At 47.3% G+C, this 56,035-nt stretch overlaps 6 protein-coding genes across 18 annotated transcripts; 1 reads left to right on the top strand and 5 right to left on the bottom strand.

Moving 5' to 3' along the window:
• Positions 1 to 5,590: 5,590 nt before the first annotated feature.
• Positions 5,591 to 24,820, bottom strand: LOC121300062 (homeodomain-interacting protein kinase 1-like). 8 transcript variants are annotated; one of them, XM_041228434.1, is made up of 18 exons: positions 24,185 to 24,820; positions 18,778 to 19,481; positions 18,058 to 18,431; positions 17,463 to 17,586; positions 16,773 to 16,892; positions 16,023 to 16,109; positions 15,618 to 15,802; positions 15,094 to 15,250; positions 14,620 to 14,842; positions 14,124 to 14,242; positions 12,583 to 12,717; positions 10,856 to 10,954; positions 9,326 to 9,483; positions 8,387 to 8,560; positions 8,102 to 8,287; positions 7,397 to 7,614; positions 7,095 to 7,234; positions 5,591 to 6,744 (listed from the first exon to the last, which is right to left on the bottom strand). In XM_041228434.1, exons 2-18 carry the CDS (start codon positions 19,477 to 19,479, stop codon positions 6,280 to 6,282), a joined length of 3,666 nt encoding a protein of 1,221 aa, XP_041084368.1. In that variant the 5' UTR covers positions 19,480 to 19,481; positions 24,185 to 24,820; the 3' UTR covers positions 5,591 to 6,279. The 8 variants fall into 8 exon arrangements, with proteins under 8 accessions (XP_041084368.1, XP_041084372.1, XP_041084371.1 ...); XM_041228438.1 differs by having other exon boundaries at positions 10,856 to 10,951; XM_041228437.1 differs by lacking the exon at positions 24,185 to 24,820 and adding an exon at positions 24,003 to 24,159.
• Positions 24,821 to 25,822: 1,002 nt separating this feature from the next.
• On the bottom strand, positions 25,823 to 32,384 carry LOC121299439 (AP-4 complex subunit beta-1-like). Of its 2 annotated transcripts, none has more exons than XM_041227126.1 (11): positions 32,263 to 32,384; positions 31,417 to 31,556; positions 30,587 to 30,811; positions 30,036 to 30,166; positions 29,625 to 29,772; positions 28,917 to 29,413; positions 28,465 to 28,548; positions 27,952 to 28,055; positions 27,258 to 27,465; positions 26,676 to 26,954; positions 25,823 to 26,387 (listed from the first exon to the last, which is right to left on the bottom strand). In XM_041227126.1, exons 2-11 carry the CDS (start codon positions 31,527 to 31,529, stop codon positions 25,921 to 25,923), a joined length of 2,256 nt encoding a protein of 751 aa, XP_041083060.1. In that variant the 5' UTR covers positions 31,530 to 31,556; positions 32,263 to 32,384; the 3' UTR covers positions 25,823 to 25,920. The 2 variants fall into 2 exon arrangements, with proteins under 2 accessions (XP_041083060.1, XP_041083061.1); XM_041227127.1 differs by lacking the exon at positions 32,263 to 32,384 and adding an exon at positions 31,867 to 32,091.
• Positions 32,385 to 33,001: 617 nt separating this feature from the next.
• On the bottom strand, positions 33,002 to 39,123 carry LOC121300328 (ABC transporter G family member 14-like). Of its 2 annotated transcripts, XM_041228861.1 has the most exons (14): positions 38,847 to 39,097; positions 38,482 to 38,642; positions 38,236 to 38,405; positions 37,880 to 37,985; positions 37,557 to 37,657; positions 37,282 to 37,443; positions 36,953 to 37,046; positions 36,605 to 36,668; positions 36,252 to 36,364; positions 35,676 to 35,890; positions 35,197 to 35,254; positions 34,512 to 34,726; positions 34,200 to 34,408; positions 33,002 to 33,520 (listed from the first exon to the last, which is right to left on the bottom strand). In XM_041228861.1, exons 1-14 carry the CDS (start codon positions 38,978 to 38,980, stop codon positions 33,310 to 33,312), a joined length of 2,013 nt encoding a protein of 670 aa, XP_041084795.1. In that variant the 5' UTR covers positions 38,981 to 39,097; the 3' UTR covers positions 33,002 to 33,309. The 2 variants fall into 2 exon arrangements, with proteins under 2 accessions (XP_041084795.1, XP_041084796.1); XM_041228862.1 differs by lacking the exon at positions 34,200 to 34,408 and having other exon boundaries at positions 38,847 to 39,123.
• Positions 39,124 to 40,034: 911 nt separating this feature from the next.
• On the bottom strand, positions 40,035 to 45,920 carry LOC121299912 (5' exonuclease Apollo-like). Of its 2 annotated transcripts, none has more exons than XM_041228141.1 (5): positions 45,842 to 45,920; positions 45,073 to 45,280; positions 44,574 to 44,739; positions 43,504 to 43,686; positions 40,035 to 43,187 (listed from the first exon to the last, which is right to left on the bottom strand). In XM_041228141.1, exons 2-5 carry the CDS (start codon positions 45,262 to 45,264, stop codon positions 41,809 to 41,811), a joined length of 1,920 nt encoding a protein of 639 aa, XP_041084075.1. In that variant the 5' UTR covers positions 45,265 to 45,280; positions 45,842 to 45,920; the 3' UTR covers positions 40,035 to 41,808. The 2 variants fall into 2 exon arrangements, with proteins under 2 accessions (XP_041084075.1, XP_041084074.1); XM_041228140.1 differs by lacking the exon at positions 45,842 to 45,920 and adding an exon at positions 45,657 to 45,835.
• An 826-nt stretch (positions 45,921 to 46,746) lies between these two features.
• LOC121299914 (bcl-2-like protein 15) lies at positions 46,747 to 50,154 on the top strand. Of its 3 annotated transcripts, none has more exons than XM_041228144.1 (4): positions 46,747 to 46,990; positions 48,034 to 48,179; positions 48,557 to 48,772; positions 49,934 to 50,154. In XM_041228144.1, the coding sequence occupies exons 1-4, from the start codon at positions 46,870 to 46,872 to the stop codon at positions 49,952 to 49,954; spliced, it is 504 nt and encodes a 167-aa protein (XP_041084078.1). In that variant the 5' UTR covers positions 46,747 to 46,869; the 3' UTR covers positions 49,955 to 50,154. The 3 variants fall into 3 exon arrangements, with proteins under 3 accessions (XP_041084078.1, XP_041084077.1, XP_041084079.1); XM_041228143.1 differs by having other exon boundaries at positions 48,031 to 48,179; XM_041228145.1 differs by having other exon boundaries at positions 46,750 to 46,990; positions 48,049 to 48,179.
• Positions 50,155 to 51,909: 1,755 nt separating this feature from the next.
• LOC121299913 (adenosine receptor A1-like) lies at positions 51,910 to 55,559 on the bottom strand. Its single transcript, XM_041228142.1, has 2 exons — positions 54,234 to 55,559; positions 51,910 to 52,978 (listed from the first exon to the last, which is right to left on the bottom strand). Exons 1-2 carry the CDS (start codon positions 54,575 to 54,577, stop codon positions 52,342 to 52,344), a joined length of 981 nt encoding a protein of 326 aa, XP_041084076.1. The 5' UTR covers positions 54,578 to 55,559; the 3' UTR covers positions 51,910 to 52,341.
• Between the last annotated feature and the right edge of the window lie 476 nt (positions 55,560 to 56,035).

Raw genomic sequence — 56,035 nt, 5'->3', positions numbered from 1 at the left:
AACAGCAATCTCAAGTTGTTATTACTGTAGAGCTGTGTTATTATCCCACAGACTGCATTTCCGCTCTACTGATTTTCCCTGTACCTCCAGAAACAAGAATGTTGGGGTACCAGATACAACTGTTTGCCATTTCAAGCTTCAGTAGACCAGAAACCTGGCAGGCCTAGCTTTAGGATATAGCTATTTAAAACAAAAAGACTCTGAATGCAGACAGGTGTGTCAGGGGGCTCCATATAAAATGCCTGCAAGCTGGTGAAGTGAATATTCAAGCAGTTCTGTTTCAGGATCAGGGTTCTGGGTAAACACCAGCGCAAGCACGTTTTCCAAGGCACAGTTTCACAGAGACTGCCAAAAGCACCAGCCAGCAGCGTCAACATTTCCATCATGCCATTCCAAACTAAAGGAGTCCTGCTTTAAAAGCCTCCTGCCAAGCAGCTTCTGGCGTAGGAATAGAGGACTTCAGAGAAGAAGTTAGAAAAACCATTTGAACCTGTTCCAGTTCAAGAATACAGTGGTGACTTGTGTGTGCACTGGGAAACTATCTATGGGAATTTATTTATAAATCGGACTCTCCGCGCCGTGGGACCTGAAACTGAAACCATTACCCAACCTTCATGGGGAAGAAAAAAATCCAAAACCCACCTTGCGCAAGCGAAAGCAGTCTTTTTCTTTTTGTTGTTTTTTTTTGGGAAGGGAAGCCCCACACGCAAAGACAACTGCGCACGACATCCGAAAGTCTGGGTTTTCACCCTAATATCTTTTTTTTTTAAAACAAGCAAGCAAACAAAAACAAGCAAGCAAGCAAGCAAGCAAGCATGGGGACATTCTGTTATTCTGGCTCTTGTGTGAATAATAATTGATAACTATCAGAAATGCTTAAGAGAGACCCGATACATTTACTAAGGTCTCTCTCAGTATTTCAAAAATAACGTGAAGGAAATGTTAACCCAAACAAAGACGTCTCCAGGGATACCATAAACTGCAGTAAACGCCTCCAGCATTGTTGTTTATGGGTTTCATTTTCAAGCACTCATTGTCAGCTTGTAAAAACAGATGCACAAACTTGCATACAAAACTAGTCTCACACACACACACATGCTGTTTAATACCCAAGCCTGTGCCGAGGGGAGGCGTGCGTGGAGACTGCATAAAGAATGAGATCACACCAAGTTACAGAACAGTAGCCCATTTATTTGTGACTCGCTGTTACAGTCGTTAAGAGCCAAGTACCAAACACAGAAGAACACACACTACTTTGTAAAACCAAAGACTTAAAACAACGAGATGAAAAGACGAATATTTCCAACCAGACCCCACTCTAATTAAAACATACAGTTAGTATTTTGTTAAATAACTAGTTTTTTTTTTTTTTTAATTATGTAAAATTTAACAATCACCCCAAGTACATTTGCAATACTAAAAATGAACAGGATAATTAAAAGCCGCCTACATGTCTACAGGGGGAAAGAAAGAAATCACACCATATCAAAAAGGTTAATTCCTTACATTAGTGTAGCAAAAATATTTCAGAAATTTTACATTAATAGGAACACTCACACACACACAGCAGTGGAGGCAGATAAACAGTTTTCTTGTGCAATTCAACACTTAACAAATTTAAAATCTTTTTATTTAAAACTGGAATGCAACAGCCTAAATATCCCCAATGTTCAAAACAAAGCGACAGCACATTACAAGGCACTGAGCCGTTACACATGCACACAAAGCAGGGCTGCTCACACTTCTACAAGAAAGGGAACGGAGACCAAACATGACATTTATTAAACAACTTCATCAGGGAGTGTACACCGAGACTGTACAGAGTGGGAAAGCCCTTAGTAACACCGGGGCGAAGGCGTTAGCCGAGCTCGACGTTCCTGATATTAACCAGTGCTGGGACAACAAACACTAGACTATGCAAACAAGCACTGCAGGAAATGAACAACAGGAAGCACATATCAATGTATTCCTTCATATTACAGCGACTGTCTGCAAAGCACACCAACACAGAAACGACGAAATAAGAAATCACACATTCTACTGTACAGAAGAGTGCACCTCTGCTTACTTGAACTGCAGGGAGATGAGGATTACTGCTATTACTATTATACTGTAATACGGTACGAATTCTACTTGTTTACCTGCTAATTCAAAGTGAAAGAATATCTGAACACAGAACATCATCCCAGCACTAACACTACCTTGCAGAATAAGAGAACCAAGTTCACATCCTCGATGTGGCTGAACCAGATTTTCAGAGGGCTCATGTACTCAGTAACAGAGCAGCCTGTCGAAATTATACAGCATCATCCCGCGTTCCAAAATAGGGATTATTTACTTTATTGTTTTTCCAGCAAGTTCACGAATATTCATCACACTGAAACCTGCACTTGTTTCTGATGCATCTGAAAATACAAATGTAAAAATACACGTTTTCAAGAATATATTTGGTGCACCAAACTGCAGAAGGCTCCCAAACGCAGTATAATATTCTCACAAAGACGGCTATGAAGAGGGAAGATCTGCAATGAAACATGCTGATAACAACAGTACATGAGGCGTGACATGCTGCGTGACTCACCATATACAAATCTATGTGTACTGTGCATTTAAACAGGAGCATTCAAATAAAAACTGCTTATATCAGTTCAACACAAGTACAGTGAACGTTTAACGAAGACTCGATACACAGACCTAACCAAAGTTTAAAATGTACACGTGAACGTTTAACGAAGACTTCGATACTCGGACGCGGATAACTAAGAATACAGAATATGCACTCTGCCCACGTCTGACACATTCAGTTGAAATAGTGCTAAAAGCAGCCTTCCCGACATCACAGACCTACATGTGCAGAAGTACAATCTAACGGCTATACGTGCCACAACAGCTTTGAATATAAAACTAATAAAATGAACAATAATCATCATAACGAAGCCTCGACGCCCACAAAAAAAAGTATGTTTTAAATTAGTTATCGATCTAAATATCACTTACAATACTATGTTCTAAAAAAACCAAAACAAATGCCAATTAAAGAAAAGGCAGGCTGGCTATACCACACCCTTCCTAAAACAGTCTAAAAGCAGAACATGTGCAAGTGAAGCAGAAACAGCAACAACAGGAGCTGGCTGTACAAACCCTACTTTTACTGACCGATTGATTTTTAAATCCAACACGCAAGAGAGAAAGATTCTGCTTCTCTATTTCTCTCCTCTTCTCCGTGAACACCTTTGAAAAAGGACGAGAGACTTACAGGACCTTTTCAATTTACCACACAGTTAGCTCAGCATGTCGGACAATGCTAAGTAAGGCACTATGAGGAAAACTCTCCAAACTGGGCCAGTGCTCATTTTAAAAAGGTCTATCACTATTGAGCCAGCCCTTTCCTCTAAGCTGGTCCTCTTGTATTAGTGCCCCAGTGCTCTCCTCGCTCAGGGTTCATTGTCCAGTAAAGAAAGCACAGGGGGACTAACAGATGAAGATTACCGTGACAGAGGTGTACCGTCAGGGAATTAAACTGAGGTACAGTCACTGAAGCGCTCACAAACCTGAGCATCTCAGAGAACTGTAGAGCAGAAACAGAAAAAGCAGGCATCCTCTCCACCCCCACCCCCTCTGCAAATCAAAAACACTCGACCGTGGTCTCCAACCAACCCAGAATGGCTCAACACAGAGGTGTGCCCTCGTCTTAAAAGACGTTTGGAACCCCTTTCAACCAAACTGTTCAAAACAGCAAAGTGATTCACCACACACTAACCCCAGATCAATTCTCCAGCCTCCTACCCAGCCAGTAACGTACCCATGCAATCTCACTCCCTCTGGTTACCTGCTGTACACAATCCTGGTGGCTGAGCGGACCGGCGCCTTGCAAGACACGAGGACAGTAACCGCACTTCACTGCAGCCCAAAGCAGTAGCCATCTCACAGAGGGCCTGGGGGATGAGGTTGGAGAGGTCGAAGGGAACTGGAGCGGCTCGGTGGGGTCCCAGTCCTGTTCTTGATACCTACCCTGTTGAGATGTGCCTAAATCATATATTCCAGAAGATAGTCGATCAGAGATGGAGAGGCTCGTGAGGAGCTTATTACTGGACTGCAAGATTGAGAACCGGTCCAACCGCTCAAACCTTTAGCAACAGATCTCAACAAGGCAGCCAACAAGTGGACTCCCCAGGCCAGCGATGCCTTGCTTTCTCCGTGCAGAAACGCATCCCGAAACGACAAGCTCTCCCGGCATTCAAGAGACACTGCAGGGCCATCTGCACGCGGTTTGAAACAGAACTAGGCTGCTCCGATTTCTTTTTGGCTTCCATTAAAAGTAACATGAAAGGGAACTAAATAAAATCTGTTGACCCCGTTTGTAGGCTTGCTTTTTCTTTCTTTTGAAATAACTTTGTGCTAAACCCAGGCCAGCTCCAAAGCAAAAGCTGTACATTTCAAAACCAGCCACCTCTGCTCTATAAAACAACTTGACTTTCCCCAAGACCAGGAAACCAGACCAACTTAAAAAACGGAACCCTTTCGCTTCTGACACGGGAAAGGAAGTGTTCTTGGGAACGTGCACCAAGCGGTAGGTCTTGGCATCACCTCAGCCCATGCCACACTAATGCATGCTTTATCAGATTACAGGGAATGTGTTATTGAGTGACAAAGCCACCTTTATAAACACATTCTTAGCTAACATTTATAGTGGAATTTCAGATATTGTGCCAAAAAAAATAATAACTACAAATCTTGCATAAATACAATGCAGCTTTAACACTACATTAGCAAAAGAGTGCTCAAGGCTTAGCAAACACCACATAATAAAATTGAAATGAACTAATGAAGCAAAAAACTGAACAAAAACACCATTTACAGCCGGAGTGGCTCCCCGTTTCAGCTGGAACACTGATGGGAACGGCTAAACACCTCAGAATCAGTGGAGGTCATCTAAACAAAAAAGAGATCAAAATAAAACACGGTGCCCTTGAAGCACAAGCATGGGTCTGTACGGAACGACGTGGCTCTTTTAAAAGAAAACGCCAGCGCAGATCGTCACGGCACAGTATGTTCACAGTCCTTCTGCGAGTCAGGTGTGGCACTGGCAGTACTGAAGCTAACTACTCCAGTCGTGAAGAGGCCGATAGCGTCCTGTCGGGTAATTCAGCCTGTCACATACACACACACCCCTGCAGCAGCAACAATAACTCTTCACAGAGGATCGAAGAGCAAACTAAAAACACTGAAACAATCACATGCATTGCTGTACCTGGAGCAGCTGGGCAGCCTGAATTACACTCTGTGTAATGAACGGTGAAGCACATCGACAAACGCATTGCACTAACAATAATAATATCTATCCTGTCAGTTTAGAAAACTCAATTCCAGATTCCTGTTGGCAAAAACTGCAAAGGGGGTTCTTTTTCTCCCCAGCAGTGGGGACTATTGCTTAATTAAAATAGATTAACAGCACAACCTCACTGTCAAACCACAGAGTCTAATACCACTCAAGCAGCACTAGGAACAGGAAGGAGTGAAACAGCCTCCTTACGCCTCTTTTCAAAAGCTTCATTTTTATAGCCTGCAATTGCTTAAAAAAAAAAAAAAATTTGGATTAAAAAGGTACACATTTATAAAAGATTCATTCTAAAATAAAGAGAGAACAGGCTAAATATTCGAGTTAGAATTTAAAAACAAAAATAAAAATTTCTATCCCTGTACTCCCTCACCATCACAGGATTCCACAGCGGGGTGCAGAGGGAGTTTAACAGCCCTGTTACTAAGGAGAGTGTGCACAGTCCCTCTGCTGTGTGAGTAGAGGGGGGAGAATCCATCGCTGTCAGCAGAGGTGACCGATCAAGCCTCGTCTTAGCAGGGCAACCCCCCACATCCTATTCCAAATTGGTGTGTTCCATCTCTCCGTAACAGACAGACTTACATAGAGAGCAGCTGGTCCACCTCACTCTTGCCACCTTATTCTTTAATCCGAAGCAAACAGTCACCAGGATTAGGGGTCTCCTTTTCACAGTCCCCAGTTTTTTCATACAATGGAATTGTCTAGGTGTGTCTCTGGTCTTTATTTAATGACTACTGATTACCCCCTCCCTCCCACCCTGCATTAGAGGCGAGATAAAAATCAAGGACTGCCTTCCTTCCATGCCCATCCAATCCTCCTTCCAGCCAAGGGAACTGGCTCAATTCGGTAGCCTAAGTGTTTGATCTCCATGGTTACGGGTACATGAGGGTCGCCAACTGTCTCACCCAAGACCAGGGGCTCCCTCCACCACCACTCCCCTTTCACAGGTAAGAGAACTTGGTGGGGCTGAGCGGGTAGCCGCTGTAAACAGCAGTGGCTCGGGAGGTGCTGATGTACGGCTGAGCTGCAAACTGGTGCTGGTACTGCGCCGCTGGCATGCTGGCGGCAGCCAGGAGGCCGTGGCCCATGCTGACTGGCACCTGGTGGACCAGGCCGGCAGGGTGGTGAGCGAAGGTGGCAGCGTGGCGTGAGGAGCCCTGCGAGGTGGCCAGCAGGTGTGCCATGGAGGGACCGGGAGCCAGCGTGGCCGAGGGGGCGTAGGTGTAGAGGTGAGGCTGGCTGCTCAGGTGGGAGGCTGCAGCGCTGAAGTGGGGCAGGCTGGAGCTGTGAGGTGGGGTCTGCTGGAGGCAGTACTGCCCCTGGGAGGACAGCGGAGCTGCAATGTACGCCTGCTGCCTGCGGGAGGAGCCGTTTCCAACACGCTCCTGGGACATCTGCGGCTGCACCTGGAATTGGAAATGTCAGAAGCTCATTAAAAAGAAGACGGGAGAGGCATTTGAGTGAGTGATGAGCAAAAGTTTCTCAAAACCAGATCCGAGACGTGCACTGTGAAGCCGGTTGTCAACACTTGGGCGAGACCGCCTTGCTATGGTGGAGTGGATCACAATAAAGCACCTGCAGCCACAGGACTGTCCGAGTCCCGTCCACAGTCACCGACTAGGGGAGCAGCAATCTGTCTAATCACTTTACTACTGTAAATGCACTTGACGGATCTTCACACACCAACAACACATATTTTCCACACTTATTTTCCCTGTGTTCTGTACTGGATAGCCCCACCCCTGCGCTGTGGTACCTGGCTGAGGTTGAGGGGCTGTGTCCCGCTGTGTGCTGCTCGCTGGTGCCGATAGCTGCTGGAGGTCCCTGTTGTGCTGGTCTGCAACATGTTAGTGGATGAGGGATTCTTCCCCTTGCTGTACACGCTGGAAAGATAGCCTGAAAAAGGAAATCAACAATAGCTGGAACGTTTTATAAACCTCTCACCAGTTACAGACAAGTGGTTATTAGCCCTGTTGTAAACTGAACTAACCCTGTTGTAAACTACAACCCGTCAATTTCTCCTCATCAGAAGCTTGACTAACAGGAGATGGCACTGACCTGACACTAGGGCGGCGCTGGTGGCCAGGCCCTCCCCGATCTGGGTCTTGATGGAGGGGACGATGATGGTGCGGGACTGAGCTGGGTTTGCAGAGGCATCTCTGAAGTTGGGCAGGCGCTCCGAGGGGAAGGGGCTGCTGGTGGAGGAGGAGTCCGAGTCGGGGGAGTCGTGCACGGTCACACAGCTGATGACGTTGGGGCGCTGCTTCATAGCAGAGCTGCGAGGAGGAAAGAGCGCGATAGGAACACGCAGGGAAGCTAAATTCATAACCACTTTAAACCTCAAGAAACTGCACTAAGGAAATGCATGCATTACTAAAGCATTTTATCCTGATATCCCCCCTGAACATGATCCCTTTTTCCTGCTCTCCTCACCCACCCCCTTCTCACTCCCAGCTGCCCACATTTCACACATCCATCATGGGAGACATTTACAACCAATTCACAACCGGGAGAGGCTAACGCTTCCTAACCCTCGTAAAATCGATGAACAGTGTTGAGGTCATTCCACAACTACAAAGCCTTGAAAATGCAACAAAACTAATCACTGCCTCTTGCAATTGAAATGTACTGATTGTTCCAACTTTCAGAAACTAACCCCACTGCTCCACTGCAGACAACAGTGTGCCCTGCTCAGGAGGCAACACAGAATGAAGTCAAAGGAAAAGGTCTGAAGAGCAGCCTGTGTGAAAGCCCCAGTCTTACCCGGCCAGGCTGTGCTTGCTGTCATCCTCGTCCTCTGTGTCGCTGCGGATGGTGATAACGCTTACGGCGGGGCTGGGCGTGTCTGGGATGATGATTGGCTGGGAGAGCATGGCGTTGTAGGGCGGTGTGGCCAGCAGGGGGCTGTGCTGCACCAAGGAGGGGACGGGGTCCAGCAAGGTCATGGTCCTTTAAATACAAAGACAAAGCCAACGTTAGAGCTGGATGCACAAGGCCAGCCGAGTGTTTCAAGCCCCTTGATCCCTCTGTGGCGTGGGGACTATTTACCTGCCACGTTCTTCTGCTTGACGAGCTTTGGCCCTCTTCCCCGAAGATCCGCCCTGCTGCGGCCGGACCATGTGAGCCACGCCCACGTTGACAGGCTGCGCTGCCAGGGTCACATGACCAGCTAGCAGAGACGGCTGCTGCATCACGCCACTGTACTGCCCACCATGCGAGCTTCTGAAAGGAAAGGGGAAAGGCATGTCAGCTCCCCCACACTGCTGCTACAGTCCAGCTGCTGAACCTGCTTACTCTCTTCAGAATCAGCTTAACAAGGAACCCTTTCAACGTCTCTGAAGGATAAGCTGTACCAGAGATCAAAGCACTGGGGGAAGGCACGGCTTCTTTAGAAGGGCTGCGGAATATGGATCTGAGCAATAAAAGATTGACTCAATTACACATTACTGATGACTAAAATAAAATAAATACTGCTCTGCATTAACTTGCTCGCTGCAGGAATATATATTTCCCTCCAATACAATTTTGACTCCGGCTCATTAGGTTTCATTATATATATATATATTTTCTTTTCTTTGCAGTTCCGTTCAAGTGAACCAGCTGCCTGTGTTCATCAATGAACCATGACAAATACTTTCATGAGATGAGATTGCGTACAAAGTCAAACAAAATCACTGCCCAGCTACATTACATCCACTAATGTCTTAAATGATGAATAAATGTAATTTGCAGCTGATATGAAGGTTTTTAATAAACTAGTCCATCATTGATGATCTTTGTATTGTATTGCAAATCATACAAAGTGTTCCATCAGGGATCTCTCATCTTCTGCATCCGTGAATCAAAACTGGTTTGGCTTGTGTTGGTTTTAGTCTATTCACTCTACCTGTATAAAGCGTGATTCCTGGAGCAGATGTGTGTGTGTGTGTGTGTGTATAATATATATATATATATATTATATGACCAGCTCGAGTCGAAGCTGCTCACCTCCAGTCGGAGCCCATGCTCTCTGGGAGGACGGAGCCCAGAGAGGACTCTGGGATGACCGCTGCGGCTGGCTGAACGGAGCCGTGGAGGGCCACGCCGGGCAGCTGCTGCCACGTGGAGGGCAGGAGGATCTGCTGGGTCCCCGCGGGCCAGGCCTGCTGCAAAGAGCAAACACACACACACACACACAGGTCAGCACGGCCAGACACGCTGCCACACAGCAGGAGACCAGGCCTCACAATGACAGGGGGAGGAGGGGTGCTGCAGGCTGAGGTGCTGGCATGGACAGCCTCGGGGAGTGGCTCAAATATGGGGAACTGGCTCACTGCACCAATCTAGAGCAAGGTGAATTTGAAGTAGAATGGCAAATCCGAATCATCACTGTGCAGCATTTGTCGTCTTACTTAGCGTTATTAATTTCAAATAGGTGGTTCAGCTCTAATTTTTAAACACTCAGAGCATATACAGAAGTACCAGCAAAGCAGCTTTGTAATATATTCGTAAGCGAGAACGTTTCCTGTATTAGACAGAGGGCGGTCAGCGAGTGCTGCTGTGCTTGGCGAGTTGCACAGGCATTTTCAATTGCCCTGTCTCTGCAAACAGCTAGTGTGCCGGATCTGTTGTTCTTTCTTTATGAACGTACAGTGATGAGAATCAGTGCAGAGGCAAACAGAAATCTTAGCGCTGATCTGAGTGCTGGCTATGGTGCAACTGAAAATCAGGAGACGGGACACAGATATCATTACTCTGTACTCCAATGAGAATGTGAGTTGAGTTGAGTGAGTGTTGAGTGTTTATGTAAAAAAAAACAAAAACAAAGGGAGGGTGAAAACAATGAGGGGATTGAGACAGCGATGGATCCAAGCAGAAACAGTAATGGGAATGGTTTTCTGTCTACGATGGGAAAGCACTGAGTCTTACAATGAAGGTGGAGTGTGTTCTAGCTGCAGGTACGGAACTACTACAAAAGCCTTGGAATGAGGGAGGATTGTAGAACGGGGGGGGGATTCCCCCCCATTGCATAAAAACTACAGTGGAGGTCACAGACATGCCAACACCTTACACTTTCCAGCCATTTTAAAACACGTCAAAACATGCTTGAATTGTAACAGTTTGCTTCTTTTGAGTTTCTCCAAATGCAATAGAACTGACCAAAAAAATGAACAGGTTGCAGAAATGTGAAAAAAGAGAAATGACTTTTTCAATGGACAGCAAACTTTATACCAAATGAGCTTGAATGAGCCTTGATCAGCGTCTTGGATCATTCTCTGGTATCCAGACATTAAGGGCTGGGGTATTCTTTGTGCTCGCCCGGCTGGTTTCACAGACCCCATTAGCACCACTCACTGTTCAGTAAAGTAGTCCATGATTAGAGCTTGTGAAACCAGTCGCAGGAGTAACAGTTCAAGCACACTTGGGTTATGAATACAGATAAAACCGACACAAAATGTGTTAACTACTGGAAAAAGTGAGGCGGTGCAATGTGTGTGAGCCGCACTGTACACAGGCTGTAATCTTTGAATTCCTTACAGCCCCAAAACCCCTCTGGAGGCGGTCCATATCAGCTCTGCAGTGGCCCTCTGGGATCCTGTTACCATAACAACGAGCAGCAAACCCCCGCACGCCCTGCTGCAGAGGGGTACAGGATTGGGGTCAAAGTAAAAACAAACAAACACATGAAACAAAAAAAACAAGAGAGAAACACATTGCAGCATGCCTGTTTCCATAGCCAACACCTGCATTGAGACGAAGGCAAAGGAGAGTAAATAGAGAGTGAGCCGAGAGAGTGTGTGCTCCACACACACACACACACACACACAGGACAAAGACAGAGAGAGAGAGAGAGAGAGAGAGAGAGAGAGAGAGAGAGAGAGAGAGAGACAAGCCGTGCTCGCTTTTCTAAGCCAGGCGCATGCCCTACCCCGTGCCCTAAAAGAAACCTAAAAGACAGGCAACAAGGCTTGTGTTAATGCACAGACGAAGAGCCCAACCGCACCCTCGCCCCAGCCCCAACCTGGAAAAACTGGCAGAGAAACGGTACTACAGCTTGGAGATCCACTCGCTGAAACAAGAGTTCCTCAACTGCACAGGAGAAAAAGAGGGGTTGCAAAATGAAGCCCTGGATGCACCCCCCAACAGCTACGAGAACGTCCTGAAAGATCCGTCTAGCTGGTTTTCTGAGGGCAAGTGAAGACGTGATTCACCGCCTTTAATATCAAAAAAACAAACTCCAAGTGAATAAATTCACAGAACTAAAATTTTTTTTTTTTTTTTTTAATTCCTGTGCTGCATTTACATTGCTTCTTTTCATCAGTTCATTTAAGAGCCCCTAAAATTCACAAACATCCTTCTACTTCAGCTGCCCCTTCACCCTCTAAACAAACCGGGATTACGATGCTTCACACCGAGCTTGCATTAGCACTGTAACTGGGTGCAGGCTGGTTGGGATTGTCCGCGGGGTACAGTTCATGAACGTGCATTCTGAGCAGTCCAGCTCTCCGGCTACCAAACTGCATTCAGAGCTGCCGCTACTCTGCAAGTCTGCGGAAAAACGGGTGTGGAGGAGTGGGGGGGGCGGAATTACAGTAGTGAAGTCCAGTCCCCAGGGGGCCGCTATCACCAAGTTTTAGTTTCAAACCTATATTGATATTTTTTACTGCCTAGAAAAGTTTTTTTTTTTAATTTTTATATTAGGATCAGGGTTTAAACAAGCGACTGAACTGACAGCAGTCTTGAGGACTGAAGACGGGCACGTGTCGGCTCGAGAGAATCGGGGAGAGATTCAGTTAACACAGCGCTGCTGGGGACTGGGCTTTTTCGTTCTTGTTTTATGGTGCTATTCAAAAAGTTTCAAATTGTAGGAGGATGCCAACCAAAACACAGTAGAGTCACACACTCCGGCGATGCTCGAAACGCACGCGCCAGCTAGGAGGTTTGACTGAACTCCACCAAAAGAGCAGATAAGGAGCAGGCAGCTGCAGTGGTTAAGTGAATCTCATCCTTGGTCACCAACACCAGTGTTAGGGGTAGCAGGGAGTGGCGTATGAAGGCAGCAGGCGAAGCACATAGAAAAAGGCTCAACAATTAGCACATGCTTCCATGCCTTCTGCAAATCTAAAAGGACAAAAAAAACCCTAATGAAACAGAAAATGAGTAAGTAAATATAACAGAATAAATGGCGCTACGTCAGGAGTAAGAGCAGTTAGTGCGATCACAGCGAGACGGAGGAGGAGGAAGAAAGGGGGGGTTGATTTTACCAGGACGGTGGCGGTCTGCTCTAGCAGGGCCGGCCTGCCCGCTGTGCAGTTCAGCGTCACGGGGACTGCGTACTGCGGCGCTATCGTGGCAACGTGAGGGTGCAGGGTGGCCACCATCAGAGGAGTACAGGTGCCCTGGAAAGGAGGGTGGTGGGGGTGGGGGGGTTAGTTCTCTTCCATTGTGAAGTGCTGCTCTTCAGTCAGGACTGTCCCCGTAGGGCTGCACAACTCCTTTTAGCACATGTGTTATTACAAACCAGAGCAGCTGGTGTGGAGAAACACTGGGGTGACGACTCACCCCAAGGGGCTACCTGGTGTGGGAGGAACTATAAAAATGGGATGAGGGTGGGCTACAGTGCCCACCTGCAATTTCCAGGTTTAAATATTAACAACATCTTCAACGCAACTGACTTGACCCTAATTTAAGCTTTTACAGTCCAAGTTTGATACTTCTATTAAACATCCTCCTAAAACACACTTCTTAGAATCGGAAGTGCAGAAACAGACGGTACTGCGAGAAACAAAGCCCCCTTAAAAACAAACATTTCATATACCTACTGTACTTCGTGCTAAACTATTCACTCGCTCCACACAGAAAAAGGTGACCTTGGCAATGAGTCACTCCTCCCTCACCCACCCAACACAGAGGACTGAGGAGCTGACAAACACGTCCAGATAGAAAGAGCCTTCTTTGCTGGCTTGCACAGACATCCTCGAGACGCTTTAACTAAGGGGATTGTGTCCTTGACTCTGACAAGCTGAGGCAACAGACTGCAACACTGCCAGACTCCAACACCCTGCCGACAGGATTTTAAAAAGGTGAAAGGAGCTGCTGGAAAGAAACTGAGGGGAAAAAAAAAAAAAAACTCACTCTACTGTACAGACATTACAAAAAGAGCAAGACACTGAACTGGGAGGCTGCGGCAGCAGCTTCGTTACATAGAAACGTGAGGATTTAATCAGCAACATGACAAACTTTACAGCAGATCCCACAGTCAGCCAACAGTGTGTTTCACAGGGGTGCTTAATAAGCCTTCCTTACGCACAGGGGCTGTTCTCCACGCCCATGCTGCACACACGGCTCACTGTCCGGGTTATTCTGAATATAAAGCGAGAACACACACTGTGATTTAGCGTGTGACTCTCTGTATAACGAGGACCAGCTGACTCGGAGGCAAGTCCCTGCAATCACCTCTGAGAACAACTGAGGTCAGTTAAACAAACAAGAGTGAATAAATTCCTGGAAGAAGGAGAAAGCAGATATTTTAAACGTGTCGGTTTCACCATGGAGATAAAGGGCTATTTCCCCTCTCTTCACAGCAGGGAGGCTACAAAGCAGACAGCTGAGTATTTAACCTGGACTTAAAGGGGTGTTCACTGGAGTGCTGGTTTCACAGGGATACAGGTGAATCCTCGATTTAAAAGGGCTGGCAGGGAGAGGGCTGGTCTGCTTTTAAGCAGCAGGGGTTTCTCCAGGCTGGCTGTGGAGGGAATCTGCTTGGACTGAAGTGGTGAGAACGAGCTCTAACAGTGCATCTTACCTGTGTGAGCACCCCGGGCTGGAGCTGCAGAGACTGGCCAGACTGGGTCTGAGGAACCAGGGGCACAGCGTTGTCCATCCTCACTGGGAAACCAGAATGCTTAGCTGAAGCCTGGAGTCCTGCCGAGAACAATATACACATGCTGTGATTTATATTGAAGGCAGGACCGTGTTAGCTGTGTGCATGATGGGCTTTACAGTTACAGCATGTGCTTTGCATTCACTGGCTCATTGTCAATCCTTAGCCTAGGCTGCCCTCTAGTAGTTTCACTGGGGATTGTTCTGAATAATCTACTGCATGACAGACTGAAGCAGACATTCCCATTCCATTTCCACAATGACTGGAATGCTTATTCCCGAATAAAAACGGGGGTTCTCATACCAGACGATTAATAGAGCCCTTTGTGTAGCAAGGTAATGAAAACATGCAACAGTGCAGGACTCTTCAATGCCTTTTAACCCGGTAATAGTGAGGCAGCCCGAGAGGCAGCCCTTACCCTGGAAGGCTGGGGGGCAGACAATGAGTGTCTGCTGGAAGGGCTCTGGCTGGGCGCAGAGCTGGGGGGGGCCAGCCTGCAGAGGCATGCCCTGCTGGGCGATGCCCGGGATGTTTACTGTAGCTGGTGGGTACAGAGTGGGCTGGTAGTTCAGCAGCGACATGTCAGCATTGGCCAGTGAGAGAGAGGGGGCTCCCGACGAGCCAGACACCAGGGACCCCACCTGAAGAAAGACATAACAGAGCTGTACTATACATACTGCAATACAATGCACCGCGTAGCACTGCGGGCGCCGTGCTTCAATCACCCTGCCTCAGACCCCACCTTAACATTCACTGTGCCATGCACACAACTGCTCAGACAAGCACAAAACCCATTTGTGGCAGAATTTGAAAGCCTCGGGGAGGCTGGTGCGTTATTAACCCCTCGTCCGGGGGAAGGCGACGCAGGGGCGGGCTGCTCAGGCTGCAGTACCTGGCTGTGCTGCACCGTGTTCAGCAGGTTGCTGAATGTTACTGTGAGGTTGGTTCCTGAGCTGGGCGTGGTGTGAGTGGTGAACGGGCTCTTCCCGCTGTCGTACACGCTGCCCCGCCACTTGCAGATCTCCATGTTCTGAAAGCACGACTTGACACTGAAACAACAGAGGGAGCAGAAACACTTTGCATCGAGGGGGAAGAAAACAGGGCAGCTACTGTAGCAGTGCAGGCTCCAAAAAGCTTTGCTGTAAATAGGTCCCAGTTTGAAAAAGCATTTACCAACAGGCAATCTGCACTTGCAATTCATAAATTTAAAAGCTGTAAGGAAGTGATGGAGGACTTCTAAGGGGCTTACTTTAAAATGAACATTCTAGTACTGTAATATATTCTAAACAGATCACGTTTCATTTTTGAAAAGCATAACCACGTTTTATAAAAGTGAATAAAACAACTGGCAATGTAACATCAATAGGGCTATCCTGTTAGGAATATCTGGCCTACAGAAGGCAATGCTCTTCTTACTGGGAGCTGTGGGGGAAGTCGAGCAGGTGAGTCATGATGACGAAGGGGTGGTTCAGGGTCTTCAGGGGCGTGATCCTTTTATCAGCGTCTATCGTCAGCATCTTCTTCAGCAAATCAATGAACTCCCTCCGGTCTGCCTTCTCGGCCAACATATCAGTGCCTTCTAAATCAGTGGGCATGTTCACCTGCACACAACAAGCAAGGAGGTGAACAGATTCAACACGTTTAAAAAGGTGCTAATGGTATCCATGCAGGTTCCTTTGGGTAATACAAATACTAGAGGCAGGTTACATCATCTCTCAGCTTCCCGAACTCCTAAACTGACCACTGGAGGAAAATCAGGACCTCTCTGAAAGAGACTGAAGAACAGCTTGTGTCTTATTGCAATTCAGAATGTGTCATTACCTGCACCATATCATCCAGACAATTGAAAATGTACTTCCGCGCTTCCTTCGACTTGATACCCATCTCCCCTTCGTGCTCAGCTGGAGTCTGAAGACAGGAGAAAGGGGAGTGCATGTTACTGTATAACCCTACCGCTGCTGCAACTCGGAGCAGCTGCTGGGTCATTCCATATAACCCTACCGCTGCCGAGCAGCTGCTGGGTGCTGCTGCAACTCGGAGCAGCTGCTGGGTCGTTCCATAACCCTACCACTGCTGCAATGAGCAGCTGCTGGGTCGTTCCATATAACCCTACCACTGCTGCAACTCTGAGCAGCTGCTGGGTCGTTCCATATAACCCTACCACTGCTGCAACTCTGCTGCTGGGTCTCCATATAACCCTAACTGCTGCAACTCTGAGCAGCTGCTGGGTCGTTCCATATAACCCTACCACTGCTGCAACTCTGAGCAGCTGCTGGGTCGTTCCATATAACCCTACCGCTGCTGCAACTCGGAGCAGCTGCTGGGTCGTTCCATATAACCCTACCACTGCTGCAACTCTGAGCAGCTGCTGGGTCGTTCCAGCTCAAGCAGGGTTACTCAACCTCATGTCAATTAATACAAAATACTTTAAAATATTAATGTTACTCATCTAGGCTACAATCCCTCCTCACACGGAAGAAATGAGGTCATGGCAATACAAGACAGGATCACAAGAGCACCTCAGTCTGCCCCTGTCCTCTCTACAGGGGACTCTCAGTATCTCAAGCTCACCTTCAGTCTCCAGAGCGGGTAGCTCGAGCCGGTGTCTCTGTTGAAGAAGCGGCTGGTTTTGGTCCCTGCGCTGAGCAGATACTCTGCCGGCAGCCCCTGAGTTTGTGAGATATAGCGAATCTGAAAGGATAGGAAAGATTACAGGGTGCCAATACTGGGACAATACATTGCTGTATTCTGGGGGAAAGAATTCAGACCATTTAGCCCGTTGGTATATTTCAGTATCAGCCACTTGGCACAAGAAAAGCCTCAATTAAGACACATTGATTCCTCCCTTGCTCAAAACCGGGTGGTTTGCAAAAGCAGTAATCTAGTGGCTCCATTTCCTACATGAATGGCCCCAGAGCTGGCTCCGCCCAGTATCTCGTGACACAGTGGAGGCTGCTGATAAGCTAGTGCTGCCCTTAAACTGACCTCGGATTCTCTGAATATTTTCACAGACACACACACACACGCCCACCCACAGAGAACACAGCATTTCTGTGACCTGCCACTTTGCTTCACTAAGAGGACACAGAGGCACTGAACTCAACACCACCTCTCCCCAGACCCTATTATCAAAGGTGGAACAGCATTGCTGACTCACTCACGGCTTCATTCCTTGCAAATATAAAGCTTCCTTCACCAGCGGAATATTCCTGCTAATGATGAACAGAAGCAGGCAGGTATGGACAGGTATCTGGTACTGACCTGGTCGTACTCTGAAGCACCAGGGTACAGGGGCCACCCCAAGAACAGCTCTGCGATGACACAGCCCAGCGACCACATGTCAATTGCCTCACAGAAAGGGAGCCCCAGAATAATCTCCGGCGCTCTAGAGAGACAAGCAAAACACATTACATTACTGAATAACTTAGACACAACAAAGCTGAACTAATATCTGATACTACTACACGAGAAAAAGAAGACCGAAAATAAACAGAGTTAATGCAAAAGGAAGTTACCCTGGAATGGGTCCGTTCTTTTTTCCTTTTGCCGTTACAATTATGCAAGGCCGTTAGTTAGGACAGTTATATAACCAGTGAACCCTGTCCAGGCCAGCACAGACCAGTCAGCCTCTCGCTGCCAGACGTGTGACTCTCTATCTGTGTCAGCTGTCGTTAATCGCCGTCATTTACAATGCGAAACAACAAGACACAACAAGACCTTCGGAAAGACAATCTGCGATGCTTAAACGCGTTACTTCACGTGTACTCGCAACCTCTTCCAGAGCTCTCTGGTTGTTGGCATGACTCTTTTAGCCAACCAGGCCGGGCAGCTCTGGTACGGGCAACAGGAGTCTCACCGGTAGTAGCGGGACTGCAGGTAGGTGGAGCAGACTGCCTTGGAGACGTGGCTGGCCGAGCCGAAGTCAATGACCTTGACCCGGTAGGGCTGTCTCTGAGGGTCCACCAGCATGATGTTCTCCGGCTTGAGGTCGGCGTGGATCAGCCCCAGGCTCTTGAGCTTCATCAGGGCCGTGCCCACCTGCTGCAGGATGGGCCGGATGGACTGCAGCGGCAGCGGGCTGAACTTGCTCTGCTTCAGGAAGTCGTACAGGTTCTGCTCCAGCATCTCGAACACCAGGCACGTGTGGTTCTTGTGCTGGAAGCACTCGTAGGAGCGCACGAAGTTGAACTCATCAGCGTTCTCAGAGCTCAGACGGCTCAGGATGCTCACCTACAAGAGAGGAGTACAGGGTTACAGGAGTCTGAGCAAAACCACTTGTTTAGCTGAGCTCCACGTATTTATGCATAGTGAAGATATCGCTGTTATTAGAAGAATCTTCGTATCAAGGTTTTCTTTGTGTTCCATTCACAAAAAAGAAAGCAAGCTCTAAAAGAATAAAGAACAATGCTGATAAGGCAAGTCCCCTCACTGAAGGGGAGGTTTACACATGAACTAGAACACTGCTATGCATTGCTTGCTGGTTGATCAAAGACAAATGCAGTGGTTCAAACTCCAAACCTCAACCCCCCTGCCCCGTGTCACTTGAACTGGCTGCTGTGTAGTGTGAAGGGCTCACCTCTATCTGGCCCTGCCGTGCATAGGAAGGGTGGTTCTTCAGGATCTTAATGGCCACAATCTCATTGGTTCCTCTCTTCCAGCACTTGGCCACCTGCCCAAACGTTCCCCTGCCCAGGAACTCGAGCACCTCGTAGCTGTTGGTCACGGAGCACAGGATCTCGTGCTGCACCAGCTGGTAGTCTCCCTCGCTATTGGAGCTGCTGCTCTTGGTGGTGGAGGTGGAATGGGTGATTGTCTGGGTGGTGGTCACCGCGCCCATCCCTGTCCTATTGGGCTGCATGGGGGCCGGCCGCTCCTCCAGGATCTGCACGCTGCCGCTGCTGTCCACCTCCTCGCTCTTGCGCTTCAGCCCATACTTCTGGTAGGGGTCCAGGAGGGCCAGGTCGGAGGCGCGGCGGCTCATCGGACCTGGCAGGCTGCCGGTGCTGTCCGCCGCTCGCACCACGATGTGGGTCCGGGAGCCGCCGGCAGGGGGCAGGAGCAGGCCGGCCGTGCCGTAGGCAGCTGGGTTGAAGCTGGCGGCTTGGCTGGCAGTAGAGGAGGAGTGGCTGGCCTGGCTGCTGCTGGGCTGGTAGTACTTGCTCTCCCCTGCCTGTCCCGTCACATCCCAGGCACAGCTCTCCACTTTCAGCTTCTTCACGCGGCAGAAGGCACTCGATGACACGGATGGAGGGGAGAACACCTGCAACTGGGAGGCCATACCTACGGGACAAGCAAAACAAGAGCTGAAGCAGTGTAATGAACACTGTACTTTACCTACTAGGGATGCGCTCTGCATATGGTAGAGCACACACATTGAAGGGAGATACTGTTTTAATGAATAGTGATTACAGATCAGTGCATCGGTTACTGTAAGATGTACTTTTCATCACTTTAGTATTTTAATTATCATTTTAACTCTTTCTTGCTGAAAACCAAACTTTTTGAACGCACGTATTGTGCTTAGAACGTTCCCGTTTTACAGACAGGCTGGAGGCTATTGATGTTGTGCTATGGTTCATAACCTAGCTCCATGTTTTATGCATAGTTAAGATATCGCTGTATTGGAAGGATCTTTGTAAAGGCTTTCTTTGTATTTCTTTACACTGGGTTCAAACAACATGCTTATTGCTGGTTGCACGCCTCACTGCAAAACACCACCACCTGCATTTCAATGGGCTGTAGAAATCTCTGGAAGTCCTCTGAACGGTTTTTACAATCACTGACGAGTGTGGCGCTCACCATCACACGCCCCTGCAAGAACCGAACATCAACATTCTCTAAAACGCTGCAAAACTGAAACCCTTGCAGTCAGTAACCATCATCTACAAATATTCTTCCAAGGATCTAGGATTTATACAGAGCTTTTACCACCTTCAACTTGCTTTGAACACAAACTCATCTTCCTGCCTCGACCTGCTTCCAGATCGTCCGGGCAGTAACGCATTATTATCAAGCCCCGTGATGCACCAATGATTTGTCTTCAGGGCAGCTGGATGACGCACACTGCGCTCTGGCACCTCCCATTGGTTCCAAGCTGATGAGGAGCTGCTACAGTTAATTTGGAGGGGATCAGCTATGCTGAAGCTCAGCAGAAATTAAAACAGGGTCTTTTAAAGGGAGTGGAGTTTGTCCTCAAGCCTGCCAGAGGGGAACGTGACCTGCCAGTCATGGAAACAATACTCGAAGCAAAAAACAGGTTTGACTCAGCGAAGACACGCTTACTTATTACAGCCCTCACAGGACGGATTGATTTATCATGCAAATAGATACCCTTGTATGTATCCTGCGAGCGTACTCCCTGTGACAAACGCAAGACAACAGATCAGACAGGCTGTGATAGAGGGCTAATAGCAGGCACTCCATTGACAGGTTCCAACACTGCACACCTTCACAAGGAGCAGATGACCCCTGTACCGCTGATAAAAACAACAACAAACCAAACGTTTGTTTCCAGCCTGGTGCGCAAATGCTTTTATTAATCAGATCACCCTGTATATAGCACTGATGCTTTCCCCTTCATGCACACCTTGTTATATAGAGATATAAAAAAAACAGGTGTTACAATGCAGCCAGGATCGCTCTTCCGTTTGCAAGTAAAAGCAAGCCCTATTAATAACCTGTTCCACACCGCAGTGAAGACAATGAAAGAACTTTGTAGAAACGCATTTCCTTTGGGATGGGTGGGGCAGTGATCCAGCCACAGGGGTCTCAAACTCCCAATCTCTTTCTCTAAATTTTATCCTGCACCTCTTTTTTTTTTCTTGGACAAACTAAGCGCTAAAGCTTTTCAAACTAAAATGAATTAACACCCAATAACATTTACTGTGCAAGAAGTCGTTGCACACACTACAATGAATGTCATGTGGGTTCGGCTGTCATGCAAGACAGACCAAGCTACTCAAGACAGATGAGATCAAGTAATGCATGACTTGGGCTGTAGGGTATGGTACAAACACCACTTATGTGTTATTTATTTCCCTAGCAACCGCTACTTACCAGACAGGACTGAGTGAGCACACCAATTTCAAATCCTCTTTAACCCCTGCTCTCAAAATACACACAAAACATACAGACTGTGCAAACAATGAACTGCCGGAGCAGCAGGGAGAGGGCGTGTAGAGCTCAAAGGGACGGCTGGCAAGCAAGCAAGCCAATTCACTTGAACACAGGGGCTGTACACCACACTCAGAAACAGCAGGAAGGAGAGCTGATCGAACTAGAGGCAGCCCCATTTCACAAACTACTAAAAGCAAGCACCTTACCAAGCGCACCGGTGAACTGTGCGGGACATTTATTACAACACTAACACAGAGCTGTGGAGTCTCGCTCACAATCAAGCACAGACCCCTGGTATCTCCACCAGCCTGCACCTCTCTTAAGAGCCCCTTCCATCACTGCATGTGAAACTGCTCCCTGGTAAGTTTCCGATCTTTTCCCCAAAAGTCATAGCAAGACTTCTCACACCCCATGCAGTTCTTCTAAACAATGTCTTTTTTTTTTTTTTTCTTGTGACTTGCTTAATCTTCTCTGCTCACTACTTCTTGACAGTGTTGCGCAGAATCAGTTCAAGTCCAAACCTGCTTAACTGACGTGTCTAAATAAACGATGCGCTCCAGTCTGGAACTGCAGCTGCGTGGGAAGAGAAAAGCTGGGATGACTTTTATTTGCACTTAAGTGCAAGGAATGTGACCTTTAATCGCTGCGACCGATTTCAGCAAAGAAAGCAGCAGAGCGTCATCTTCTAACAGCTCTAGGAAGCACAGCCCTGCTAGTAAACTGGAAACAGCACCAGATGAAGATAACTCCACTCTAGGCCCAGCTACAGTAATTAAAACGCCTCTCCTTCAAAAAAGAGTTCTCCAGCCTGTTTTCACTTCACTGCAGGTTTCTATGGCTATTATCATAGTTCATGCATGAACAGCGTCTGACTTGCAACAAAACCAAAACTGACTTTTAACCCAACCTTGTAATTGTTTTTTTTTCCACTTCAATGAGATTGAATGCTTACTGCAGTGTGGGAACAAACAGACCTGGAAACAAGGGTCATATTTCAGAGATTTACGGAGCTCCTGCACCGCTGCGAAGTTTAATAGGAATGTTACAAACGCACCGACAGGAAGCCTATACCGGCTCTGTGGATCCCACTGGTATCAGCGCAATGCTAATTCCAAAAACTGGCACACCAAACATGTACGCGTTGAGTTCCAAGCAGTCTACAAGAACATCCTGCATGCAAAGGGGTTCCCATATTAGAAACTTCACCATCATGCCACTACAGGCCCCATAACAATGGGCTGCAATCGTGACAATACAGCCAGTAACACACGTGTGCACAAATATCAACCCTTAACACTGAAGACTAATGCAATCGATTAGACTCCACTAGCCATAGTCAGCGTTTACCCTGTAAAGAAAGTTGTCACAGCATCTACCGAGTGCCGTTAATCTTAACCAGAAAGATACATTCTCATCCTTGCAAAAGACAGGCAAGGGCATGCATGGAGGAAACAGTCTTGTTTGAAATTCCCTGGTTTGTGTGTGTGTGTGTGTGTGTGTGTGTGTGTTCAGTTTTAAAGCGATATTTGAGGTATGGAGCCGAGTAAATCGTGCATTACGCGCAATTCTTACCAAGATCCGTTTGCTACGAAGCGGTGCAGATTTAACTTCACTTTAAGTAAATATATAAATACTGATTTACCGATATGGACTGCATCTTACTTCCAGAGAGTTTCTCGCGTCTTTCTACTCACTCGGGTATTAATTCCATTGCAAAGTGGGGCTCCTGTCCTGTGCACGTCTGGAGAAAGGCACTCCTCCTAACCACTGAGGAAGCAGTGTGCAAACACCCCAGCGTCACGTGCTTCCGATTAAACTCGCTCTCGAGTATTGAGGGGAGGGGGACGGGGGGGGTGCTAGTTTTCAGTTGGTTTTACGGTGTGATAATCTCCTGGTACCACCTCGGTGTGTCAGCCTCCTGCTGACTAATGCAAATTCGGAATTAAAAGCGCTGCGTGCATATGCAGATGTCTTGCACGATGCCAGTCATTTGTGTGCACAGACCTAGAGGAAAAACAATTGAACCTGCAATTATCCTTCAGGAAACTGCGACGAGCAGCGAACTGAAAGACGTCACGCTTTCTGAACTCGGGAAACCCCATGGTTTGGGAGGGTATTTTTCACAGAACCCCGTGTTCTTGCAGAGTTAAATACATCCTCTCTCTCTTCACCACGCACAGAAGTGCAATACTTGGTTGTGACCGCAGGGCTAGATGAGCCTGTATTTGCACTAGCACGTACTGTGCACAAAACGACGTTAACTCAATGATGCTCGGGAATAAAATTGCTCCCCGTGCCATAAAGGGTTACAAAATCTGCCGGACAGTGCAGGGACTGCTGGCAACGGGGCGATTGTGCAACCCAGTGAGGGAAAAACAAAGTCACAACGCATCAAATCCAAGTGATCACACTTCTGATCTGAAACGGAACAACCACCTAACTTCAGCCTTCGTACCTACAGCACACAGCTGTATCTATGTGCGCACACACACACACACACACAGAGCAATCCCCTAATCCGATTCTAGATATATTCAATTGAACAGACAGGTAAGACTGGTGTATGTAGATTTTCAAATATATTCCCCAAGTGCGTAATCACGTTTTTATTCACAAATGTTGCTAAACACTGTGTACGGTACATTACTGTATACATATTATTACACCCTACCAAAACAAGCTCACCTCAGATAAACTCGTTTCTCGTCCAGGCGGCTGTATTGTAATTTTAAGGCCGTGTTGTTTCGTGCCACATTTCTGATCATCGATCCGTCTTTTTAATTGCTGATCCAGACGCTGTTTATAATGCCAGGGTCGCATTCAGCAGCTCATACAAAAACACAACCGGATCTGTTCTTATAACTCACCGATTTCACTGCTCAGCTCCGGGTCGTGTCTGCAGCTCCGGCTTCAGCACGGAGCATCCTCCCCAGCGCCTCCCGATGAGAGCAGGACCCCAGCCTGCCTTCGCAAAAACGGGAAAGCACTGTCCGACCCTCGGCGGATTACACGGGCCAATTCTCAATCAAAACAGACAATCAAACCGCCCCAGAACAGTACCCCCAGTGATTGTACAAACAGCGCTACCGCACCCCTGCAAAATGACCCGTGTAGATGCCTGGTTTGGGATTTAAAATATATATCTATATACAGCTTGCAAGTGGCAAACGGGCTCAGCAGGTCTGGGACCGAGCCTCGGCTCTGGAGGTTAACTCGAGTCCGGGGACTGAGCAGCTGCGGCTTCACAGCTCCAGGCCGCCGGTTTATTTTTGGCTTTTCCCCAGACAGCTCAACCCGAGCGGAAACCCGCGGAGGTGTCCGCCGCGAAGGGCCCGGCCGGGCTGGTTCTGTGAAGTGGGTTTGGACCTCGCTGTTCCGGACACAGGTTCGGGCTCCTCCGCTCGCCGACACGCAGGGACGCGAGTCGCTGCCAGAGCCATCGAGCGCGCACGGCGTGCCTGCTCCACAGCGGTGACCTCATAGCAATCATCACGCAATATGACAAAAACACACACCTGCGAGTTTACAGCCTGGACTGCGCCCCTTCGAGGAGAACTGTGCACAGGGCTTACCTAATTACCTAATTAACATGAATGACATTCAGATATGACGTGTACACCACCCGTGATGATGTCATACACCCGCCTGGAGTGTGTTGGTAGCGATGGAAATGACATCACACACACATATATATATATTAGCTCAAAGAGCCAGCTGCCCAACGCGTTTCGATGTTGTATAGAGCTTTCTCAAAGGGAAAAAAAGGTTTAAAAGATTAAAACATCATTTATTTTCAAGATGTTTCAGGCAAGAGCTCTTCTTCAGCTGTTTAAAAAGAAACAGTCCCCCCCCCCCGATGTTTCGGAGGCTTTTAAAACCCCTCATCTGACTGCGTTTACTTTTGGTATCAAGAGGCTGTGCTGTGTCCCTGCAATGAAACCAACAATAAAATATGCAGGGGCGGTTTTATTTTGCACTGGGGGAGTTATTAAACACACACGGCAGGATTTCAATTCAGGAAGAAAAAAATAAAAATAAAAACCCCGACCTTGGCCCCCATCCAGTTCCCATTCAGATTTGTCTGGAATCGTGTCGTGCCAGCGGAACACACTGTGAACGGAAAAGATATTTCTGGATGGAAACATTGCTGTCTCTTGTGTGGATAAGGAACGGAATGTGCTTGTAATGCTCTTAAGGCAAAATAGCCGTCATATTGAACACTTACAGAAACCAACGAACCTAAAGCAAAAACGAACACCGAGACACAAACCGAAAGCAGCTTCAAATCTGAATTGCTTTTATTTTGAAATTTCCCTTACTGGCACAGTGGCTGGTCGAGAGCAAATCTGATACAATGAGAATGCCATACCTGCAGCATTACAGCTGCACATCAAGACCACACTGAATTCATAAAATCGAGCACAAATTCATTGTATTATATAAATTATATAATCTGATATATATAAATATATTTTATATTATAATATATATATATATATATATATATATATATAATATATCCTCCCTCCTGACCTCAACTCAATATACATTGTGCAGCACGTTCAATACACTGACAGTCCACTGGGGGCCGCCAAACTCCAGTTCAGTCATGACTTGCTAGGGAAGCGCTGCTGTTTCCCAGTGTTTGTATGACAGTCTTCAGCACTGTAAGAAAGCTGCTGAGTGCCTCCTCTCGCTCTGGGTCCTGCTTCACGGTCACCTGCAGCCCGTCAGCGTCTGGGTCCCGAAGCAGCTCTGCCAGCAGCACCGTGCCCAGGCAGTGTGCGTACAGGTAGGCCTTCCAGGGCCGTGCGTGGAGCCTGCTCAGAGCCAGGGCCTGGATGTTGACGAGCTGCAGCGCGGCCTGTAGCGTCTCCGGGAGACAGTCACCGCCCGGCCAGCCCAGCGAGACCCTGCGAGAGGGCTCCAGAGCCAGCCAGCGTCTTTCGAAGAGTTCTGGGGACAGAGGAGGCCCCGAGACCAGGCAGAGCTCTTCACCGGGGTCTGGGGGGGAGTGTGCTGCTGCTGCTGCTGAATCAACTGCTTCTGCATCCTCGACACTCCCAGGGTCTGGACAGGACAGATTTTAACATTAGATCAGTTAGCACTGCCCTCTTCAGGTGGGAAACAGAATAATAAATAGCACGGAAGAATGAAATATATATATATATATATTATATATATAATATATATATATATATATATATATATATATATATATATATATATATATAAATATATATAATATATAAAAAATGTAAAAAAACCCAAAAAACAGCAAAGTTACCATGTATATAGAAAGTGTAAAAGTGTTGAAAAATGAACTAAAAGAACCGATTCTTATAGCTGGAGCCCTACCTGCTTGTGCTGCTCCCCCAGTCACCTGGGGTAATAGCGAAGGGCTCCCCCCGGTGGTGGCAGTAAGTGCTGCCCAATCCCCCCGGCTGTAGACAGGTGCCAGTGTGTTGAAGTCCCCTGCCCAGCTGTTGATGGGCTCCTCGGGCCGGCCTGCGATCAGCCCCAGCGAGGGGTCTGATTTGGGGCCGCCCAGCACCCTGCGAGCCTCCTCCACTCCACACTGCAGCAGCCGGTAACAGAACAGGGCCCGGTCCCGCACAGACATATCACACTCCTCCTCTGCAAAGAGAATGAACTGACTGCTTTACAGCCACGACCCAAGCTGCCTTTCACACTTACCCACCTGGAGGGCTGAGACGCAACAGGAGCAAAACTACAGTCCTCCAGTAAGAGACTGCTCGATAATATCCAAATTGAGGGAATGTTAACAAACTGGAATGTGAAAAAGGAACTGAATTGAACAGCATGACATCATTAAACCCTAGATCACAACCACCTCTCCTGAAGCAGCTCTGTATAACATTGCAGTTTAACAGATGCAGTTTAGCTGAAGAGCAGCCAGTGCGCATGCAGCTTCATTACCAATGCAGAAGGTGAGCAGGCGTCCCAGCACGTCCTGGGTCTCAGCTGGGCGGGACAGGAAGAGACGCACAGTGGCGGTCAGCAGCTCCAGCTTCACCGCCGGGGACTGCTCTGTCTTTAGGGAGTCAATGAACTCCTCCAGCACGTAGGGGGCGCCGGGGATCTGCTCGCCATGCACCCCCAGCAGCCAGACCAGGGCCTGCTTTCCCTGCACAGAACGAGAGAGACAAACGCAGCTAGGGTTACAGACTGCACGACTTCTTCACTGTCTCTCATTTACTACCAGCACACAGGCTGCCAGAACCCGGGGCTCAGCCAACAAGCTTTCCAGACCACCACACATTTTCACTGTTGTTTAGTTGATATTTCTAACAGAATTCTGTTTAATATCAGCGTGTTGTGCCTAGGTAATATCAGAGTTATGTTTAGATTCATTTTGTATGGCTTCTGTTTCGGGCATCACAAGTTTAAAGCGCCCATACGGTCTCACTAGAGCGCTCAGAATCCCATCTAAACTCTGAGTACGTCCAGCCCAGCACAGCAGAGCCCCTAACCTGTCTCTCTGTAGCACTGGTGTGTGTAACAAGCAGCACATCTGCATCTAGAGGCCTGTGGATCGCGGTCATTGTAAACTGTACGTGCTGTGATTACCATGATGGTTTTCAGCAGGTTATGTGATATGACACGGCTCTACCTCGCTGTCCTGGATGTGCTCCTCACAGCCCACGATGGCAGCGCACACAGACTCGCTGCACTGCGGACGCAGCCAGACCTGGTCCCGGAACGTCTGGACAACAGCTGGGGAGAAGAGAGACCGAGAGCTGACAGCCCGCTCTCGCTGAGCAAATCCTCTCTCCATCCTCCCAGTGGAGAATAACAGGGCGGAGCAGCGGCGAGTCTGTATTTCTCCACAAATCAAAGCAGCGGTTCTGAATGTTCAAACAGCATTATTGTTTACTAAAGGCACTAACATCACCACAGCCGTGACAGATGCACAGCAGCTTTCCAAGACCCTGATTAGCACTAGGCTTGGGCTATCCAATGTTAATTTAGGGAAGGCAGCCCAAGATTAGTGTTAATCTGCGTCTGCGGAACCGGCCGTGAGAGAAATCCAAACACTGTTCGACTTAATCTTCTTTATCGCCTTGTTGAAGAAGGAAAAACAAACCGCAAACGAGCAGCTATATGAACGAATGTGTGGACCTACCCGAAGTGATCTGCTCTTGTTTCAGTTCCAGAAGCCCAGTCAGGATGCTCAGGCATTTCTCACTGTATGTTTGTCCAACGCGCCCTGCCAAGCAGAAGCACTTGTGAGCTCTTTCCTTAAAGGACAACCATTACCTGCAGTTACTCATTATTTTTAAATTATCAAAGTTAGCCTGATATTTTCCCTGCTGCCTTATTATCTTACCACTAGTGCGGTAAGGAATTGCTCACATGTTTTGAATTGCATTACATTATTTGTCTCCAGCCCTTCTTTACCTAGTATAAAATATTTCAATTAAAAACACGTGCTTGCTAACATTTCCAGACTCCCCCTCTGCGTAGCTAAAATACCAAACCGGTAAGACTGATGGAATTATTTTGTAAGCCACAAGATCAGAGAAGCTGTGAAACATGCAGGTGAGAATCCTGATTGCAGAGCTGGTTTTGAGTTACCGATGGCGAAGATGGCAGCCTGTGCCAGCTCGGGGGAGACATCAGTGCAGTACCCCCTCAGCTCCTCCAGCAGCATCCCCACGTTCTCATCATTCACCAGCTCCACCAGGATCTCCATCTTGCGGAACTTGATGTAGCTGGGCTCCGAGTAGCTGCAGAAGAACTTCTTGTAGTGCGCTCCGAAGTGCCCTGGCAGGCTGCGCAAGACCTGCTGCACGTGGCAGAGCGCCACGAAGCGCAGCTCGCGGGACTGTGCGGTGCAGGCAGCCAGCAGGGGGCCCCGCGCCCGCTCCAGCACGCCGGACTGCACCGCCGGGAGGGCTGCGCCCAGGCTCAGGAAGAGGCGGGTGGTCGCCGCGACGACGCCGCTGTGCCCGCTCTCCAGGAAGCTGTCCAGCAGGTTGAGGATGTCGAAGAGCTCGGAGTGGCAGCGCGGCCGGTAGCGGAGGAGGAAGGTCAGCACCTCGCTCTGACCCCACACGTCCAGGTCCTTCATCCTGCCAGGACAGACACATCCTATTACTGAGTGCCACTGCTTTCATTAGGACTGTCAAACAAACATTCAGTCTTTGATTGATCCCCAAACTACACATCAGCAGAAGGACAAACGGGGGCGTGCTGCTCACCTGGATAACTGACCCACTCTGTGAAAGTAACAAGGATGAGGTTAATGGAAGGCTACACTGGACCTGCTGCTCATTTGGTTACCTGTTGAGCAGGTGATGGGCGATTGGCTTGTTGATGACCACGCCCCCTTCCTTTTTCAGGATTTCCTCCAGGGCCCTCAGGCAGTTCACCATGACAACGGGGTCCTGGTCTCGCAGCAGGCCATACAACTCATTCACGACAGCGCCATCTACAGGGAGCACAGGACTTCACAGCTACAGTAGTGACTTCAGCAAAGTTAGAAATCAGAAATATATGTACTGTGCCTCAATGTACAGGATCAATCAGAATGAGGGTTTTGCCACCAGATCTTTGGAAAACACAAGTCTATATCAAACAAACACGTGCCGTTTAAAGCCTAAAGCTGTGCTTTCTGCCCTGCTGAAGTTAGCGATTTCAACTCTGTGTTACGGCAGCTCCAATAACAGACACAGCTGTGGCTCTGAGCTTTACCGATTTCAGCATCAGGCTGCAGACTGTGCATCTTGGCACAGCCGAGCACCGCGGCTCGACGCACGTAGGAGGCCTTGTCCCTCAGCCCCGACAGAATGGGCTGCTGGGCGTACTCGCTGACACCGGGCACTCTGGAAAAAAGAGGGGCACACCACAAACCATTACAAACAACACCCACACACACACATCTATAGGCATGGCTTTACAAGCAAGCCACAAGCCATTACAAACAACACCCACACACACATCTATAGGCATGGCTTTACAAGCAAGCCACAAGCCATTACAAACAACACCCACACACGCATCTATAGGCATGGCTTTATAAGCCAAGCCACTGCCCTCAATTACTGATTATAGGTTCGCAGTGACCACAATAATCAGATCATCTCAACCCTTTTTTAAACTCCTTTAACACATCTCAGCAGCAGAGGCTGCTTTTAAGTTTTAGATGAGAAACACATTCATCAGCTATTCAGAGCAACACATAAAATAACACATGAGCAGCACCATGACGCTGTGCCACTGCCCTGCATGGTGTCCAGACCCACCTGAGGTTGCACATGTTGCGCAGGGCCAGGCCGCGCACCATGGGGTTGGGGTCAGCACAGTCCTTGAGCAGGGTGTTGATGGCCAGCAAGGCCAGGTCCGGCTTCAGAGGGGCGTATGAGCACATGTAGAGGTAGACCAGCTTCTTCTGCACGATGTCAACTGTGGCGCTGGCTTTCACCATCTCCATAAAGAGAGGGGCCATGTCCAGTCCTTGTGTCATGAACCTGCAGCGGCAGACAGATTCAACACCCCACTGCGCACGCACGCACACACACACACAGATTCAACACACAGCTGTGCGCACACACACACATTCAACACCCCGCTGCACGCACACACACACACACAGATTCAACACACAGCTGCGCGCACACACACACACACAGAGATTCAACACCCCGCTGCGCATGCACGCGCACACACACACACACACACAGATTCAATACCCCGCTGCATGCACACACACACACACAGATTCAACACTCAGCTTCAAATTGGTCCTTGCTTTTTAATTTCCAGAACTGTGTCGTCCTGTAACAGGAAATCAGCCTCGGGACACAGCTCTTTATTCACGGTGCCCAGCTTGCTCTTTAAAAAGTCAGAGAGACTTCCCCTTTTGCCAACAGATGTACCATTTTAATTGCAGGCAGGAGAGTGTCAATTTTGCATTTCCTTGCTAGAATTACACTGTTACAAGGGTTTTGTTCCTTTCAGATATTCTGCCTTTGCTACAAGCCTTCTTAACCATAAGCTGTGAGGGGATGTGGAGTTTAGTTGTTTTTATTTCCTGCACTTTCACTCATTCCAGGCAGGGGTGTAGCGCACTCACCTGATAACCCTGACAATGACACTCCTGTATCGCAGCCGGTCAGACTGGACGTTGGGGTTGGAGAGAGCCCTTTTCAACTCCTTCACCGTCTCCGCCGAGCCCAGGTAGGGCATCCTGACCACTTCAAGACACTTCAAGCACTGACCGCACAAGATGAAAGAAAGGGTCAAACCGGGTCTAACAGAGTGCAGCAGATACTAGACCACCTGCACCCGTCTACAAGCTCTCATGCTGTAGGGTTACGCACAGCCGCCTGGTCGAGTCTAATGGACCGAAATCACTAGAGGGCGTGGCAGAGTTACAAACTCACACCCCTCCCCGCTCCTAGTCCCGGGCTTCAGAACTCTCCTCGTTTAGGAGAGCCCAGGATTCAGGAATCTGAGTCATCAGGCTCCTGTTTCATTAACTCTGATCACACTTCTTCTCATGGTAGCATGCACACACACACACCCCTGCTGTGTCTGTAGGCGTCACAGCTGCTCCCTGTTACACAGCACTCTGCAGCTCAGACTCCCGGCTCCTGACGATGAACTTCCCGAATTGTGAGGGTAGTTTTGTAGCTCGACACGGTGTAGCTGAAGCCTGGCTAGGTGTGGCCCCCACGTCTACAGGACAGCGTGCTAATGTCTTATAAAAAGCCCAACAGCGAAGCAGTAGCACGCCTGCGCGCAGGGCAAACAGTCCGGAGCAGCCACACTCCGCTGAAACGAACCGCCGAGCCCCTGGCAGGGTGCAGACGAGACGTTTCACTCGCCAGTAATAACTTCATTTAAAACATGCAACTCCAGCACTGTTCATATTTCCATCCGCTTTACACCAGAGCAAACACACACCTCAAACACTTACCCGGCAAAAACAGGGGGATCCGGCGTTATCTATGCGTTAAGAAATTCATATTTTTCTTTATTAATTAAAAATAAATAAAAACCGCGACAGAGGATGACAAGCCGGGCTCTCTTGTTTTTGTTTTTTTCACTTCCCGTCTGTCACTGCGGGACTCGCCGATTGGCTGACCGGGTTCCGATGCTCCACTCTAATTGGCTGCAAACGGAGAGCGTATCCGGCTGCTTGGAGAGATTTGCCAACTGTCCCGCCTTAAGCGGGACAAACTCTGCGCGGATGGAGATCGTTAATTTATTCATTCATTGATTTATTCATTCTGTCCAGTGTAAACTGTATTAGGTGGTTAATTAATATCACAGTTATAAAAACAGAAAAGGTGTGTTCTTTTTGTTTTATTGCAAATTTAACACAAATACACACAATAACATGAACTATTTTTTATTTTATTTTTTGAACCAAAAACAGTCATGCTTTTCGCTGTATACTTATCCATATCAATAAAATGAAATCCATTAAAAAGTTCCAAGATACAAACAACCCACAGCTGGGTAATGCAGTAAAGTTTAATGTGGATAAATACATGATTATGGTCACTTGAAGCAGTTTCAAGTAAAAAGCCCTTTACTGAAGTTTTAACCTCATTACCTCCAATATAAAACAATATAAACACACACATTAATATATATATATATATATATATATATATATATATATATATATATATATATATATATATATATATATATATATATATAATGACACACACACACATTCCCATACTGTACATGGCATATTTACAAAGTGCACAGTAGGGCACCCCGCACCTCCCCTCTATTCAGTTCAATAGTCCACTGTTGCTGGCGCATTTCACTTCCCATTTCATTCTTCTGATGACGGCAGAGCAGCTCCTTTTCCTCCTGTGCTTGTGCAGGCGATGTGGTTTCCAGGCTGCTCCGGTTGATCTCCAGCGTCCCATGTTCTCCGAGTTTGTGTTTGCTGCTCATCCCTCTGTGCGTGTGTGTGCGCGTGTGCGTGTGTTCCAGGGGTCGTTTACTTGCCTGGCGTTCGTACAAATCTCAGCATCAGATAGGCGGCCACTTGGAAAGCCAGGATGTAGAGCACAAGGACCAGGATGTTGCCCCAGACGGGGAGAGGAATGCTGAACTGATCCAGGATCTCCTGGGCTGGGATGTAGGCCGTCTCGTTGGGGTTGTTCAGATGTGCTGCTGCACAGTGTGGGTAGAAGGACTGGCTCGCACACCTGCAATACAAACAGAGAGCCCAGCAGGGTCAAGCTGACCACAGACAGGAACCCTGCCATGTGTGGGGGGCGGCGGGGAAAGGGTCTACCCGAATTACTGCATGGCTAACAACACTATGTAACACAGTTTTTGTTCCTGGGTAGTAAGTGTTATTTCCTAATTGCTTATGCCTCAAAAGTATAGAACATGGCTATTATTCCCCACAAACTTTGCTTTTGTGACCAGGCCAGTGATATTTCAAAATATCACTATTTCCAATGGGAAAAATGGAACAAAAGATTTAGAAGTGAGTAGTTTTTCGAGATTTACAATTATACTATATTTACAGTATAATCGTAAATCTCGAAAAACTACTCTTCTAAATCTTTTGTAGTCATCTTTGTATTACTTTAGTATAAATACATGTTAATTTGGATTCATATGTTGTTTTTTTCTGACTTTATGTGAACGAAAAGACACACATTTGCCCGTTTTCCCATTGGAAATAGTGATATTTTGAAATATCACTGTCCTGGTCACAAAAGCAAAGTTTGTGGGGAATAATAGCCATGTTCTATACTTTTGAGGCATAAGCAATTAGGAAATAACACTTACTACCCAGGAACAAAAAAAAATGTATTTTTTTGTTACACAGTGCAATCAGAGCGACCCGTCCAGATGAACTCCAATCCAGCCTACCTGAAAGAGGCGTTGTCTCTAAATTCGAGCTGGACCGTGGCGTGGAAAGAGAACAGGATGATAGCCAGGTACCGCAGCCAGACCAGCCAAAAAGGGAGCTTCTGGATGTAAAATCCACCCAGTAGAATCATAAGGATCATCAGCGACATGCCAACAGCCATGGCCTGGTCTATGCGCAGGAATGTAACACTGATCAGCAACCCTAGAGCCTGGGGGAGAGACAGACTGTGTGTCGTTTCCAGATTGTTTGTTACACTAGCAGGGACAAAGCCAGCCAGTGTCAGTCAGGTTTTGCAGAGCGGCAGTCTGTACCTGTGAGGTGATGGTGGTCAGAGTGATGATGCCCATGTCAGCGAAGTAGGCTCCAGGTCCGTTGAGTCCAGTCAGCCAGAAGGAAATGGTGACGTGGACCAGGAGCTGGGGGATCACCAGGGGCAGCTCACTCAACAACTTGGCCAGGAAATAAGCTAACAGGCGGTACGACCCAGCCAGGCGCTCCTTGTTGATTATCGAACGCTCTGCTGGAACTGAGAGAGAGAGAGAGAGAGAGAGAGAGAGAGAGAGAGAGATCACAATCGGGTTTAACTTCTTGAACGTTTTGATTTGTGGCTTTAACAGTTTCATGACTCCATTGAAGGCACTGGTTTAGGTGCAGTTATGTCAACTAAAGACTCTGGAAAACTACGTTCCTCACCTTATAAAAGTTTACCAGAGTAAATCTGCACATCCCTTTTTCCATTTTCTCATGGTCATACGATGCATTTGCCAGCTTACCACAGTACTATTCTTTACCATGTCTCTGTGTGCTTTACAGTGCTTGCCATTCGCTTTCACTGCACTACGCTTTTCCTGTGCTTTCCCTATTATAAGGGACAGTTTTGCATGTCACATTTATAACTGTATACTGTTGCAACCTCTCGTCAAGCACATGTAAAGGCAACATAGAAAAAAGTGAAACAGGTTTGTTTCTAGTTGTGTTAATAATACTAATACTTACAAGATGGTAATGCGATGTAAATGGGTGCGATGAACCAATAGAGGACAAGATAAAACAGCTGCAATAGAACCAGATAAAACACTGAAAATGCATTCCTACTATCAAACGCTAACAGTACAAGAACTACCCAAAACCTTAAAGTGCGCACAGAGTAGATTCTCCACACTTTACATGACGAGGGAAGACAGCACAGTGCTGGAGAAGTGGGGCTTCCCATAGTCTGGGAGCAATCTCGCTGAGACAACGCCTCTATTATCCAGACAGCTCCTGGTAACCCCAGCCTTATTCCCTCTGCTCCTCTACCCTGACTGCAGAGATAATCTACTAGTCAGCCCTCAATCTCTGCTATGTAGAGAACAGTTCCTGGAAAGTGTTTGAAGCTATTTCAGTGTAATCCAAGCACCCCCGGGCCCAATCAGTCAGGATGGGAGAGGCTTCACTGGACCCTGCTGTGTGATGAATTCTGGGGAAATCCTCACCATTCCACAGCGAGCTTGGATCTGGTCCTCCTCTCTGGGCACTTGAAACCAGATGAGCCCGGGGATGACGGCCATGACCAAGGTCTTTATCACACTGACGAGGGACAGGATCTGCGGCAGCTGCTGTTTGAAACTGCGAGCTGTCAGCGTGCGGAGCTGCATCCAGAAAGAGGAGGCCCACTGCGGACTTTCCACCTCGAGCAGCTCGGCCCCAGCTGCATTCACAGGCAGGAAAACACGCCAAATGAACGGAGGCCCAATCGGATCCCCAGAGTAGATTTATCTAGCCCTCCAAAACCAGGGGTTACAATGGGCTTACTTCCTAAGAGGGGACGGGGTTTAGCTTTTATATTTTAACTGCATCTCCAGCCATTTCTGGATAGCAAGACTTACTAAAAAAATATTCAACTGCCCTAAGGTCACCTCAAAGTAGACTGGGTCTGATTGTCCTGGCATTTCAATAATAACCCTAAAATAGGGGAGTCCCAGGACTGGGTGTGAGCTAGTGTGAGTTTGAAGCTCCGAATTGGAGTTTTATATGTGATGCCAAACTCTTTCCAATAAACTTGTGCATACCTCCCTCCCGATCTGTGGCCACGACCTTAACCTCAGACAGCCCTCCCGCCATCGACTGCAGATGCATGTCGGCTTTGTCATGAGAAAGCAGAGGGCACTCAACAGAGCTGACACTGGAAATAAAAGCAGCACAAAGCATTGCTGGGTTACAAAGGGGCTCAAGGTAAGAGAAGGGGGTTCAGTGGGTTGAACAGAGAGGGAAGAAGATGGTCTCAAGGGGTTTGAGCCGAGGGACTGGGAGGAAGGCAGTGTGGCTCAGTGGGCAGTGTTGAGTGATGGGGAAGGCAGGAAACTGCACAAGGGAGACGGAGGGAGAGAGACAAGCTCTATTTCAGAGGCATCAGTTATCCTACCGGAATTTATTTGAATAGTCCACAATATCCTGCCTGACCTCCGGAGACTCTTTCACTTTGTCCACTGCAAACAGATGACAACAGATATAAAAGTGAGGACCTGATCAATTCCAATGCATTTATTTTATCGCTCGCTTTCTGCTTGCGATTCCACAAATCTGGTTTTCACCTTCAATTTGCTACAAAATGATAACATTTCGGTGAAAGAAAGATCTCATGTTTGCCATATGCCTTATCCTCAAGAAACTTGCGCTTCCCGGGTCATATCACCTGGGCAGTGTCTTGCAGGTCAGAGCATGCTATTGGCTAAAAGCGTGTCAGTGCACACAGTCTACAGCCTGAACTCACACATGTAATCAGCAGGATTGTAGAGCGGTGTGCACGGCATTCCTAGGTCAGCGAAGAAATCCACAATCCTGGAAGCAGGTCCGTAATACGCAACCTGCAAATCAGACACGGATATAACTGGAGGGGAATCGCCGTTCTAGACGGGGCACGTCTTTAAACAACACGTTGTGAAAAAGCAGTTACCCAGTGGCTCGAATTTACAACCCTGCTCTACCCTGTGCCACGGGATCTGCGTGCAACAAACCACGTGCCTGCACAGGTGTGGACCTGGCTGAGCCGTGTCTGGAAATCAGTCCCGTACAAAGTTAACCTAAAACCACAAGACGTACCTCTCCGTCAGACATGAGGAGCAGTTTATCAAACATGTGGAATACCGGGGAGGACGGCTGGTGAATGGAGCTGATGATGGTTTTCCGGTGCTTGACTGCGTAGTGTTTCAGAGAGGTGATGAGACTATGGGATGTACTGGAGTCCAAACCAGACGTAGGTTCCTGAAATGAAGAAGACAGCAAGACATCAGTTAAACACAATTAGAACGTCTTACAATTCTAAAAAAAAACCAGCAGTTTACAGCTTTGAGAGCAGTAAAAAGATCTTTGCTTACGTCTAGTATCATGACTGAAGGGTCGGTCAGTAATTCACACGCAATATTGACTCTCTTCTTCTCCCCGCCAGACACACCTCTCACAAAGTCATTCCCAATAACTGCAACATAAGAACACACACCACATGTTCATGAGCGCGTCAAAACGCTAGCCTAGAAAAGCATTTCCCAGCTGTAATACTATAAACCACAAACCCAGTGTACGCAACACACACACATGTGTGTGTGCGTGTTTGTGCGTGCGTGTGGTTAGCTGGACCATGTGTTGATTTATGCAATTCACACCTCCAGTCACTGTGTGGCACTGTTTTAAGACGACTTACTGGTATTAAGACATTTCTTGATGCCAAGCTCATCCACCAATACCGAAATTATTTTTTCTTTCTCTGCAAAAGTAACAGAATCTGGCAATCTTAGATGAGCCTGGCACTAAAACAAAAACAGAACACAAAATGAGTCTATCGTGCATTCATTCAAAATGAATCTATCTTGCATTAATTCAAATGGAGTCTTATCGTGCATTCATTCAAAACGCCCATGCAAATAACACTGTTCCAAACTGTACAGATGCGAAGCCTCATCTTACAGAAGTAATTCTCTGAATTCAGCGGTTTAATTTCAGAAAAAAAAACACTGCAATTCAATATAGAAAAATCATTTCAAACTAGTGAAGACTCACCATTAATGTATCTTTCACAGTCAGATAGGGGAAAAATATATCCTGCTGCATGACATAGCACAGCATTCTTCTCAGGCTTTTGGTCAGCGGTCGGTCATCTAAGGTGACCTGCCCTGACTTTGCTTGTATTCTCCCAGTGAGGACACTGAGCAGGGTGGTTTTACCAGCACCTGCAAGAGAAACCACTTACTGTAACATAAGGAATAATACTGGTAGATTTGTATTTTACTACCATTATACACTCACCGCTGGGCCCCATCAGTGCCAGCAGCTCTCCCGGCAGGACAGCGCCAGCGACGTCTCTCAAAATCTGCCTGCCCTGAATCTCCACCTCCACCCCTCTGAACCGCACAGCCAGCCCCCTTCTCTTCTGGGAATCTGTCTGCCCAGCACTCGCTCCTGTGGGACTATTAGAAATCAGAGCTTGAGATAAAAGGACACAAACCCATAGACTGAGTGATAAAGGTGGGTATCTTTTTGATAGACTGGTAGATTGCTATTTCATTGTAATTCTCTCTTAAACAATGTTAGAGCTGTAATCAGGTGTGTCGCAGTAGAACCTAACTTGATGTTGCATTACTGACTACAGCTTCCAATGCGGTCAGACTCACCTGTCCAGGCGAAATCCTTCCATCCTGGCTCTTTCACATTCCCCCTCTCCAAGCGCCAGTCCCGGGCTGGAAAACCCTGCAGACCCCACCGCGGAGTGTGGGGGGAGCGAGTTGCTGTCTTGGCAAGATGACATCCCCGTATGGCTGTGTTCTCTCTGTGCAGCTACTGCAATACCTGCTGTGTCCGGGAGTCTGTGTGCATCACCTGATCGGCATCTATATACTCTGAACCTGCAGAAGCCCCTCCCTCCAAGATGATGTCACCCGTGCATCAAGAACATGCCGTCTCTTAGGCAAGGCTTGGCACGTTACCGAGTTGCTCAACATCTTGCTACAGCAAAACCTTCAAACTAAACGTGGAACAGGGGGCATTGCGCCCCCACCCCCCAGATGTGGAACACATTCAGAGATGGACATTAGCACTGTGATCTCGCCACAACTGGACAAGCAGTTCTCTAGATAAATGCAAAGTGTGACACATGTCTGTTTCCATTATATCCCCTTCGGGATATTCCAGCGAAGCAAGCTTTGCACGGCACCAATAGCTTTGTGCAGCTAGTCCACCACTTTCTCTGTAACACCTCTTTGTGCACATCGGGAGCTCCTAAAATGATCGACTGGGAAGTTTATTTCTAGTGAGCTGCGACAAACAAAACAGAAGTCGTTCAAGCCGTTCACTGGAGTGGCACAAACAGCCCCGTTTCCAAGCAATGGCACATGTAAGAGCCTGGTTAAGCTTCACTGTATCTGGCTCTCTGTTAAAACTAAACAGCTCTGTTTACCCTTACAAGATGTTCTTTCTTCATACGGAACTAGAATGTAGTTTGATGACAATCAACGTGAAGAGAATCACACAAAGGACGCTGTGGTGTGGCTGCAGGTCATCACAGGACAAGAACACCACGCTCCATTCCTAGAAAATGAGTCACACTTTGCTCAAGAACAGCCTGAAGACGCCACCACTCTCCAGAAAAATCGGATAGTTGTATTAGTAGCTACGGCCAAAAGTTTTGCATCACCTTGTATTTTTTGAGATGCAATAACAAAATACAATAATAATAATAATTTTGATCTTTTATTTAGCATCATGTTATCAAAGAAACTACAAAATGACATTGCAAGAGTCTACTGGAAGCCATAACAGTAGTACCCTACTTCACGTTAGATTTTGAAATGTCACATTTGTGGATTTGCCAGTTTTGTGTTCAGTATATGGAAAACTACAAAGCAGTGTGTAATTCTATATGATAAGTGACATCATTCTTCATTTGACTTTATGAAGCAAAATTAGTTCATTCTACAGGAGATGCACAACTTTTGGCTATAGCTGTATGTTCCAAAAATAGCAGCTGCCAGTTCACACGGCTTAATTTTGGGCTATTGGGGCTCCTGTAAGGGAACTGGGGTTGACCTGTGTGCTGCTTTCTCTTGCTTGTCATACCTTTGAGTTCTGTACAGTCCTGTAAACATGTGCTCTTCTGAAGAACCCTTTGGAACGCAGTCACGCCCTTCCGCTAACACCTGGGATCGGTATCCCTTAATACTTAATGATCTAATAACAGCACGTGCACGAGTGCTGCCCCTTGTCACTCCAAACCTCCAGCACACCCCTCCGTGCTGTACCCGCGTCCAATCAGGAACACAGAGTAACACATGCATGATGACAGCGCATCTTCCCTCTACGCTGTCTTCACAATCAAATGATTGTTTCGCTTCACTGAGCCGTTAAGAACGAGGCAGGCAGGTGCCACCATCTGTCCTGCACTTTCTGTTCAAATTCCTTGCAAAAGAAAAATCGTACATGTCCCAATGCTCAGGAGTTACTTTAAAACACACACTTCAGGAACCCCTATTAAAAGCACTGCTCCCGTGTACAGGAGTGATCTGCTACCTGTACCAGAGATGAAGAGGCGAGTCCGATTGCAGAGCAGTTCCACCCATTCCAGGTTTTACTATGAGCTTGATTAGCCTCAGAGTGTAACAAGCAAGTAACAAGCTCAGGTGTGCCTTATTAAAGTCACAGCAAAACCAGGCTTGGATCGAACTGCTCTGCAATGGGAGTCTTATTCCCGTCCCTGCTGCAGTCAAACTGTCTGGCTGTTATATAAAGTTCATATAAAATCCAATTGAAAAATCGGACCCTAAAGCAGATTTTAAATGCTGTGTTAAGGGCAGTGCGTTGTGAATTGTAATTGAATAATGTATGAAAATCTCTATAACTTTGAAATGAATACCAATGAATATAAACAGTAAGTCAAGTCTACAGCAGAACCAGTCCCATCCCACTGAACTGCTTCCAGGAGTCCATCGAATATGTGAAAATACTGCGTCTCCGAGGGAGAGGCTATACTACAGTATAGATGCTTTATTAATGACGGGGCGTTATAAATGAACACATTCAGGTACAGCAGTGGCTCTAAACACCACAGTACAGCACTGTACCTATACTAGACAAAGACAATCAGACACAATGAAGATACAAGTGTTAAAAACAGTATTTAATGCACTAATGCAGTATTTAACAACTTACAAAACAGTGCATACTGCTCTCTCCCAGCCCAGGACAAAGTAATGGCACAGGTTAGTTTCATCTTTTTTTTTTTTTTTTTTTTGCACCAAAAGCACAAGATGCTGAGCTTCAGAACAACCCAGTTTAACAAGACTACTTAATCAAGACCAAATCTACACCGAAATAACTTGAAAATCACAGAGTGTTCAAATCGCAGCCTGCTCTTCCAGCACTGCGAACAGCACACAGTGTAACAGCAGTTACCACACTGCAGCCACACCTCACAGTGTTCAGCGACTCGGAGTCGAGATAAGATTTACAAGCACAGAGAGGACTACCCAGGCTCCGGTACACAGAGAAGAGCTTCCAACAGCTTCCTCTCTTAGGTACTGCCATTGTAGAACAGATTGAGCTGGACCTGATGCAACAAAAGGGTTTCATCTCCGTTGCGTTTCAGGAGCTCTGGGACGTCCCGGTGCATCTTTCCACAAGCTCATCGAACGTTGGTTTCCGCTGCCCCGCATGATTGAAGGGGGCGAGACGGTACTTCTCCGCAAGGTGACTGGAAATAACTGCAAGAGCCTTGCAACTGGCAGCTCGGACCGGCGCTCCTGTCATAAAATCAGCAGACTCTGGAAACGAAGGCGGACCTGCTTGCTTCGAGAGGCTGGTGGATCCAGCTCTATCTACAGGCTGTCTTTCAGGCACTGCGTTTCTTGTGTGCTCAAGACAGGTTTCAGCTTCAGTGTTCTTAGACAGCCAGGCTGACTCTGCCTCGGCTCCAGATCCCCTCACAAGCCCGCCGCTCCCACTCGGCCTCACAGACTCGTTCTCAGCTTTCCACGGCCTCAGGGAGACTCCCTGCCAAGCACGGCACACCAGACCCTCTGCGTTGCAGCCTGCATCTCTTCTTGACGGCTCTTGCAGCCCACTGTCGTCTCCGTCCTCTGCTTTCAACTCATTGAGTCTCTTAGGGGGAGTGAACAGCTTGCAGGAAGACTTCAGGGTTGGGTTGTCCTCAAGTGTGTTACCTGAAGCCTGTGTTGGAGAACGGAGTCCATTCCTACACCACACATCATCCAGCTTCATCTGCTTTCTATTCCTTTCGCAAGAAGCAAGTGAATGAGGGGGTTTCTTTCTGCGCCTAACTGCTACCTGGATGACAGCTCTGCTGCAGTCTCCCAGCACTTTGTGTGGGAAATCAGGGTCCTGGCACTGGGGCTCTTGCTTGTCTAGAGGGGGTCCAGTCTTGTCACGGTCTTCCTGCTGGCGCTGGTTTGGTCTGGGCTTGTGCTCCGGGGACTCAAACACCACCCCCCTGGGGACAGGGGGGCCATGTCTGGGTGGTCCCGGCACAAGCTTAGCTGGAGGGTCGGGGTCCTTGTTCATAAACAGCTGCACAGATTTGGGCACCTCCACTGGAGGTCTCTGCTCCCGCTGACTCAGGTAAGCAGAGAAGTTACACGCGGCTGATCTGACGATGGGGATCACAGAGCCGGGCTCCAGGGCCAAGACAAATTCCTCCAGCTCCTGGAAGGAGGAGTGGTCGGAGTAGGGCACTACGTGCAGGTTGCAGTGCCAGGGGGTCAGCGGGCGGCTGGTGGGCAGGATGGCCAGGGTTGGGTGCTGGGTGTTCCACTGAATCAGGGCGGAGTGCTTGACCTGTCTCTGCTCCACCACTCTGAATCTGCCAGCCCCCTCCTCTGTGACAAACACGTCCGGGAGGCCCAGCACACGCATGGTCTCCATCCGCTCAGGGCTCACCACCACCCACGACTGGAACTCCAACGCCAGCTCCACCAGCAGAGACTCCTTGCCCAGTTTGTAAAGGCCTGTGTGTGCGAGAGGGAGAGGGAGAGAAAGGAAACGCAGCATTGTGTAGTGCAGGTACAAGACAACACACTCAAACAGAAATGACAGAGATGAAGTTATAACGCTGCCAATACTGACAAGCATGTCAGAGACATTCATCCAAAGAGTAAAATTCACCATGACCTACAGCCACAGAATGCAGGCAGACTGCATACACTTCCAGATTCTGATAGCTTACACAAACGTCCTTGGCAAATTTCACAATTAGACGATCCAGACCTACGCAGAAAGCGCGGCCTCTCCAGCGGGTTTGAAAGCCACTGCTGACGCTCTTACCGATGACAATGTCGTGCTCGGGGTGCTGGCGGATGAGCTCTTTGATCCTCTGGGTGGCCTGGCTCCGGGACGGCAGGACCCGGTCTCGGCTCGCGTTGGTGTTGTCCAGGTAGAGCACGTCAATCTGCTTGTGCTTACTGAGACACGGCTCCCTCAGCATCAACGGGGTGTAGCGGAAATCACCTGACAGAGAGAGAGAGAAAGATATATAGAGATAGAGTGAGGGAGGGAGAGAAAGAGACAGAGTGCGAGGGACAGCGAGTGAAGGAGGGAGCAAGGAACACACACATCTGGTGAAACTAGACATCTAGAGGTTAGTCAAGAAACCAACTACATTTGGCCTTTTAAGGTATGTGGCTTTACAACTTAGAATTTAATACGAGACAACAAAAAACATTTTCCTCAACAAGTGCTGGAAAATGGAAAAATGTTTAAAAACTAAAAAGGAAACTGAAAGGAAAAAATAAAACATGAAAACCAAAACGTGCAGCGTTGTGTTAATATCGCTTCACGAGAATGCTGCATAAACAGCACAGCCAAGCAGCAACGACACCCCCCGAGCGGCACTGCTGCTCACAGCACATGGACGGATGAGTCTGCACTGTCACAGAAAGAGAGAACTGAAACTGAAAGGGACTCGCAAGCTTTTGTTTGTTTGTTTGTTTATTGTGCATGCAGCAATTTAAAAAAAAAATGTTAAACTAAACAAAACCAAAATGATAATCTTACCAAATAAATAAAAACTGAAAACAAAACCCTGTTTCACATAGCGCTCAATTAAAAGTGAATTTAATTTGGGAGAAACAAAAAACCCACGGAGTAGACGAGACTCATATAGGGAGTATTTTACAGAACTGAGGAACTGTCCTGAATTGCACCAGCCTGTTGTTTTGACATTGCTCGTAATCTAGGGCAATACCCTGTCAAATGATCAAAAAAAACACACACAACAGTGGTTTATGGGTTTACCTTATTTTAGGATGCAGAGTCAGTAACTATGGCACACAACCTTGAGAGCAGTTGCAGAAGAAACCCTTTTTCTTCTGTCCTGTATTGACCTGTCTGCTTACCTGTGTAGAGTATGGTGCCAAAGTAGCCCTCAAACAGGAACATGACGGAGCCCGGGCAGTGGTTGGCATCGATCAGGGTGACTGTCATCGTCTCCTTGCCCATCTCATCCAGGGGCAGCAGGTGGGCCTGTCCCACCTCCAGGGGGTGGATCCACCTGTCCTTCACCTTCAGAGGAAAGGGAGCAAGCTGTGGTCACAGCCCGTCCACGTGTCACCACAGCGGCGCAAACAGACCACTGTTGAACCAGTTACACACACGCAAAGACAGGCAAGCAGGTCTGGGCAAAACAATGCTCTTTAAAACTACAGTGGACTCTCTATAGCACGGAACGCTCTCTAATCTGATCCACCTCATGATATAACGTGAAGCATTTACAGCCGCCTCTGTATCACACCCTGAATCGAGGGCAGCTCTGAAAGCCTGGGCTGGATGCAGCACCCGTGCGAGTTTCAAGTCATCCTGATTACAGTGCACTGGGCCGGCAGCCCTCTCCCGTACCTGTAGCTTTAATCGGAGCAGCTTGGCGGTGAGAGGCGAGCAGTAGATGGCTCTGTTGCTCCAGGTGGAAGTCAGGCCGCTGGTGTGGTCTGCGTGCATGTGAGAGAGGAAGAACAGGCGCGCCTGGCTGCATTTCCGCACCTGCCAGAAGTCCACGGCTAGCGGGGTGTGGGGGATGACCGACCCGTTCATTTCTCCAAAAACACACCTGAAAAACAACCAACCGGTAAAGCTTTATCACAGAGCAGCGCAGTCCCTACCCGGACGCGGTTTCAGAGAATGCAAAGGGAGAAACGCTGGTTTACTAATTTACTTAAACGACAGCGTTTTTTATAATAAAACATTAATTTCTGTTTAAGCATATTTTGGCATTCACGTGATTTAAGAAAAAAATAATAAATTTTCTTCCTGCAGAAATGTATTAGCGTACCAATTTGATAAGCATACGGGCTAACGTATTATTATTATTATTATTATTATTATTATTATTATTATAATAATACCAGATGCCCTTTCATACTTATTTGGGTGTTCCAAAGTTACGCAACAAAAGTTCCACGCGTGCTACAGACAGCCCCCCTTACCTGCCCGTGTGAAGCCAGTCAGGAGATACTACAGCGGGCTGCTTTACATGCCCTAGAAAATAAACACAGTCTAATAATCCCAATGCATTAATAAAAAGCAGCACGCCCGAGATTGTGAAGAGAATGAGCGCTTCTTCTGAGAATCACTGCAGGCTTGCAAACCCGCGCCATTGCTTTTTCCTTACCCTGGGGCCCGCGCAGATGGGTGGGATTAGGTGCATTCCAACCAATCAGCATTAAAGGAATGTGACGTCAGGGGTTTAGTCCAACCAAATCACTGACCGGCAGGACCAATCCCCAAGCTTTAAATTGATTCGCTATGAATTTAAATTTGCAACTGCAAAGTTACAATTGTGCAACACTGTCTGAAATGAACAAACAAACAAACAAACAAACAAACCCGCTACATTTCACTTTAACAAAACAAAATGTACAAATATCTTAAGCCAGTTTACTTTTGTCTTCATGACCAATATGATAAAGATATATATATATATATATATATATATATATATATATATATATATATATATATATATATAACTAGGATTATTTTTCTAAACAACACATTGAGCGGTATTATAATGAGCTTATGTTCAGGTGTTGTTTAGCTGGAATTATCAGTGTACCTGTGCTCTTTGCACTGTAGCTTGCATTGTGAAACACTAGGCGTGTTCGGTGTTACTGAGAGAGAGGCTGTATACAGTATATACAGTATATACACACACACACACTGAGAGAGAGGCTGTATACAGTATATACAGTATATACACACACACACACTGAGAGAGAGGCTGTATACAGTATATACAGTATACACACACACACACACACACACACACACACACACACACTGAGAGAGAGGCTGTATACAGTATATACAGTATATACACACACACACACACACACACACACACACACACACACACTGAGAGAGAGGCTGTGTACAGTATACACACACACACACACACACACACACACACACACACAGAGAGTATACAGTATACACACACACACACACACACACACACACACACACACACTGAGAGAGAGGCTGTATACAGTATACACACACACACACACACACACACACACACACACACACACACACACACACGTCGCAAACAGGAAATACTGCGCGCATATCACAACTACACAGCTCAGCTCAGTGCTGCTAGCAAGAGCTCTGTTTATCTGAGAAGCTTAGAGAGAAATGGCCCCAAAAGACATTGAATACCAAACCGCTTTGATATTAGACTGTCTCTTTGAGGACGAGTCGGGAACGACAGAGAGATGTCTGCCAGAGTCAGGCTTGGTCCCAGATGGTGGGGAAGGTAAGACTTAGTTCAGTTAAACTCAAAGGCAAACTCTTAATTTATAAACGGGAAGGACCGGGGAGAGGCGTCTCTGTGTTAATGTGGACTAAAGGAAAAACAACGACAAGAGGCGAGCCTATGAGCAATTCTCAAATGCGATCTTTACAACCAGAAGAGCGGAGAGGGAGTCAGATTCCATCTTCACATTACTAGAAGTAAAGAGTCCCGCGTTTCTGGGAGCCTGATAGACTGGATGTCTTTCTTTATGGATCAGGGGAAGAATGTTTTGCAATGGATTCGATATGGCTGGTCGTGTAAATCCCTGCTACTCGTATTAGTGCACAATCTGAAGGGTTTCTTTATCCCCTGCAGTGTAGAGCGCATCGATTAATCAATGTAATAGGTTCAATACTGATAGAAGGAATACAAAAGAGGTTTCTAGGTGCCACACTGAGCAGCAGTATTAACCCTATGTATTGTTTCTTTATGTTCAAGTACTAACTCTTCAGCAGGAAGGTGTGTGTAATATATAACCCCTTGACAGTGTTAGCCACAGCAGAGTTGCATGCTCATTTTGTGTTGTTTCCCATGGTTATACAATGCATTTACTGTACTTTACTGTTTTTTAACCTCTCTGTGCTTTACAATGCTTACCTATTCACTTTACTTTATTACACGCTGCTATGCTTTTACTATGGTTAACATTGAAAGGAATTAAATAAAACAAGGTATTGATATTCATAATTACCCTATGAAAGACCTATCGCCGCTCTCTATCTGTATTCCAGTCATTTAAAGATAGGACGCTGGTGTTTCTGCCAACAGCCACTATAAACAGCATATACAGTGAACAAAACTAAAACACAAATAAAAACTACATGCAGTCGTTTTCGTCTGCCATCTGTCTACATATTATTTGAATCTTCTTTTAACTAGATTGCTCTGATAACGGTGTATGTAATGTATCACATTATAGAAATACAACTTGTCTCTTCTGATTTGTGGTTCTTCAGAGGATGAAGTGGCGTGTTTTGCATCACCAGTTTTGTGTTTAATAGCAGTTGTGTATTCTGTAGAGGATGACAGTTTTGATCCTGTAATAATCGCCGACCAGCTGCGGAGCATCGCTGACCAATACAACGATGCTGTGCTACAGCCCATGATGGATGAGTTTCTAACGCAAGCCCGAATGGCAGCAGCAGATCAGGTGACACTGTCTACATCCTCTTGCTTCTGATCTGGCTCTGCAACCTTTCCTCACTTCCTGTTGAGCAGTGTGCGGCGTAAGAGAGGGTTTGTGGCTCTGGATCATGCGAAAACTCATCTGACATCCAGGTCCTCAAAACCAAATACTTCCTGCAGTCCCCAACATACTAATGAGTCAGCCTCTTCCATTATATGACGAAGATCGCAGGCTGTTTAAAGCTGGTTTGGTGACTCACACAGTTATTTTGTCCTGTGTTTGTGCGAGAGACCTCATCTGTCTCAGGCTCTCTAATATGCTGACAACTTTCTCTAATATGCTGACCAGTTGTCCTTTTATAACTTATAGAATGTAATTGTCTTTTTTTTCCCCCCTTCCAGCTAGCAGCTATGTTTTCACAGACGGTGGATCATCTCAGTAAAAACTGGGCTTCGCAGGGTGGTGATGTCAGACAGGAGATGTGTGCTCTTAAAGCAGCCACGGCGTTGGGTTTGTACGCTCGCAAGAAGTGCCCAGAACTGAGCTCAATCCGCAGTGCCATGGCACAGTTCGTGAACACTCGCCTGGGGGACTGGATTGCACAGCAGGGGGGCTGGGTAAGTAACTCGTGCCCCTCAATCTCAGCTAATTCTAGGAGGGGATTGGGATGTCCCAGTGAGTTGCTTTGGTAGTGATGACATCACAGGTGCATTTCAGGGAGCTTCATTTAAAGGAGTTAATGGTTTATTATTCACCATTTCAAAGAACACAATATAAACGCCTGTACACGCTATTGGAAAGGCCTTGTTTGCAGTTCAGGCTGTTTACATTAGCCCCGCCCCACCCCGCACTGCGTGCATTACTATTGACAGTTTCATCTTAGGGGAATTTAGCAGAATTGCATTTTACATCTTTATAAGGTTTTACAGGAAACAACTACAAAGTTATTTTTTAACATTGTCTTATAAAGAGAGACTTTTGAAACCCCCTCCTGCTCAGTTTTGATGTGTTTAAAGCATAGACTGCATTGGCTGAGGCTCTTCCCATTGCTCTGCTATGGAAGGGTGTCACACATTGTGTCTTGGGTGTAATCGCTTGTCCTTCCAGTTACCGGCGGTGACGGGAAAAGGGAGCAGTCTCATTCCCGGCTCATGTATCTTTTACTTTCTGTTTCATGCTTGCACAGGGTTTAATCTTTAGACTGTTGGCTTGTTTGCATGTATTTACCTAAGCTGACATTTGATATAAGGAAAGTGAATAGCAATCACGTGAAAGCACACGGGCTGCCAGCCAGCCTGGATATTAAAACAGGGAACGACATGCCATCAAAACCAAAAGAAAACCTGTTTCTCAAGCATTCTCTTTAGAAGGAACTCATTATAATCGAGGGAGCTGAGTTCCTTCATCAGAGCTGCTGATGCTCGGGTATATTTCCAACCAGTCACACCTGTTTCTAGCAGGATGTGTCTGGAAACACTGTACACGTTTCTAATGATCGTTATTTCTGTCTGTCACGTCCAGCTGCGAGCATTGTGTGACAGTAGTTTTGTCTTTGTATTTCGTTGTAGGTCATTGTGTGACGGTAGTTTTGTCTTTGTATTTCGTTGTAGGTCATTGTGTGAAGGTAGTTTTGTCTTTGTATTTCGTTGTAGGTCATTGTGTGACTGTAGTTTTGTCTTTGTATTTCGTTGTAGGGCATTGTGTGACGGTAGTTTTGTCTTTGTATTTCATTGTAGGTCATTGTGTGATGGTAGTTTTGTCTTTGTATTTCGTTGTAGGGTCAGGTTGCATCCAGGTAGAAGAACAGAGTGAAGGGACGCCTGGGGGAGTGCAGCAGATTCACTGGGTTTGAATGGGACTCCGAGCACACTGCAATGCTAGCTAAGGGATACTACATTCCAGCCATTCTACTGCTATTGAAACAGGAACATTATAATACACTATCAAATCTGTAGGCTCTGTTGATTCGCCAATAAAAAACGACTAATGTTTCCTTTCTCATAGTACTGGTATTTTTAAAACTACTGAAGTCTCTTTCAACCCTATAACTCCATTCAAACCAGCACAGCACCCCAGCGATATAGGAAAGATACCCCCATTCAAACCAGCACAGCACCCCAGCGATATAAGAAAGATACCCCCATTCAAACCAGCACAGCACCCCAGTGATATAGGAAAGATACCCCCATTCAAACCAGCACAGCACCCCAGCGATATAAGAAAGATACCCCCATTCAAACCAGCACAGCACCCCAGCGATATAGGAAAGATACCCCCATTCAAACCAGCACAGCACCCCACAGCACCCCAGCACCCCAGCGATATAGGAAAGATACCCCCATTCAAACCAGCACAGCACCCCAGCGATATAGGAAAGATACCCCCATTCAAACCAGCACAGCACCCCAGCGATATAGGAAAGATACCCCCATTCAAACCAGCACAGCACCCCAGTGATATAGGAAAGATACCCCCATTCAAACCAGCACAGCACCCCAGCGATATAGGAAAGATACCCCCATTCAAACCAGCACAGCACCCCAGCAATATAGGAAAGATACCCCCATTCAAACCAGAACAGCACCCCAGCGATATAGGAAAGATACCCCCATTCAAACCAGCACAGCACCCCAGTGATATAGGAAAGATACCCCCATTCAAACCAGCACAGCACCCCAGCGATATAAGAAAGATACCCCCATTCAAACCAGCACAGCACCCCAGTGATATAGGAAAGATACCCCCATTCAAACCAGAACAGCACCCCAGCGATATAGGAAAGATACCCCCATTCAAACCAGCACAGCACCCCAGCGATATAGGAAAGATAACCCCATTCAAACCAGCACAGCACCCCAGTGATAGAGGAAAGATACCCCCATTCAAACCAGCACAGCACCCCAGCGATATAGGAAAGATACCCCCATTCAAACCAGCACAGCACCCCAGCGATATAGGAAAGATACCCCCATTCAAACCAGCACAGCACCCCAGCGATATAGGAAAGATACGCCCATTCAAACCAGCACAGCACCCCAGTGAGATAGGAAAGATACCCCCATTCAAACCAGCTTAAATGCAGTATATGCATTGCAAACGCATACCACGCTGACAAATTAAAACGCGAATCAGATCAATGAGAATGTACAGCGGGCAGAGTAAGTCATGCAGTTTCCTATAAGGGGGAGGGAATTGGATTAGTTTAACACCCGCAGTTACTGATACCCGCCACAGAGGGGCTCATAACACCACTCCTGCACTTGGAACTGGGACAGCCGCGGCGCGTCCACACGGACACGTGGATATAAAACCGCGACACACGCGGGAAGCAGATGACCGGCAAAGCAGCACCCCACACGTGCATCAGGGACACGGAGAAAAAGACCGTTCAGCAATCTTAAATCAAAACCGCCTTTGTGTTCAGCATTTCCTTTTCAGCACCACGATCTCATGATATTGATCCTTCGGGTCTGATTAGAACAAAAAGGCTCTTTAAAAAAAAAAAACGCAACTCTGACCAGCATTCATAACTTCACACGTGGAGCTGTGACACGGCAGAGCAATAAGCGGGCACAGGACTGCAAAATACCGCATTATTGCAGTGCGCTCATCTGATGAGTGGCTTCCAACAATGAGGTTTTTTAAATACGCAATTTTAAAAACAGTTTATCAAGAGCAAAACTGACGGATCAATGCATTGACTCCAAAATAAAAGACGAGTTGCAGTGGATACAAGAACAATAAGCAAGGCCAGTCGATATGAAAGTCTCTTTATTTAGGTGTAACAGGTCTTGTGTCTGTATCTCTGGGTCACAACGCTACACTTTCAATAGATTGCATATCACAATCATTGGTCATTTTTCCAACATCCACAAAACTTTACACACGTTAATATAATATGCAGCACTACGACAAACAAACTTAGTGACACAACATAGACAGATGTTACCAAATCAGTCCGTGTCCATTTAGTACCCAGTGTTGCGACTCTCAAACTTCCTCTCAAGACTGCCCCACTCGCGGTGCGTGGAAATAGTGTCCATATTAGTGTGAAAATGGTAGTCGGGGCTTTAAATCATATATATGCTTACGTTATTCAGTGCACGGTTTTTAAATAAACTGCGCTCTTATTGCTTATATAGATAATGCACGGAAAAGTGAAAGCTGTCTGTCACGCAGCTGCGCTTCAGAGAGCGTTCTGATCGGCGTGATTGTCAGTTTTCTCGTTCTGGAAATTGTTCTCCGGATCGGGGGTTTTCTTGCAACAGAAGTAGTGTCTCCAGATTGTGCGAAAGGCTGTTCTGAATTTCCTGATCCTGAACGCGTAGATGATGGGATTCACGGCTGAGTTGCCGTGGCTCAGGAATATGGCGGTGTAAGTCAGGACCATCGGTTTTTTGCAGGAGGGACAGAACAAGGTAACGCAGTTCAGGACGTGAAGGGGTAGCCAGCTGACTGCGAATAGAAACAGCACCAGCGCCAGCGACTTGGCCAGTCTCAGTTCCTTGTGGTAATATTTGCTGGGGTCGGAGGCGCTGGCCGACACCTTCTTGGCGAGCTGCTTGCGGATCATGCAGAAGATCTCCGTGTAGATTAGCAGCATGAGCAGCAGCGGGGGCAGGACCCAGCCGAAGAAGTTAAAGTAAACCATGTACTCCATGCTGATGACGTTCTCGAACTGGCAGGTGATCAGGAGGTCTGTGGAGTTGATCTTCTGCAGATTGTTCCAGCCCAGCATGGGGGTGAAGCCCACGATGGAAGCCACTGCCCAGCACACCAGGACTGCCACCCCTGCCCTCTTCTGAGTCACTACCCTCTTGTAGCTGTGAAAAACAACAAAGACATGTCAAAACAGTGCCCCGTTATTTCAGCCCTGTTTCGTCCCCACACTGGGTCAGTTCACAGCAAGGAGCCCGGTTGTTCAAACACCTGGCACCTGGTCATTTTAAACAACGTATCTGAACTAGGGAAGTTCTGAAACTCAAGGCTAGTGTTAGTTTCAAGACCTGGACTCATTCTTCACCCAAACCCGCAGTAGATATTAAATAATGACGGACTGTCCCTCTACTGGAAATGAAGAGGAAACACCTTGACATCCGTACTGAGGTAATGTGATGCAGACAAGCAAAGCAGCAAGCGTGTCAAGAAAACAGTTCACTGAGCTCACAAGAAAACAGCACACACTTAGCTCAGAAGAAAACAGCACACACCTAGCTCACAAGAAAACGGCACACACTTAGCTCAGAAGAAAACAGCACACACCTAGCTCACAAGAAAACAGCACACCTAGCTTAGAAGACAACAGTATACTTTGCTCAGAAGACTCACAGTTGAAAATCTGCCTGGGTGAGATTGAATATCATGACTTTAAAAAAGGAACACAGAGACAAACTGATAGCAGATGAGCTGAGAGATAGGGGCAAATACAGAGAGCAGCAGGACAGGAAGAGAGGAGAGCAGGTGTGACACAAGACTGCAAGCCTGCAGGGCAGCAGGCTGACAGAACACACACACACACACTTAATATTCCTGTGGAACTCTGAACAGACGATTCAGAAACTGAATCATGGTGCGCAACCCCGCTCGAGCAGGTGCTCACACGGGTTATCTTTCTCAGACCTGCTTCAGAAAGCAGTCCGCTGTGTTTGTATAGAGACATTTCCAACTCCCAACGGCAGGAGGCCCTACCCCCCACATTCCTTGTATCATTAATAATCCTATTGAGAGCAGGTGTCCTGCCATGCTGTCGCTATACCAGGTAAAGTCCTGTAATATATACAGCCATGTGCACATGTTATAGAACACCTCCAGACGTGTCATTGATATCAATTAGACAATCACCAAACATGCCTATTTTGACACTCTCCCAATATTTTCAGTTCCAGTGGTTTGATTTCACATGCACAACAACATCACCGCTACATAAGCAATGCTGTGCTGTAACCCATGTGCGCACCGCTGTACAGCAGTAATATGATATGGGTACAGACTCGTGCCAGGTTTGTTACAGGATGAATGTTCCGCCAGTGAACTCGTGGCTCAGCTGACTGCGTGATTTCAATACAAGCGATACTCCACCTTGTCGGTATCTTCACCCTCAGGTATCGGTCAATGGCAATGGCTAGCAGCGCCAGGATTGAACTCTGCGTGAGGACCAGCACAATGCACGCTACCAGCAGGCAGCTGTAGAAATGGGTCTGGAGTCCTATGCTGAGGTTAATCGCCAGGGGGATGACCAGCGCTCCCACCGCAATGTCTGCGAGGGCCAACGAAACGATGAAGCAGAAGGTCGTGTCCCTCAGCGCCCTGGTAATCTTGACAGCCCACACCACCATCACGTTACCCAGCACAGAGGACACAGCAACGAAGAGCTCCACCGCGATATACAGGGCCTGGGAATCCGAGATGGGAGCGGACATCATTGCGCACCTGGCTGATGTGGAAACAGTCGATTCCTTTATTACCAACCCGATGTGAACACGTCTCAGTGAAGCTGCTGCCTGTATACTGGCATTGTCCAGCACCCCGCAGTCAGCAAAGCGCAGGGACAGACACGGCGATCAAAATACAGTCGCAAGGGGAGAGAGACAATACAGTGCAATCCGTTTCATTACGTTTTTCGGGTTGAGCGCATTCGTGGGGAAAAGAAAAAACACGTCCCGTCCGTTTCCAGTGAAGGTTTTGTGAAAAAATGTTTATATATAAGCAAGGATTGCGAAACAGAAGCAAAGATCTTCACTTCAAACCACACACGCTCTGTTCCCGAGTCCTGTCGCTATCCGCAACTTTGGTGTGGAAGGGTATGAAAGGCAGAGGCTCTGGAAAACAGCACACAGCGTCTGAAAGCACAGACAGCGCCAGCAGCACTGCGAGTGTGCATTGCACACCGTCCCTCTGTGTTACTCCTCCCTTTTAAGAAATGCCAGAATGTTTCTTCGCGAGCACTACAATGGTAGGGGGTGTTAGTAGCGGTTCCTAATTCTAACTGTCCCGTCAGTCGGAGTTTCGAAACCCGGCATACCCGTGCCGCTAAGCTCTTAAACAGGTCTTGAAATGGAGCTGTCGTTCGGCATTGTCCTTCTCCAAATCACCGCTGCACCTTGAGGGGAAAAAAGAGAAAGCGGCCGCGTTTTATATCGAAAGCGTGGCTGCAGCTAGCAGTAAATCTTATACACACGCTGTTTCTGGGGGTTCATTGCGATTTCATTGAGACAGACACACACAAAAAAAAAGGCTTGACGCTGGCTCGCTTCGGGCTTGTGATTGGTCAGTGGTGCGCGCAGCACAATCAAGTGAAGATGCGAAAAAAAAAAATAATAATAATAATTATAATCTCACAACGAAATCACCAACACAAAAAACACGCCGTAGATGCACAGCGCGCTGTCACCACTGCCAGCCCAGTTTACGTGTCCAGATCCAGGATCATTGCAGCGAGTCGTGTTTTCATTATTACACATTTACACTGATAAGCATGTGCGTCACAGAGTAGTGTTGTACGCATTGAAGACCTTCGGTATAAATGCACACCATTGTAATCAGCGCTATACCGGTTCACATATCTGCATTGCCAGTTCGACAGCAAAACACTCCTATTGTAATTCAGCACTTCTGTACTGTAGAGCTTAGACCCCAGCTCTACCACTGCCATAGGTATTATTAGCATTCATATAGAGAATACCGCAGGGAGTGCGTTATAATAGAGCGCAGAATTCAGAATAACAGGATATGAACTGCGGAGTCGAGAGGTTCACACAGACATATCAACACAGGTCATCAGTTAAGCACTGAGACATCACTTCACAGCAGAGCACAGCAGCGACCGGGAAACGGGAAGCAGCGCTGTCTATTTTACTGGAAATCGGAGGGTTTTATTTCAT

Source organism: Polyodon spathula, chromosome 25 (genome assembly GCF_017654505.1).
Source record: "Polyodon spathula isolate WHYD16114869_AA chromosome 25, ASM1765450v1, whole genome shotgun sequence".
Classification (NCBI taxonomy): domain Eukaryota; kingdom Metazoa; phylum Chordata; class Actinopteri; order Acipenseriformes; family Polyodontidae; genus Polyodon; species Polyodon spathula.
Note: the sequence above shows the minus strand (reverse complement) of the source record. Positions and strands in the feature narration are given on the sequence as shown.

Excerpts from the sequence above, each read along its gene's own strand:
- LOC121300062 (XM_041228434.1), bottom strand. The coding sequence starts at position 19,479 with ATGGCCTCCCAGTTGCAGGTGTTCTCCCCTCCATCCGTGTCATCGAGT. Across the intron at positions 12,718-14,123 it reads AGCCCGGGGTGCTCACACAG|GGCACCTGTACTCCTCTGAT; the intron begins GTAAGATGCACT and ends CCTCCTTTCCAG. Across the intron at positions 10,955-12,582 it reads AGCAGACCGCCACCGTCCTG|CAGGGCGTGCGGGGGTTTGC; the intron begins GTAAAATCAACC and ends ACCCCTCTGCAG.
- LOC121299912 (XM_041228141.1), bottom strand. The coding sequence starts at position 45,264 with ATGAACGGGTCGGTCATCCCCCACACCCCGCTAGCCGTGGACTTCTGG. Across the intron at positions 44,740-45,072 it reads TGCTCCGATTAAAGCTACAG|GTGAAGGACAGGTGGATCCA; the intron begins GTACGGGAGAGG and ends TTTCCTCTGAAG. Across the intron at positions 43,188-43,503 it reads CGAGCACGACATTGTCATCG|GCCTTTACAAACTGGGCAAG; the intron begins GTAAGAGCGTCA and ends TCGCACACACAG.
- LOC121299913 (XM_041228142.1), bottom strand. The coding sequence starts at position 54,577 with ATGATGTCCGCTCCCATCTCGGATTCCCAGGCCCTGTATATCGCGGTG. Across the intron at positions 52,979-54,233 it reads AGGGTGAAGATACCGACAAG|CTACAAGAGGGTAGTGACTC; the intron begins GTGGAGTATCGC and ends TGTTTTTCACAG.
- LOC121299439 (XM_041227126.1), bottom strand. The coding sequence starts at position 31,529 with ATGCCCTACCTGGGCTCGGCGGAGACGGTGAAGGAGTTGAAAAGGGCT. Across the intron at positions 27,466-27,951 it reads AGCACATCCAGGACAGCGAG|GGAAAGCAGGCCCTGGTCTG; the intron begins GTAGAGCCGTGT and ends CGTTCTGTGCAG. Across the intron at positions 26,955-27,257 it reads CCTGCTCACCTTCTGCATTG|AGGAGGAGTGTGATATGTCT; the intron begins GTAATGAAGCTG and ends TTCTCTTTGCAG.
- LOC121300328 (XM_041228861.1), bottom strand. The coding sequence starts at position 38,980 with ATGTCATCTTGCCAAGACAGCAACTCGCTCCCCCCACACTCCGCGGTG. Across the intron at positions 35,891-36,251 it reads GGCCACAGATCGGGAGGGAG|CTGGGGCCGAGCTGCTCGAG; the intron begins GTATGCACAAGT and ends CTGTGAATGCAG. Across the intron at positions 35,255-35,675 it reads TCCAAGCTCGCTGTGGAATG|CTGTTTTATCTTGTCCTCTA; the intron begins GTGAGGATTTCC and ends GTTCTATTGCAG.
- LOC121299914 (XM_041228143.1), top strand. The coding sequence starts at position 46,870 with ATGGCCCCAAAAGACATTGAATACCAAACCGCTTTGATATTAGACTGT. Across the intron at positions 46,991-48,030 it reads GGTCCCAGATGGTGGGGAAG|CAGTTGTGTATTCTGTAGAG; the intron begins GTAAGACTTAGT and ends TGTGTTTAATAG. Across the intron at positions 48,773-49,933 it reads TTGCACAGCAGGGGGGCTGG|GGTCAGGTTGCATCCAGGTA; the intron begins GTAAGTAACTCG and ends ATTTCGTTGTAG.